Source organism: Panthera pardus, unplaced genomic scaffold, assembly GCF_024362965.1.
Source record: "Panthera pardus isolate Hobbes unplaced genomic scaffold, ASM2436296v1 HiC_scaffold_23, whole genome shotgun sequence".
Lineage (NCBI taxonomy): Eukaryota > Metazoa > Chordata > Mammalia > Carnivora > Felidae > Panthera > Panthera pardus.
Genome location: NW_026526799.1, coordinates 1 through 59,215, shown reverse-complemented (window position 1 = coordinate 59,215; position 59,215 = coordinate 1). Strand labels below are relative to the sequence as shown.

The following is a 59,215-nucleotide window of genomic DNA, read 5'->3' as shown; positions in this document are numbered from 1 at the left end:
AGGTGGGATGTAGGTGACAGGGAGCGGCCTGTAGAAGCAAGGTGCTGAGTTTGTATGTGGACATGGTGAGCTTGAGAAGGCAGTGGGCCAGCCAGGCAGTTACCAGCAGCAAATGTGGGTCTGCATCCGGGACATGTGTTCCGTTACCTGTTCGAGCCCCCACCTTCCTCGAGGGCAGGTGCTGGGGAGTGGGCATGCTGCTCCGTGGTCTTGGCCCCGGAGGCACCGGGGCAGCCCGGTCTGAAAGCTGCGTCCCCTGGCTGGAGTCCTTCCCCTTGCCTCCCATGCTGGGTGTGGGGTGGGCTAGGCAGGTGGCAGGGGATGTCCGAGGGGTGGGCCCAGCTCTCACCCTACTCTGTCACCCGCCAGGGCCTGGCACTGTTGCTGTGTTCCCTGAGATTCTGTGCTCTCACCCAGCCAGGGGCTCTCTGAGCTGCAGAGAGTATCCCTCAGGGGGTTTGGTCCCTACATTCTCATAAAAAAAAAAAAAAAGCCCAATACTTTCAAATTTCAATTTCTTCCTCATTTCCATTAAGCAAAACAAAAGTCATTTAAAGGTAAATTTAATATTCTTTATTGAAGCCAGTTGGTAAAAAATGGAACTGGACTTTTGGTTTTCATGGTCCCTGCTGACGTGAGTTGTGCAGAGTGTGGTGCAGAGTGGGGGGCGGCCTTCAGGCTTTCACCGGCGTTCCTGGCACAAGCAAGCTGTTCTCTGGGAAAGGTGCAGGCCAACATCTGTAATCTGTGATTTTACTGAAGGGAGAATCTGGGAAATTACCACTTCCTGGGCAACCATTCAGAGAACGGTGACCCTTTTTTTTAAAAAAATGTTTATTTATTTTTGAGAAAGAGAGCGGGGGAGGGGCAGAGACAGAGGGGGACACAGAATCTGGAACAGGCTCCAGGCTCCGAGCTGTCAGCACAGAGCCCGATATGGGGCTCGAACTCACGGACCATGAGATCATGACCTGAGCCGAAGTCGGACGCTTAACCCACTGGCCACCCAGGCGCCCCTGACCCGTTTTAACCACACACAACTGTCTCCTTCGGTTTTATAACCTCACTCACCTGTCCTCTTCCCTCCACAAGCTCTCACTGAGCACCCCTTGTGTCAAATGTACCAGGCTTTGGGGACGTAAGTATGAAGAAGGCAGGATCCGACATGGGTGAGCCTAGACCTTAGGGTACTGAAGGGAATCACACCCTTCTGCCACCTGGGCCCAGGCCAGTCAGGGCAGAGTCTCTAGCCACAGCGATTATTTGGAAGTGGGTATTTGATCTCAAGTGTTATCATCAGAGTAAAATATCGGACTCTTGTTTGATGGTCAAAGAAAGAGAAACTTTCTTCCTCTGGAGGCTGTGAGGGTAGCTGTGAGATCTGGGACATAAGCAGTCATTTTATAGCCATGAGGGATGATGGACAGAAAAGGGAATCACACAGATGAGAGCAGAGCCTGGGGAATGCCAAGAGACCGTGCCAGGACCCTGATCAAACTCTGCCTGAAGTCTGACTGATTGCCAGACTTTGCCAGTCTGTCAGCCTACACATTCCTTTTATTTAAACCTATTTATGGACAAAAGAGTTCTCACTGAAATGGGCAGGCATTTTGTGCCTGCCATTTACATGACTAACTTAGTACCCACAGCAACCCTTTACCATACAGAATTGTAGCCCCACTTTACGGATGAAAGTAATGGAGCCAATGGTTGAGCGAGTTCCCGAGGTCACCCCATTAGCAAGTGAGGGAGTTTGTGTTCCAGCTCAAGAAGTTTGAGTCCAGAACCTCTTCTCTGCAAAACAAGGTTGACTGCTGTGCTGACAGGGGAAATGTCCTCAACTTCTCTCTCCCTCTCTGGGATCCTTTTGGAGCTGTTTTTCTGGCCTGTTTTTTTTTTTTTTTTTCCCCTAGAAGTAGGGGTCTCTCAGCTGAGAGACTCAGCGGGGTCTCTCAGCTAATTGACCAAATCCAAAGGGGAGGCAGGTTTTAGGAGGAGAGGCCATGAGCTGCAGCCGTCAGACCTCTGTAGACCGCTTGGGAAAGGCTTTGGAGGGTGTGCAGGTGCAGGGCTGGAACCACGTCTGGCTAGACCTGAAGAGGCAGGGGGCCCAGATGGGCTCTGAGCTTTGTAGATGAGATGTCTGCCCCTTGTCACGGGGACAGGCTTTCTGCAATGATGAACATCCTCATTGTTGCTTACAGAGCAGGCTTGACATTTATATAGACTAATTCTAACTTGACATTTTGACCAAAGGAACTATTAACCACCCCCGCCCCCCAGGGGAAAACAGCTTGTGGAGCCTGACCGGCAGGTGACCCCGTCAGGCTGTCCCAGCCCCTTCTCTGGCTCAACATCTGGTGGGGGTATGGACGGACGGCTTCTCCGTGATTCTGGGAGTTACGGCCAACGGGAAGCACAGTTGGTCTTTCCTGGGCTCATTTTTCATGCTGGCTGCTTTTGCTGGAGATGCAATCAGAGTTAAATCTCTATTTGTTGGGCAGGAGGGGCAGCTGGTGGCCAGCCTGCATCTGGGCTGTTAGATAAACCCCCACAGGGACTTTGGAAGCCAAATTCACATCTTAAAAGGCAAGAGCTAAATTTTGTTGACAATTGCTTTAGGATCCACTTAATAAAATGCTTTCCCTTTGTACAGAGCTTTGCACTTTCCCTCTCTTGTTCATCTGGTCCTGTCTACGGCCCTGCATGGGGACGGACACTGGCCATGATTTTCATCTCACCACTGAGGATATGAAGCGCAGAGAGGTGAGGTCAGTAGCCTTGGCACACAGCCGGTCCGTGGTCACATCAGTGCTCTCAGCCCCTGACAACCAAGTGTCTTCCTACTACTCATTTTATAGCCGTGAGGCTACAGGGGGGCTCAGAGTCAGGGGGAGGCTTAAAGAATCTACCCAGCTTAAAATGTCACATGTCACACCGCCTGTCCTCTCCTCCCCCAGAAGCTCTGAATGCGCCCCCTGCTGCCTTACCACTCACCCCTCTCCCCCCTAGGACCGTGGGCTGGTCTGGGAGGCAGGATGTAGAGCAGGGCTGCCCCATGGGTCACTACTGATGTTCGCATTGGATCATCTTCTGTTTTATTGGCTGCCCTGCCCACTGCAGGACCCTAAACTGCTGTGGTGTCTGTCCATTCAGTAATGTCACCCCCTCGACACTCCCCAGACATTTCAAATCTCCCAGGTAGGAGTGAGGACTGGGGAAGGGGTGGGCAGTACCTGGATGAGAACACAGCTTTTGGAATAAGATGGCCAAGTCTTGCCTCTGCTCCCCCTGGCACAATGAACTTAGGCCTGGCTTCCTGATCTGGAACATTCTCCCCAGAGAGTCATCACGAGCATGAAATGAGCTAATGGGCCAAATGCACAAAACTCTACGCCAACATGAGATATTTTTGTTAAGTAATTAATAAAAATAACAAAATGATGTCTTGTCCTTTAAAGACCCAGCCCTACTGTGTGCATAGTAGGTGCTAAGTTAATGTGAGCTCCTTCTGCATTCTTATCTCAACAACCACATCAACCACAACGAACACTGGCTGCTTATTATGGGTAAGGCATGTGACACAGTAACCCACTTAACTCCCACAACAACCCTATCAGGTAGGTACAGCTATTGTCTCCAACTTACAAACGAAGGAACTAAGAACCGCAGAATGGAGGCTGGCAGATAACAGTGGGTCAAATCAGGCTGGCCTCTGCCATGAGAGCAGTCCATATCCCACCATGTCAGTAAAATCTCCTAGGGTCGCCCAAGCTAGTTTCTGCTTTCTTGATGTAACCCCCTGGCCATGGGACCACAGAGTCTGGAAGAGCTGGGGTGGAGAGACCCGATAATGAAGGTTAAGCCAAAGAGCTTCCCTTTCGGGGTTGCTTGGGCAGCACTTGGAACTGGCCACCTCTCCTCTCCTGGGGCCGCGAGACCCTCTGGGCCAGGGTCTGGGTGGGAGTCAGGGAAGAGCCTTCTAAAGCGCCAGCTTCCAGCGAGTTGGGCCCTTTTCTGAGGGGAGTGAATTTGGACGGGCATTCACATTTATTTTTCTCTCCACGTTTTCCTTCATGGCTAAATCATTTGGTAAAACCAAAGTTATTCCCGGTCCTTCCAAAAGGAGCTTTATCATGTAAATCGGGCGCCTGCAATTCGATCTTGTGATGACTCATTTCAGTCCTGGGATGGCTCCGCCTTTAACCCACTTCTCTCTCACTGCCTGGTGCCAGCAAACCCCCCACAGACCCCTCCCCGGCCTGGAGGGGTTCCCCTCGCTGTCACTGTCCCCTGTGCCCTCACCCACGGGCCCTGCTGCCTTCTGAGTGGTGGGGAGGGTTTGGCCCAGACCCTTCTGCTGAGGAACCAGGAGATGCTTCCCTAGGCAGTGCCTAGGAAGGCCCCACTGCGTTCGTTCACTGCGTTGTTCGTTCATTCACTCATCCAGTTTGTGTAGAGTTAGTGCTCTTCACGAGCCAGGCATTTCTCTTCTCGCTAGCACCTCGCAGTGGCTCTTTATGATCTAACAATAGGCGCTATTATTAGTCCCCATTTTGTGGATGAGGAAATTGGGGCTCAGAGGGATTAAGTAGCTGGGCCCGAGACTCATGGTTTGTTCTGTACCGAGACCTGGAGTCAGAATCCAGACAAGCAGCTTCCCTGGCCAAGCTCACACTGTGGGGCCAGTGCAGCCCCCAGGTCCACACTGAAAGCAGAGGAAGCTGGATTACGCGAACGCCGAGGGCTTCCTGGGGGTGCTATGTGATGCCAGGCCAGGAAGGCCCAGGAAGGAGGGCACCAACCGCCCATGGTCTGTGTGTTGGCTTCAGATCTTCAGCATCAGTGTGACAGGAGGCTCTTCAGTGACCCCAGTGGGGTCTGCTGGTAGGAATTTGGCTCCACTGTTGATTTTTGATCTCTTCCCACATTCCAGGTACAGCCCTGTCCTGATGTCCCTCCCTGTCCCCAGCTGCCACCGTGTGCTGTGTGGTCTGTGTGTCTGGGGCCCTTGGCTTGGGCTGCGCTGGCGTTGGTGGCCCATTTGGAGAGTCTTGGAGTCCCTGGGATGGCCAGCCACAAGACCGCAGTTGGGAGGGTCTCCCCTTCCCCTGCTCCCAGTCCCCGCCAGGATGGCTTCTGTTCACCTGGGTGCCCCCCTGTGCTCAGCTGAGGGCCAGCCCGGCAAGCTCTGAATAATACATCAAAGCCCTTCTCAGAGCATGGATCTGCTGAGGGGGCAGAGGAATCAGTGTGTTCCAGGAAGGGCATCAGAGACTCCTACAGGCTTTCCCAACCCTGGGTATGCATGGGGGTCCTGGAGGGCTTGGGGCCCAACGGTCCACAGGGCGGTGTGACCCAGTAAACGGTTGAACCAAGGCAGGCTTAGGGTAACTGCAAAACCAGTAAACCCTCCAAGAAAGGGCAAAGACCTTTAGCTTTCAACTATTTCTTCAGACTTTTGCAGTTGGAAAATTTAGAAGGAAGCCATTTTGTTTTCAGCATACATATAAATTGTGTGTTTTATGGTTTATAGTTTTGTTTTTTTATTTTGAATTCCTTCCTGGAGAGAAGTAATGCCTTCAGTCTTTGGACCACTGAAGGCTGAAATTCAGCCTGGAGATCCAGTCACAACTATAGAACATGGAAGGGCAGAGCTGGGAGGGCCTGCAGAGGTGACCCCTTCCCCCCACCCCACGGCCCCACAGTCTGGACAATCCAGGCCAACTCAGGTACCCCCTTCTGATCTGTAGGGAAAGCTTCAAAGAGGGGGTGGAGAGCCTGAGCTTGAAGAAGAGAGAGGGGGTGAGTGGATGGCCAGGCCCAGGGAACTTTCGGCCCCTCCTGGAGCCATGGCCCCTCCCCCTGGGCCTGACCGGTCCCTCCCAGACCACCTGTGTGACTCAGCGACTGGCTCTCTGTGCTGGTTGTGCAGACACTGGGGGTCCTGGTTCTCTGCCTGTCTATACAGCTGCTCCTGCCCTTGTGAGCCTTTCTCCCTGTGGTCTGCAAGCTCTCAGCCCCCTATCCTTGGCCATCTTGTTCTTTCTCCTCACACCCCCTGGAATAAGCTTTTTCCCTCCTTTGGTGCCTGTTCCTGTCTGTGGCAATGGGTCTCAACCTCGGCAGGACCCTGCAGAGATTTTGAGTAATTGGCCTGGGGCACAGCCTGAGTAGTGAGCATTCTGAGAGCCCTCCAGGACATTCTAATATAGGCCACTGGGCAGGAAGGGCTCAGCGGGTCTGGGGTGCTCAGACTGCACATTCCAAAGAAAGGCCTGGCCCTTGACCACCTCTGGAGAGGAAGCCTCTCTGAGCCTTGGAATATCCTGCTTGTTAAGGGTGCTTGTATGGCTGGGGCCCTGGGCCGTGCTGGACCAGTCGGACTTGTCCAGGGGCTGGAGATGGAGTAGTTAACGTTAGTCACCCAGGAGCCTTGTGCTCACGTGACCCCCGCCCCCTACCCTGGCTGTCAACAGCGCTTAGCCTGTGCATCACTGGTGGGAGAAGAATTCTCTTCCTTGTGATTGTGCTGGGAGGAAGGGGTACCTGGTTTCTCCTTTCGTCCCATGCTGCCTTCCCCGTTGCTGCTTTCAATCTGTATGTTTTTATTGTAATAAGCCGTGACCATGGGGATTGTAGCTTTTCTGAGTCCTTTGAATCATGCTGGCAAATCACTGAACCTGTGGCTGGTCTCGGGGACCCCAACACGACCCCCAAACCTGGAAATACCGACTACAGCATATTCACTGGTGGGCCCCACTCCCAGGTGTTCTGATGCAGGGAGCCTGTGTGCTTAATAAGCTCCCCCAAGAGGCTGGAACAGGCAGCCCGGACCGAGAAATGTGGATTATGTGCTGGGGATTTCCGGTTGGTGTCTCAGGTTTTGGTCGGCCTGCTGTGCGTGTCTGGTTGGGTTACCCCCATCCGCCCCCCCCCCCCCCCCCTGCCCAGGCCCCTCTGCACATTTCAGTGAACACTCACTGCCATAGCTGTCTGTTCCCTTCGTTCCTCCCTCGTTCTTCGTTTTACCCCCAGTCCAGGCCACTTGCCATGTAGCAACCAAGTTGATCTTTCCTTTCTGCAAAGGCACTCAGTGGCTCCCTGTGTCCGTGGAGCCCGGAGTGTTGACGGCTCTCAGGGTTTTTCTTGGCCTTTTCTGCCTCCCCTCTGGGTTCACAGAATTCCTTGCAGCCCCAGAGCAGGAGGCCTCTGTCTGTAATGCCCTTTGCCTTCTTCTGCACCCAGGGCACCCCGTGCAATCCCGTCCCTGTGTCCAGTCGCTTGTTGCCCACCTGCACCCCTCCATCCTGGGCCATCTCAGGGCCTGGCATCTTCACATAAGTCCTTCAACAACTGTTTGCTTAAGCAGCGATGAGAATCTTGTTCACCTGAGTCCCAGGGCCCGCTGTGGTGCTTGGTGCACAGTAGGCTCAATTAACCAGAGCCGAAGAAGTGGATTCTGCCCTCCTCCGTTCCTTCTTTCCCCTCCTTCCTGTCCTTCTCCTCCATTACTGAGAACCCTAGCTGTTGTTCATGCCCCATAATTCTGCGACCCAGGCCCCAGCTGCTTCCTGGTTGTTCTTTCATCTCTGGCCCCAGGAGCTGAGGAGCTGAGAGGCAGTAAGTGGAACTTTCTAGAGTTGGACTTTCATACGACCCTCCCCCAAGCCCAGAGAGGATGGTGGCCTTCTCTCCAATTTATACATGAGGAAATTGAGGTTCAGAGAGGTTGAATGATTTGCCCAGAGTCACACAGCAGCATGGTGGTAGTGTCGCCACGGGAACACAGCCCTTCATTCCTAAATCTTTGTACTATCTCTGTCAGTCAGACACCAGGGACCTCCAAGGCCTCAAAAAGGACCTCGGTCTTTGCATGGGTCAGTGCTACATCCCCTCTGCCAGCCTTTCCTTCGTAAAGTGCTGTTTCTCTCTGCTGGCTGATCGCTGTGAGAGGAATGCAGTTTTATCGTTTGTAAAGGCAGAGGCAAGCTCAGAGCTGGGAGAGGAAGTCAAAGTCTCCTCGGAAAAGGCCTGATGGGAGGTGGTCCTCTCAGCCCACCCGGATGTGGGAAGGAGGCCCTCTCTTCGGCCACCTGCCACAGGCCAGCTCCCTCACCAGCAGCTGGAGCTTCTCCAGGCCCTGCCTTCCTCTTCTCTCCAAAGACTTCCCTCTGTCTCAGGTCCAGCTCCCGGCAGGCATTCAAGGATTCTATGATGCCCACTGTGACCGTGGGTCAGATACACTTGAGATGGATAGAATGTAGCTGAAACCACCTCGAGTGTTTGTCGGGACTGTGGGGTTTGTGTCATGACCCTGTGGGAAAAGACCAAGGAAGCCGGTCCTGCCCCCGGCCGCCCCCAGACAAAGCAGTTAGCAGGGAGACATGTGTCTCAGGAGCTCTGAGCCCTGGTCCTTCCTCCACTGTTGAGTTGCCTTCCCTTCTCTTGGCCCCAGTTGCTCCTTATGCCAGACAAGATGGTTGGACCAGATCACTTCACATTGTCTTGTGTTGTGTTGTGTTGTGTTGTATTGTAATGTACTGTATTTCATTTAAATTTTTCCTTTATTTTTTTTAAATAATAGCTTTTTAAAAAATGTTTATTTATTTTTGAGAGACAGAGACAGAATGTGAGTGGGTTAGGGGCAGAGAGAGAGGGAGACAGAATCCGAACCGGGCTCCAGGCTCCGAGCTGTCAGCACAGAGCCCAACACAGGGCTCAAACTCACGAGCTGTGAGACCATGACCTGAGCCAAAGTCGGACGCTCAACCGACTGAGCCACCCAAGCGCCCCTAAACAATAGCTTTATTGAGATATAATTCACATGCCATAAGCACACTTTTCTGTCTTATTTCCTTTTTAAAAACATTTTTAATGCATTTATTTTTTAATTTACATCCAAGTTAGTTAGCATATAGTGCAACAATGATTTCAGGAGTAGATTCCTTAATGCCCCTTACCCATTTAGCCCATCCCCTCTCCCACAACCCCTCCAGCTACCCTCAGTTTGTTCTTCATATTTAAGAATCTCTTATGTTTTTGTCTCCCTCCCTGTTTTTATTTGCTCCCTGTTTTCTTTTTGCTTCACTTCCCTTGTGTTCATCTGTTTTGTATCTTAAAGTCCTCATATGAGTGAAGTCATAGGATATGTCTTTCTCTGACTGACTAATTTCGCTTAGCATAATATCCTCTATTTCCATCCATATAGTTGCAAATGGCAAGATTTCATTCTTTTTGATTGCTGAGTAATACTTCATTGTGTGTGTGTATATATGTATATATATGTATGTATATATACGTATGTATATATATGTATATATATGTATATATATACATATATACGTATGTATATATATATGTATATATATATACACATATATATATACATACACCACATTTTCTTTATCCATTCATCCATCGATGGACATTTGGGCTCTTTCCATATTTTAGCTATTGTTGATAGTGCTGCTATAAACATTGGGGTGCATGTGCCTGTTCAAAACAGTATACCTGTATCCCTTGGATAAATACCTAGTAGTGCAATTGCTGGGTCGTAGGTTAGTTCTATTTTTAATTTTTTGAGGAACCTCCATACTGTTTTCCAGAGCGGCTGCACCAGCTTGCATTCCCACCAGCAGTGCAAAAGATCCTGTTTCTCCGCATCTTCGCCAATATCTATTGTTGCCTAAGTTGTTGATGTTAATGAGTTGTAGGGCTGACAACAATCATCTGTACTTCGTGACAGTGTCTTAAGGGTTCAGTAATATACATGACTCACATGACTCCTTGTGTCCCATCATGCTTTTTGACCCATGGAGCTGCCCTGGAGGTTTCGTTGTAAAGGCTTGGTGCTTACTATGAGTTTTGAATCATTATGTCAAAAGGTTACCAAGACCATCCTCTGCCTTTGGGACTGGCAATAGCAAATCTTCTCTCCAGTTTGCAAATATGGTCTTTTCTTGTTTTTCTGGGGAACCTCTGCTTTGGCCAGACTGGCTTTCTCATCACCCCCAACATGCCTTTATGATCTCACTTCTGGGATCTTTTCTTTCCTTCCTTCTTTCTTTCTTTTTTTCTCTCTGTTTAATTTTTTATATTTAGAGAGAGAGAGAGCATGAGTGGGGGAGAGGGGAAGAGAGAGAGAGAATCCCAAGCAGGCCCCATGCTCAGCATGGAGCCTGATGTGGGGCTCAATCCCATGACCTTGGAATCATAACCTGAACCGAAATCAAGAGTTGGACGCTCAACCTACTGAACCACCCAGGCACCCTTGGGATCTTTCTAATCCCTCCCCTGCCTGTTCTGACCCTCCCTGTCTTCAAGGATTTCCATAACCATGGGCACCAGGAGTGGGTCCTCTCCTCTGATCTCTCATGGCATTTATTATCTGTTTAACTCCATCCAGAAAGAGAGAGAGAGAGAGAGAGAGAGAGAAGAAGAAGAAGAAGAAGAAGAAGAAGAAGAAGAAGAAGAAGAAGGAGGAGGAGGAGGAGGAAGGGGAGGAGGGGGAGGAGAAGGTCTTCTTTTAGGAGACAAAGTATTTATACCTGGTCCTTGGAGGATGGATATAGTTTGGTCTTGTAGAGAGGGAGGAAGAACGCATTTAGGGGAAAGTTGCAGTGTAAGTAAAGGCACTGGGGTGGTGAAGCCCAGTTTGCATGTGGGAAAAATTGGTCCAGTGTAGCAGGGCCAAGGGGAGGTGTAGTGGACTAGTGAGAGGTGAGGCTACATCAGGAAGAGCCTTGAATGCCAGGCTGAGCCTGGAGATATTTCCTGCAGAGTGGAAAGTGCCTTGGGTGGGAGGGGGGTTCCACAATGGAAAGGATACCTGGGGGAATGAATCTGGTATCAGTGTGGGTAGGGGTGAGGAATGAACAGGGCTGGAGGCTGAAATAAGCCAGGAAAATGGACATACGGCCCAGAGTGTGGTCTTGAGGCTGCTCAAGGGGCAGTCTGCACCCTGAGTTCTAACATGGAGCATGGCATGGGGCGGATGATTTAGAAGATAAAAATACCCCTCCCCATTATGGCAGTGTTTCCCAACTGAGCTCGAAGCCACAGTTCTAGAAGTGGGGCAGCCGGCTTGCCTCTGTCTCTTGTCTTAGCATAGAAGGAAACTCAAAGACAGTTTCAGCTACTGAACGCTGATAATTTTTGTGAGAAAAGTGTCGATTGCTTATGTTAATTCCTAAAGCTCACATGACTCCATGTATCCCAATCTAGGGGGAAAACCATCTTTCTTAAACTGAGTGTGCTGTAAGTGGCCTTCAACTCTGTCTTAGCCAGTTAGAACCCCACAAGCTTGTCTCCAGTTTTCCAGAGGAAGAAGGAAACCAGAATGAAATTTGATGATAAATTGTGCCTCTCACTGAGCCCATCTCCTCTCATTGAAGAGAAGGAAATGGGATTGGGCCTATTGCTGCCCTGTCAGCAAAAGTCACAAAGTAAGCAAATAATTACTGTTTGAAACCAGAGAGTCTTATAATTTATTCATGAATGGCACACATTACACATTAGGTCTCCCACTTCAATTTAGTTGTATTCTTTGAAACAAATTGATAAGATTTGAATTATTCAGAAATGCTACCAGGCTAATTAGAAGAAAATTTTCTCCAACTACAGGAAATATTCTACTACACACTGTGGTGTGGTGGGGAAGTGTGAGGGCCCTGAAACAGGGCCACCCGGCTTCGAGTCTTGGCTCTATGGCCTAGGGAAACTGATTTGGCCTATCTGTGACTCAACTTCCCCATCTGAAAAGTGGGGATGATAATAATCATCTGTACTTCATGATGGTGTCTTAAGGGTTCAATAATATACGTAAAGCACTTTGGATAATAGCAAGTGCTATATATTTGCTATATCTTGTTATTTCAACCCTTCAGGTTGTAAATGTTCTATTGTGTTGTCCAAGTGACAAACATCCCTGAGGTGGTGACACAATGAAGAACTTTAAAGTCCCTTAACCTTCTATCAACTTTGGGAGGAGGAGGGCCACAGATAGGAGATAGACTGAAACAGGCATGAGGAGGAAGCTTGCTTTAAGACTGGTTGGTTTAGGGTTCTTAGGTTTGTTTTGTCTTCTAAAGACTTCCTAAATTCCATTGAAAAGAAGGTTTTAAATATCAGTCTAGCCAAAAAGGACCGATAAACCCCACAAAGCATTACGTTAGACATAATGGGAGAGTAATGAACAAAATAGGGAAAGCTAGAGCAATGAGAAGTGACAACATGGATAAATCTCACACACATGCGGAGTGAAAGCAGCTAGCCACAAAAGGGCACATACAGTGTGATTTCCAATATGTGGAATCATAGATATCTCAAGAACAGGTAAAACTATGACAATAGAAGTCAGAATATTAGTTATGGAATGTTACTGGAAGGGGGCATGAGGGAGCCTTCTAAAGGGTGATGGAAACTTTCTATATTCTGATTGGGGTGGTATTTTGCATGGGTTCATACATATGTAAAAAGTAACAGAGTTGTACACTTAAGATATGTGTGCCTTGCCCTATGTCAAACGGACTTCACTAATAAAGGAAAAAAACCTGGATAATCATGTCACTGAAAATTACAGCTTAAGATTTTATATATTTAAAGACTAATTTTCCTGTTGCTAACACACATATGTGACCATGAATGAGATTCCTAGCTGAGAAAAGTTCCATGGAAACAATTTTATCTCTCACATTATCTACTCCATTTGGATAAATCCAAATTTCTAACTTCGATTTTAGGTGAGGACTGAAATTCGTAGCCTTTTGCAGCCAATGTGAATGGTCTAGAGAGCTCCATTAATAACTAGTAGAATGAATCGAACTATAAAAATAAATTTAAGGGCACGATTCTTTACTAATGACTTCCCCAGACAAATCCTATTACTTGGATGTCAATGAATCAACTGAAAACGGAAGCGAGGAAAATTTGAGCCCTTTTTGCAATGGATGGATGTCTGTGAGGCTAAGAAATAGGGATAAATGGCATGCTAATTTGGGGTTGAATGTAAAGGGATGATCTTGGAAATGTAAGAATACTGGGACTAATGGGACTGTTTGCAATTTAATAAACCAACACACTTAAAGTCAAACAGATAAAGGACATGGGCACTCAGAACAATGAGGGCCGCCGCTCTGGGCGGAGGTCCCCCGCCCCGTCCGAGTCCTGGGAAGGGTGAGTCCTGGGAAGGGTATCTCGGGAAACACAGCATTTGATTGGAAGCTAAAGCCAGTGGTTGCAGCGGGTTCACAGAGGCTCCCGCTCACACTGGAGAAGCTAAAGCAGATGCTGCAACGTGTAAAATAAACCCGGTCCAGGGGCATCCTCCAAAACTGATGCTCGGGAACAGAGAATAGCATGTTTGACACAAAAACGAATAAAAAAAAGAACGGAAACAACGAAGAGAAAATGGCCTGAAGCTGCGGTGACAGGAGGTTCAGGTTTGCGGGGATGGGTGAGTTTAAGCCTGTGGTCCCATGCGGTGAGTGACAGTGCCCCCGTCACCCCACCACAGAGAGGGCATTAGCCAGAGGCCCCCTGTGCTGTTTCCGAAGGGTATGGATTTGCCCCCCCCCCCCCCCCCCAGTGTTGGAGTTGCCCTGCACTACCCCCCTCCAGCCGCCCTGCTGAGCGGAGACCACCGCCCCCCTCCCCCCTACCCGCCAGCCACTTTGCTGAGCAGACAGCCCCACCCCGCCTCCCACCCGGCACTCCACTCCCGCGCTGCTCTGCTGCCACCTGCAGGCCGTCTGGGGGACGGGCCTTGTCCTCCGTCGCAGCCTGGACTGCATCGTAGGCCACGGGGCGGGCTTGGACCCGGCAGCGAAGCCCAGTTACGGAATCACACGGGGCGCAGCTGCAACCAACAGAGCCAAGCTCCTCCTCTTACCCACCCCTGCCTGCGTGCCTGCGTGCCTGCCTGCCTCATTTGATAAAGTGGAGACTGAGATCTAATTTAGAGATGGGATTGGATAGGGCTGTGAAGCATGTAGCTAGAGCCTTCCCATACTACTTTCCCCATCCCATTCCCCTTTAACAAATACTTTAGGATAGTGAGGAAGGAAGGGGTTTAAACTACTAAACTCCTGTTATGTGCTGGGCATAGGGCAGGCACTTTACATACGTTATCGCCAGCCTCTCAAATCCTGGGAACCAGGTGATTATACAACAGAGACACAGGATCAGAGTGGGCTAGTCCCTTGCTCATGGGCCTTCAGCTGGAATTTGAAGGTAAGGATCTGGTACTCTATTCAGGTGTCTGAATCCAGCAATATCTGTAAAATTCACATTGTCCTATGGAAATCTAATATTGCTCCAGAGTAAGGCTGTATTGCAAACAGAAGCGTGGAGTGTCTCCTTAGGGCTGGAATGATCTCAACAAAAATTTTACTCGATGTAACATGGGATATCTCGTGGAAACTGAATGAAGCACGACTTTGAGAGCAGTTTGTTGGATAAACAAAATCTGTCCTTGTAGGTCCCGGGTAGTAGAGAAAAGAAACCATTTTGTTACACATTTTCTAAGATGATTTTTATTTTTAATTTTATTTTTTATTTTTTAAAATTTACATCCAAATTAGTTAGTATGTAGTGCAACGATTTCAGGAGTAGATTCCTTAGTGCCCCTTACCCATTTAGCCCATCCCCTCTCCCACACCCCCTCCAGCAACCCTCTGTTTGTTCTCCATATTTATGAGTCTCTTCTGTTTTGTCCCCCTCCCTGTTTTTATATTATTTTTGTTTCCCTTCCCTTATGTTCATCTGTTTTGTCTCTTAAAGTCCTCATATGAGTGAAGTCATATGATGTTTGTCTTTCGCTGACTAATTTCACTTAGCGTAATACCCTCCAGTTCCATCCACATAGTTGCAAATGGCAAGATTTCATTCTTTTTGATTGCCGAGTAATACTCCATTGTATATACATACCACCTCTTCTTTATCCATTCATCCACAGATGGACATTTGGGCTCTTTCCATACTTTGGCTATTGTTGATAGTGCTGCTATAAACATTCGGGGGCATGTGCCTGTTCAAAACAGTACACCTGTATCCCTTGGATAAATACCTAGTAGTGCAATTGATGGGTCGTAGGGTAGTTCTATTTTTAGTTTTTTGAGGGACCTCCAAACTGTTTTTCCAGAGTGGCTGCACCAGTTTGCATTCCTACATCCCACCAGCAGTGCAAAAGAGATCCTCTTTCTCCACATCCTCGCCAACATGTGTTGTTGCCTGAGTTGTTAATGTTAGCCATTCTGACAGGTGTGAAGTGGTATCTCATTGTGGTTTTGATTTGTATTTCTCTGATGATGAGTGATGTTGAGCATTTTTTCATGTGTCAGTTGGCCATCTGGATGTCTTCTTTGGAGAAGTGTCTGTTCATGTCTTTTGCCCATTTCTTCACTGGATTATTTGTTTTTTGGGTGTTGAGTTTGATAAGTTCTTCATAGATTTTGGATACTAACCCTTTATCTGATACGTCATTTGCAAATATCTTCTCCCATTCTGTCGGTTGCCTTTTAGTTTTGCTGATTGTTTCTTTTGCTGTGCAGAAGCTTTTTATTTCGATGAGGGCCCAATAGTTCATTTTTGCTTTTGTTTCCCTTGCCTCCGGAGACGTGTTGAGTAAGAAGTTGCTGCGGCCAAAGTTAAAGAGGTTTTTGCCTGCTTTATTCTCTAGGATTTTTATGGCTTCCTGTCTTTCATCCATTTTGAATTTATTTTTGTGTATAGTGTAAGAAAGTGGTCCAGGTTCATTCTTCTGGATGTCGCTGTCCGGTTTTCCCAGCACCACTTGCTGAAGAGACTGTCTTTATTCCATTGGATATTCTTTCCTGCTTTGTCAAAGATTAGTTGGCCATATGTCTGTGGGTCCATTTCTGGGTTCTCTGTTCTGTTCCACTGATCTGAGTTTTTATGCCAGTACCATACTGTCTTGATGATTACAGCTTTGTAATACAGCTTGGTGTCTGGGATTGTGATGCCTCCTGCTTTGGTCTTCTTTTTCAAGATTGCTTTGGCTATTTGGAGTCTTTTCTGGTTCCATACAAATTTTAGGATTATTTGTTCTAGCTCTGTGAAGAATGCTGGTGTTACTTTGATAGGTCTTGCATTGAATACGTAGATTGCTTTGGGTAGTATTGACATTTTAACAATATTTGTTCTTCCTGTCCAGGAGCATGGAATATTTTTCCATTTTTTTGTGTCTTCTTCGATTTCTCTCATAAGCTTTCTATAGTCTTCAGTGTATAGATTTTTCACCTCTTTAGTTAGATATATTCTTAGGTATTTTATGGTTTTTGGTGCAATTGTAAATGGGATCGATTCCTTGATTTCTCTTTCTGTTGCTTCATTGTTGGTGTATAGGAATGCAACCTATTTTTGTGCATTGATTTTATATCCTGCAACTTTGCTGAATTCATGAATCAGTTCTAGCAGTTTTTTGGTGGAACCTTTTGGGTTTTCCATATAGAGTATCATGTCATCTGCGAAGAGTGAAAGTTTGACCTCCTCCTGGCTTATTTGGATGCCTTTTATTTCTTTGTGTTGTCTGATTGCAGAGGCTAAGACTTCCAATACTATGTTGAATAACAGTGGTGACAGTGTACATCCCTGTCTTGTTCCTGACCTCAGGGGGAAAGCTCTCAGTTTTTCCCCATTAAGGATGATACTAGCATTGGGTCGCTTGTATGTGGCTTTTATCATCTCACGATATGATTCTTCTATCCCTACCTTCTTGAGGGTTTTTATCAAGAAAGGATGCTGTATTTTGTCAAATCCTTTCTCTGCATCTATTGAGAGGATCATATGGTTCTCTTTTCTTTTATGGATGTGATGAATCATACTGATTGTTTTGCGGATATTGAACCAGCCCTGCATCCCAGGTATAAATCCCACTTGGTCGTGGTGAATAATTTTTTAAATGTATTGTTGGATCCAGTTGGTTAATATCTTATTGAGGATTTTTGCATCCATGTTCATCAATGAAATTGGTCTATAGTTCTCCTTTTTTGTGGGGTCTCTGTCTGGTTTTGGAATCAGGGTAATGCTGGCTTCATAGAAAAAATTTGGAAGTTTTCCTTCCATTTCTATTTTTTGGAACAGTTTCAAGAGAATAGGTATTAACTCTTCCTTAAATGCTTGGTAGAATTCCCCTGGAAAGCCATCTGTCCCTGGACTCTTGTTTTTTGGCCAATTTTTGATTACTAATGCAATTTCCTTACTGGTTATGGGTCTGTTCAAATGTTCTATTTCTTCCTGTTTCAGTTTTGGTAGTGTATATGTTTCTAGGAATTTGTCCATTTCTTCCAGATTGCTCATTTTGTTGGTGTATAATTGCTCATAATATTCTCTTATTATTGTTTTTATTTCTGTTGTGTTGGTTGTGATTTCTCCTTTTTCATTCTTGATTTTACTTATTTGGGTCCTTTCCTTTTTCTTCTTGATCAAACTGGCTAGCAGTTTATCAATTTTGTTAATTCTTTCAAAGAACCAGCTTCTGGTTTCATTGATCTGTTCTACTGTTTGTTTGTTTGTTTCAATAGCATTGGTTTCTGCTCTAATTTTTATTATTTCCTCTCTTCTGCTGTTTTTGGGTTTTATTTGCTGTTCTTTTTCCAGCTTTTTAAGGAGTAAGGTTAGGTTGTGTATCTGAGATGTTTCTTCCTTCTTTAGGAAGGCCTGGATTGCTATATACTTTCCTCTTATGACCGCCTTTGCTGCATCCCAGAGGTTTTGGGTTGTGGTGCTATCATTTTCATTGACTTCCATATACTTTTTAATTTCTTCTTTAACTGCTTGGTTAGCCCATCCATTCTTTAGTAGGATGTTCTTCAGTCTCCAAGTCTTTGTTACCTTCCCAAATTTTTTCTTGTGGTTGATTTTGAGTTTCATAGCATTGTGGTCTGAATGCACGGTATGCATGGTATGATCTCGATCTTTTTGTACTTGTTGAGGGCTGATTTGTGTCCCAGTATGTGGTCTATTCTGGAGAACGTTCCATGTGCGCTGGAGAAGAATGTATGTTCTGCTGCTTTAGGATGAAATGTTCTGAATATATCTGTTAAGACCATCTGGTCCAATGTGTCATTCAAAGCCATTGTTTCCTTGTTGATTTTTTGATTAGATGATCTGTCCATTGTTGTGAGTGGGGTGTTGAAGTCTCCTACCATTATGGTATTACTATTGATGAGTTTCCTGATGTTCATGACTAATTGATGTATATATTTGGGTGCTGCCACATTTGGCGAATAAATGTTTACAATTGTTAGGTCTTCTTGATCTATAGACCCCTTGATTATGATATAATGCCCTTCTGCATCTCTTGATACAGTCTTTATTTTAAAGTCTAGGTTGTCTGATATAAGTATGGGTACTCTGGCTTTCTTTTGTTGACCATTAGCATGATAGATGGTTCTCCATCCCCTTATTTTCAATCTGTAGGTATCTTTAGGTCTAAAGTGGGTCTCTGGTAAACAGCATATAGATGGGTCTTGTTTTCTTATCCATTCTGTTACCCTATGTCTTTTGATTGGAGCATTGAGTCCATTGACGTTTAAAGTGACTACTGAAAGATATGAATTTACTGGTGTTGTGATGGTTGTAGAGTTGGAGTTTCTGGTGGTATTCTCTGGTCCATTCTAATCTGTTGTTGCTTTTGGTGTGTGTGTGTGTGTGTGTGTGTGTGTGTGTGTATACACACACACATATATATATATATATATATATATATATATATATATATATATGTATATATATATACACACATACATACATATATATACATACATCTATATATACATACATATATATATGTGTGTGTCTGTGTATATATATATATATTCATCTTTTCTCCCCTCAGAGAGTCCCTCTTAATATATTTCTTGAAGGGCTGGTTTAGTGGTCACAAACTCCTTTAATTTTTGTTTGTCTGGGAAACTTTTTATCTCTCCTTCTATTTTGAATGACAGCCTTGCTGGATAAAGAATTCTTGGCTGCATATTTTTCTGATTCAGCACACTGAATATATCCTGCCACTCCTTTCTGGCCTGCCAGGTTTCTGTAGATAGGTCTGCTGCAAACCTGATCTGTCTTCCCTTGTAGGTTAGGGACTTTTTTTCCCTTGCTGCTTTCATGATTGTCTCCTTGCCTGCGTATTTTGTGAATTTGACTATGATATGCCTTGTTGATGGCTGGTTTTTGTTGAATCTAATGGGAGTCCTCTGTGCTTCCTGGATTTTGATGTCTGTGTCTTTCCCCAGGTTAGGAAAGATTTCTGCTATGATTTGCTCACATAACCCTTCTATCCCTATTTCTCTCTCTTCCTCCTCTGGGACCCCTATGATTCTGATGTTGTTCTTTTTTAATGAGTCACTGATTTCTCTAATTCTTAAATCGTGCTCTTTTGCCTTAATCTCCCTCTTTTTCTCTGCTTCATTAGTCTCTATAAATTTGTCCTCTATATAGTTGATTCTCTGTTCTGCCTTGTCCATCCTTGCCACCGCTTCATCCATCCGTGATTGCAGCTTATTTGTAACATTTTAAATTTCATTCTGGCTATTTTTTACTTCTTTTATCTCTGCAGAAAGGGATTCAAATCTATTTTTGACTCCAGCTAGTATTCTTATTATTGTGATTCTAAATTCTGGTTCAGACGTCTTGCTTGTGTCTGTGTTGGTTAAGTCCCTGGCTGTCATTTCTTTGTGCTCTTTCTTTTGGTGTGAATTCTTTCATTTTGTCATTTTGAAGGGAGAAAAGGAATTAATGAGGTAGAAAAATTGAAATTAAAAACATTAAAATTAAAAAAATATTAAAATTAAAAATTAAAAACACACCCACACAAAAATTGAATAGATGATGCTAGATCCTAGGTGTGTTTTGGTCTGAGTGGAGGAAGTGGTTTGACAGATTAGGGAAACAAACAAAAAAAAAGGGGGGGAGGGAGAGAAAAAAAGGAAATTGAGAATTTGAAAAAATGAATACACTAAAGTAGACTAAAATACACAAAAGTAGAGAATATAGAAAAAAAATTATAGAAAAATATTTTTAATAAAAATTAAAAAGAAATATAAATTTTTTCATTTTCTGTATTTAAGAAAAAAGAAACAAAAAGGAGAAAAAAGATAAAAAGAGAAAAAAGGAAAAGACAAAAAAACCCAAATCGTTTGAAAATTTGAAAAAGTGAATACACTGTAGTAGACTGAAATAAAATGATGGGAGTAAGATAGAATTTGAAAAAATTTACATAAAAGCAAAAAATATAGTAATAAAAATTAAATAAAAATATTTTAAAAAGAAATTGAAAGTAAAAATGAAGTTTTTCTCTTTCTGCATTCAAGAAAAAGAAAAATGAAAAAGAAAAAAAGAAAAAGAAAGAAAAAAAGGAAATTGAAAATTTGAAAAGGTGAGTACACTGAAGTAGACTAAAATAAAATGATGGAAGTAAAGTAGAATTTGAAAAAATTTACACAAAAGTAAAAAATATAGTAATAAAAATTAAAGACAGATGTTTTTAATAAAAATTGAAAATAAAAATGAGTTTTTTTCTCTTTCTGTATTCAAGAAAAAGAAAAGAATTGTAAAAGAGAAAAAGGAAAAAGAAAAAAAAATGAATAGATGAACCGGCTAACAGATTGAAGTAGGACTGAAATTGCTTTGTATTCCCCTAGAGGCCAGTCCACGTAGCTCTTTATAGCCCATAGCTTAAGCAGGCGGTGAGGTTTGTGTTCTTGAAGAGCAAAGTTGGCCCAGTTGGGCAGGGCTCGGTGTAACAGCTCCACTCTCCCCTAGATGGCGCTGCTAGCCTACTGGGGTGGATTGTTGCGGTGCTCGTCGGTGCGCATGTGCATGTGCGGGAGCGGTGAAAAATGGCGCCATCCAGCCACCCAGTCTCTTCTCCTGGATCAGCAAATCGCGCTCCGTCCTCTGTCTTCACCTCTCATCCACTCCCCGCTTTTCGACTCTCCGTGACCAGGCCCCAGGCAGTACCTCTCTCCCGAGTTTTGTCTCAGATGCGGCTGTTTTCCCCGGCTCCTTTCTTCTGAAGGACTGAGGCTTTGACCCGCCCTGCCCCTCTGCGGGAGGGTCTCACGAGCAATGGTGAATGAGCAATGGCCGAATGTTGGCTGCACCCAGGAACACCCACTGGACCCTGCTGCTGCCGGTGCCCTGAGACTGCAGCCAGGTGCCAGCCTGCCTCCCAAAAAATCGCAAGACAGTGTAGCCTCAGTGTTTCAGGGACCATGGAAAATCGCAACACACATCTGGCACCAGGCTTCACCCTCAACAACCTTGCCCCAGCACCAGCGAATGTGTCTGCCTTCCGGAGTCTGCTGGGACCAGGTGGCTTCAACAGTCTCTACCAAATGTCCTTCCAGCAGTGGAACCGCTTTTCCCCGTGTGGCCCACGAACCTCCTGGACCCCACTCTGTTCCTGGGGATTCACCTTTCCCACCAGAGCACCTCCAGGTATCGAGCTGCGGAGTTGCAGCCTTTGTGCTCCCCTTGTTTACAGTCTTAATGGAATTTAAACCCTCTCCTTTCTCGTCTCTCCCTTTTTAGTTTAGTCCCTGAAGCTGTTTCCAATTTTCCACTTTCTCTCCAGCTGCTTTTGGGGAGGGGTGCTTTTCCCGTATGCTCCCCCCCTCCCCAGTCTCTGTCCTCTCTCCTCCTGCAAAAGGGGTTCCCTACCTTTCAGGGCTTCTTGCTCCCCAAGTTCAGCTCTTCATGTTACATACCTGCTGAATTCTGTGGTTCAGGTTGTGCAGATTGTTGTGTTAATCTTCCAATCGGTTTTCTAGGTGTGTAGGATGGTTTAGTGTTGGTCTGGCTGTATTTCATGGATGTGAGACACACAGAAAGCTTCCATGCTGTTCCGCCATCTTGGCTCCTCCTGCATTCCTTTTTTTTTTTCAAACAAGAAAATAACAACAACAACAAAAGCAAGAGAACCAAAGCATGCACACAGGGGGAAACGACAGCCCTGGGTGGCCACCACCCCCCTAGCTAGTTCTGGGTCGTGATGGCTCACACCTCCCTGTGCACCGCGTCCGCGCCTCCAAGCTAGCGCCTGGCACTTGTGGGACGACGTGGCACCTGCCCCAGAGGGGACCACTAGGCCTCCCTCACCTACTGCCCTGGGCTCCTCAGGCACTCCACCGGCAGCCCTAACCAGAGGGGTTCACTGGGAACGGGAAACACCATGACTGCTCAATCTGGGGCACCTGCAGAAGGACCTGGAGCCCTCCAGAGAGCCAGGGGTATGCATGGGAACAATTTTTTAAACTGCTTTTTGAATGGAATGGTTTATAACAACGCTAAGCTGTAGACGAGACATGCCAATCAGCACCAAAAATCAGTTTTTTTAAAAAAATAAAGGATGCCAAGATCACATCACCCTCTTCAATACATTAAGAGAAAAGATTCCATTCCAGATCCCACCCTTGGTCTCCATCTGCCTCCATTTATAGGAGTTTTGGTTATGGCCCAAAGCGAAATTGCCCCTTTTGATAAAAATATGGTGGTGTCTGCCATGAACCATGTTTGGAAGAAGAAGCATGATGTCAAAAAGACACGTGAAACCCAGGACCCAATCACCTGTGTCCAGCCGACAAAATAAAACCTCTTTTAGGTAGCAGCTACCATAGACAGCAAGAGTTCGCAACTAGAGATTCAGCTATGCTCCTGACTTAGTAACAAACAGGTAGTCGAGAGCAAAGGTGCTTCCACATCCAAAATGGTTCAACCGCGTTGACAGATTGTTTCGTCCTCCCTCCCCCTTCACATCCCTTATTTCTAATTCTTTCTTGAGTTCATTGCTTCGCAATCTAACGATGCCATAGATGGCATATGCAGTTCCTTGAAATTATCCTAAAAGGGGTGTGTACATGCTAGTCATAACATGAAAAAAAAGCCTCCTCTAATTTGTTCCCATATTTGCAGCGTACATTTTCTTTAGCTAGTCTGCAGGGTCTCCTGTAAGCATTTTACTATTACTTTTAACATACTCAAACAATAACTGTTTGCATAGAGAAGGGATTCCCTTCCGTTGTACTTCAAATAGCCACCAAATGCTTTTAGTTATTCCATTTATATAGGACTTTTTTCTCTCTCTTCTAAAAGATCTTTCAATATGATCTAGGTGGGGGCAGAATTTTTTTTTTTTTTAAGTTTCATCCTAAAACAAAGAACAAAACACAGCCAGAGAAAAGGAGAGAGCAAGTGTGAACACGTCCCTCCCATGCGGCCAGACTACATCCTCACAGGTCAATATCCCGCACATCTGTAGGGGTGCTGGCCTGGCCCAGTTCATCCTCTGACTTGGACCCATCCCCCTGGTCCTGACAGAAATACTGCCGGCCGTTGAGCAGCACCACCTCAATCTGCTCCTGGCAGGCTTTGAGGCAGTCCACATCTGTGTTGGTGATCTTGACCAGCAGATCTACCAGGGCATTACTGGTGAGTGAGCTCACGTCCTCATCCTGCTGGAGCCCATAGATGGCAACTCCAACACTTCCAGTTACAATCATCGATGGCAGGTACATGGCGAGCTTAAAGTTGGTAGCACACAGAGCAATGAAAGTCTGCACATGCTTGCGGATCAGAGACAACTTCTTGCTGGGCTGGGGCAGCTTGCGAAGGATGTGCTAGATGAGGTCGTGAGGAGTGACAGCCGCCAGGTTCCACTTCAACTTCCCCAACACCACCAGCTCCCACTCCAGCAGCTCCTGAGGTTTGATGGAGTTGTTGGTGTAAATGCACAACTTCTCTGCTGTCAGAGGGGTGGTCTCTGAGCTTGGAGGCCAGGAACATGCAGATAGCACCCAGGAGTTGGGACCCCAGCCAAGAAGTGGTCCAGGCAATTCATGGCCAAAGGTAAGACCTCTTCTTCACACTTCTGTTCCTCACGGACCTCCAGCTCCAGGTGGCACCCTTCTGCACATGTAGGGCTGGATGTCCTTCTGCACACATTTGAAGTAGGAGCACTGGGAAGATAGTGCTCCTCGATGGTGAGCAAGTTCTGTAAAACGCAGTCACCGTAGAGCAGGTTGGCGTCCGGCATGGCCCTGAAGACGGGGTCCGCCTTGCAGCACAGCAGGTTCGTGGTCAGCTGGGTGCCCGCTCACTCCCTTGCTTTCTCTGGATTGGAAAAATTGGGGGGGAGTTTGGAGGGGGGAGGGGAGAGCTTTCCCCTTACCTCTTTCCTTTGGCTAAATAAGGGGTTTTCAGGAGAAAAGTTATGGGACAGAGAGAAAGAGGCTGGGGGAGAAGAGAAGAAAGGGATGAGCAGTGGGAGAGGAGAGCCTCGGGGGCTGCTAACTCTGCCTGCCCTCCCCTTCAAACTTTACAGTCTTTGTTTTAAAATCTAGTTTGTCTGATATAAATATGGCTATTCCAGCTTTCTTTTGATGTCCATTAGCATGACAGATGATTTTCCATTCCCTCACGTTCAATCTGCAGGTGTCTGTAGGTATAAAATGCGTCTTGTAGGAAGTATATGGATGGATCTAGGGTTTGTTTTTTTTTTTAAATCCATTCTGATATCCTATTTCTTTTGATTGGAGCTTTTAGTCCACTTACATTCAGGGTGATTATTGAAAGGTAGGAATTTAGTGGCATTGTATGACCTGAAGATTTGGTGTTTCTGGTGATGTCCTCTGGTCCTTTGTAGTCTTGTTGCTTTGGTCTTCCTTTTTTTTTTTTTCCCTCAGATCAGAGAGTCTCCTTTAAAATTTCTTGCAGGGCTGGTTGAGTGGTCACTAACTCCTTTAGATTTTGTTTGGGAAGCTCTTTTTCTGTCCTTCTATTCTGAACAACAGCCTTGCTGGATAAAGGATTCTTGGCTGCATATTTTCCCTATTCAGCACATTGAATATTTCCTGCCACTCCCTTCTGGCCTGCCAAGTTTCAGTGGACAGGTCTGCTGCAAACCTTATGTGTCTACCCTTATAGGGACCTTTTCTCCCTAGCTGCTTTCAGAGTTCTGTCTCTTTTTAAAAATTTTTTTATTTAAAAATTTTTAATGTTTATTTATTTTTGAGAGAGAGAGAGAGAGAGAGAGAGAGAGGCAAAGGGAGATGGAGACACAGAATGTGAAGCAGGCTCCAGGCTCTGAGCTGTCAGCACAGAGCCTGACACAGGGCTCAAACTTATGAACTGTGAGATCATGACCTGAGCCGAAGTTGGATGCTTAACTGATTGAGCCACCCAGGCACCCTTCAGAGTTCTGTCTTTATCTTTGTATTTTGCAAGTTTCTGTATGATATGTCATGATGTTGACCTGTTCTTGTTGATTTTGAGGGGAGTTCTCTGTGCCTCTTGGACTTGAATGCCTGTTTCCTTCCCCAGATTAGGGACGTTCTCAGCTATAATTTGTTCAAATAAACCTTCTGCTCTTATTCCCTCTCTTCTTCTGAGACTCCTATGGTATGGATAGTGTTTCATTTCATGGAATCACTAAGTTCTCTAAGTTTCCCCTCATGATCTACTAACTACCTTGCCCTCTTTTTTTTCAGCTTCATTATTTTCCATAATTTTATCTTCTATATCACCTACTCTCTCCTGTGCTTCTTCAATCCTCACTGTGACTGTATCCAGTTGGTTTTGCATCTCAGTTATAACATCTTTTATTTCAGCCTGACTAGTTTTTAGGTCTTTGATCTCTGCAGGAAAGGTTTCCCTGGTGTCTTCTATGCTTTTTGTTGAAGCACAGCTAGTAGTCTTATGACTGTTGTTCTAAAGTCTTGTTCAGATATATGGCTTATATCTGTTTTGAGCAAATCTCTGGCTGTGATTTCTTCTTGACCTTTCTTTTGGGGAGAATTCCTCTGTCTTGTCATTTTGGCTAACTTTCTGCCTTTTGCATGTTTTAAAAGCATGTTATGTTTCCTGCCCCCAGGAGTACTGCTATATTAAAAAGGTGTCATACACTGTCCAGGGTCTGGCACTTCAGGAAGTGTTTCTGACATATGCTGTGTGCACTCTGCTGTTGCATTCTGGCTGTCCTTCCCCACTGGTCAATTCTCTGCAGACTCCTCCTTGCTTGCCGTGGGGAGTGTTTGGACCTTTAAACTAGGTGTGCTTTGATTTGTTTGTTGAAGTAAGCCTGGAAAAAACAGTGGCGGTGGCGGGGGGGGGGGGGTGGGGAGGCTGATCCCCAAAAAAGTGGAAAGAAAAGGGAACAACAACAAAAAAACCCAAACAGAGAATCAAAAAACTGTAAGACTGATTCAAAAGAGAAAAGAAAGGATTTTTTTCAAAGAAAAAGGAAAGAAAAAGAAATGACTTTTTAAAAAGGCCTAATCCAAAAAAAAAGAGAAAAGGAAAAAAAAAAAAAAAAAAAGACAAGACACTGAGCCAGATTCCAAAAGAAAAAAAGAAGAAGAAAATGAAAAAAACCGTAAGACTGGTCCTATTTCCAGCAGAACTGCAGGTGACACTTTGAAGCCCTGGGTTTTCAGTGCATTTGGTGCATGGGGAGGTGCTGGGCGTGCTGTTCTGGAGACCCAGAGCCAGTCTTGCCCCAGTAAATAAGCAGTTGCCAGGGATGGAGGGTTGGGTTTGGTGTGAGTGGGTCCCGCCTTCACTGGGGGCTGCTGTGTTGCTCTCTGAAGTCCCACTGTGTTGGTGTTGGGGGGAATATGGCACCTCCCCAGTCTCTTGTCCCTGGGCGGGGGATCTGACAACTTCACTGTTCAGGCAGCCCTCACAGAACAGCGAGGGCAGTCAGCTCGTCCCGCACTACAACTCTTCCGTGTTTTTTCTTTGATGTGTGAGGGAGATTCTAAGCTTGAAATCTTTAAGGACCCAGCTCAGTGCAGATCTGCTCCCCTTCTCCAGAGTAAAGCCTCTTGACGCTGTATCTGAAGTCCTTTGTCCCTGAAATACAGTCTCATTCCTGCACAGTGCACAGAATCTGTGGTGTAGCGCCTCTAAAAGCAGCAAAGGTTATATTCCCTCTGGGGGTACCTCTGTCCCCTGCTGATGAAAGGCATTTGGCTGGTGCCTGCAGGGTCTTTTGTCCTTGGGGAGGCAATATACCCTCTTCAAAAAGTGTCCAGGAAGGGGACTGTTCTCTCCCAGTGCACACCAGAGATCCCTACACCATGCTGTACACTCAGAGGCCAGCTTCCTCCTCCCCAGGAGCCACGCCGTGGCTCTGCTCCAGAGAAAGTCGTGCACTTCCAAAACCTGAGAGTTCGAGCTCCAAACACTGTTTGCAAAAAAAACCCCTGCGACATTCAGTGTCTCTTGCTCCCCGGTCCATGGTCCCGAGAGATTTTCCTCCTGTGCAAACTCGATGCTGTGCTTTCTCAACCCCTCTCTTTCTCTGTCAGTCTTTGTGTGTCTTTAGTTCTGAAGTGAGTTGTTTTGTAGGCAGCATATAGATGAATCTTCTATTTTAAAACTCTTCTTGTGTATCAAATTTGTGAGCATAGAATTATTTAAAGTATTCCTTTATTATCTGTTTAATGTCTGTGTGATCTGTGTGTGTTGTCTCTTGTTTTATTCATATTAGTAATTTTTGTCTTCTCATTTTTTTTTTCTTATTTAGCTTGGCTGGAGGCTTATCATTTTTATTGATCTTTCAAAAACCAACTTTTGGTTTTGTTCGTTTTTTCCTCTTAATTTCCTGTTTATATTTTCATTGATCATACTCTCATTCTTTTTTCTCCCCTTTGAATACTGTTGACTTTTATTTGCTTTTACTTTTTAAAGCTGTCATAGGTATTTTCCCAGAATGCCTTACACCTGGCTTGGTAAAAAGATTTTATTTTTCATGCAAAGTATATGCAAACATTTGTTTGGCCAAAGTTACACATTAAATTATAACTGTAGTTGTGATAATACTACTAAGCTAACTTTTTCTTTTGTGTTGTTGTGTTAAAAATACACATAACATAAAATTACCATCTTACCACTTTCTTAAAAAAATGTTTTTTATTTATTTTTGAGAGATAGAAAGTCAGAGCACAAGCTAGGGAGGGAGAGAGAGAGGGAGACACAGAATCCGAAGCAGGCTCCAGGTTCTGAGCTGTCAGCACAGAGCCCAACGTGGGTCTTGAACTCACAAACCATGAGATCATGACCTGAGCCAAGCACCACACTTAACTAACTGAACCATCCAGATACCCACATGTATATTTTATTTTAAAGCTACTGTTCTATTGTAAATGTGTACCCAAGATAAAGTGTTCTTCACACTGAATATTTTAAGAAATGAGTGGTTGCCATTTATGAAAGTAGCAATTAAAATGAGATTTTTAATGAAACTTTTCAGAAAACATTTGTTCTTATGTCATGTTGAACATAAGAGTCCAATGTTTTGATGAGCAGTGTGAAGAGGTAAATAAAAGACTCCATTTTAAGACAAATTCTTTCTTTCTGTATAAATCAGATCATAAAATATTTTTCTTGTGAAACTGCAAAATATATCTCCTCTTATAGTAATTTAATGCTTTAATATTATTATTAAAGAGTCTTAAAAAGTTTCAATCCCAGTAACATATTTTTGCTAGATCTAAATATGTAGTTTTTTCGGGGCGTCTGGGTGGCTCAGTCGGTTGAGCGTCCGACTTCGGCTCAGGTCATGATCTCACGGTCCGTGAGTTCGAGCCCTGTGTCGGGCTCTGTGCTGACAGCTCAGAGCTTGGAGCCTGTTTCGGATTCTGTGTCTCCCTCTCTCTCTGACCCTCCCCTGTTCATGCTCTGTCTCTCTCTGTCTCAAAAAAATAAATAAACATTAAAAAAAATTTTTTTAATTATGTAGATTTTTAAAGAGCATTAAAACATAATACTAATATGTCTTTCCTTTGACATAGGATTATTCTCTTTGCCAGGTCATAGACTGGATGTTTTGTTAACTGGATGTTTCCTAAATATGAGTAATTTATGCGGTTTCTAATTGTCTATTATTGTTTAGTTATTTAGGAAAATCCTTATCTCATACCCTCCAAAAAGATGTGCATGTGTATGTATGTGTGTTTTTCCTAAAGTGCTAAAGGTGTTCATATAAAATTAAAGATTTTGTATAATAATATTCTTACTCATTTAGTAATACTGTATATTAAACTGTCTCAATTTAAAAATGCTTGACATATCATGAATATTAAGGAATTAAATTACCATTTTAGACCCTATTTATATATTGAAGCTATTTCTTCTATGTTGAGAAGATTAGGCAGGGTTCAAAGAACTGATCAATTATTATACCAATATACATTTTGAGTCAAAAGTGTTTTCTTTGGGTTTTTAGTCTTCCTGCTCCAGAGAGTATTTCATTGTCTTTAGACTTATGGAATAAACTTGGATTAGATCCACATGATAAAATCTTAGAAAATAAATCATCAGAATTTCCCAGATTTCCTAATCAGTGGTTATTAGTGAAGGCCTCCAGGCCTTGGTCATGGGCCCTAGGTCATCCAAGGTCCGTGCAGCAGAAGGGAGGCAGATATGCTGGACAGAGTCTGGGCTGTTTCCCAAATGTCTTTTCAGTATAAATGTTTAGAGTGGCCCATCAAGGGTGTCTTGTCTGATTCTTTTTGTCACCAAAGAAGAAACTAGTGGCTGAACCACACTGCTGGCTCTTAGGTTAATATTTTCCCATCTTATTTTTAAGACCTTATACCAAAATGAAATAATTTTTTAAAAAATGATTTCAGCTATGACTGAAAAACTGACAAAGTTATTGAAAATACCTGGCAATTATAATATTAATAGAAAATTTTGTTTTGTGGTTAAATAGAAATTAATTCACTGGTTTAGGGTCAGTGTGTCTGTTATTTATTTTATGGCACAACATCCTCATCTTCTTGGTTTGTGCACTCTGCTTTTCCCTGAAAACTCCTTAAAAAATCAATATCCCTTACTTAGGAAACCATTAAATAAGAATCCAAATCCAAGTCCTAATAACCTGCATCCTGATGTCTTAAGATTTACTTTCAAGTGTTCACTGTGTATTTGCACATTAAAAAAAAACACACACACGCAAATGACCGCAGTAGCCGAGGTTACTGTGAAAAGGTGCTTTTACAAAATTTTGGGCAGAAGCACTTGTGAGAGAGAGTTGGGGGTAAAGTTGCCATAAGTGAAGATATCATTTCTGTCAGAACCACCTGCCTTTGTTTTGGGAAGTTTACCTGGATGGATCTGATATTTTGCAATCCACCTTTTTTGGTTTGTTTGTTTTGATTACGCTTATGCTCAAGGTGGGGTTGAACTCACAACCCAGAGATCAAGAGTCGCATGCTCTATGGACGGAGCCAGCCAGGCACCCCCACGATCTACCTTCCTTAGTAAAAACTTGGAGGTCTCCTAAAATCAGTGAGACTTTGCAGACTGAAATGACAAGTGCTTCATTTCTGTGCTCAGACATTGCTTCTGTCAAGTGGTCTTTCTGAGAGAGTTCTGTCAGGGCCTGTTGGGGTCTCCCTGGCTCATGCCAATGAGATTCAATGATATGATGCTGGTGCGATGTTTGGAAGAATGTGCTATTTACTAGCAAAATGCACACTGTAACCTTCCTCCTCCTGCCCTGTTTTTATTGGAGGAAATAGAGAAGCTACTTCAGCGTGGAAGGGGTCTCTCAGCTGACATGGTGAGGAACAGTAAATGGTCCCTGAATTTCTTCCTCCAGGGCTGTCGGCTTGTCATCAGACTTCTGTTAGGCTGAGAGGTCACAGAAACCAAACGCTGGAGGTGAAAGTGTCCAGGCCTGAGAGTGGTTTTGGAAGCAATGTGGGAGAAGGGGGAAATGGAAGAAGAGGACAGGAGAAGAAGGAAGGAGATGAATTTCAGAAAAACAACAGTCTGAAGGTGATATTAATGAAGTTCTGTGTTGGGTGTACCACAAACCTTTCTTCTCTTACCATGAAAACTGTAAAACCCTCCTCACTGGTTAGTGTATTGGAACTCTAATTTCAGGGTAGGATCAGACATCTTCTTCCTCAATAAGAAAGTTCAGGTAGATCCTGGGCAGGTAACTGAGGTTCACACTTTAGGGAACACGGAACAGTTATGGTGGAATCACTTGATGTAGAAATTGGACAATGTGCAGCCCAACTGAATGTGCTCCCTTACGAATAATGAGTTGTCTGTCATTTGAGTTGGTGGCACAGAGACCAGATGGATTGCAGTGAAAACTCAAAGATCAAAAGAAAAGTTGTTTCTATTTAAGCTTGTAAATTGCAAGCATTTTGTGTTTTTATACTGTCTAAATACTGTCAGTAGTTTTGATAAACCTACCAGGTAGAAACAGGCAAGTTAAAAAACATTGGAAAAAGATGCCTACTTTGTGCAAGGTGGTATATTAGCCCTTTCACACAGGTGTTGATACCCTAGCGAACTGAGGCACAGAAGCTGTAACTGATTTTTCCAAATTTACATAGTAAGAAGGTGCCAGACCCAAGAGGTAAATTAACTTTTTTGACCTCAATCTAGTGCATACTACATAATATGCTGATTCTTAATCTGAAGCTATAGAAAGTAGACTTTCTGTTTTGAGTTGGCTGTGCATATTGCACAGGGAGATTGAAGATGGTGAATATGTTTGGATTTTTCTAGTTAATTCTCTGCTGTGTTGATTTACCATCTTCAAAACAGGGAGAGGGCCATCCAAAAGCCATATTCATGACTCCAAATTCTGAGGCTCGTTCTGGAAAACACCATCTATGTGACCATTGCTGTCCTAGGTTATTGAGGCAGGGTGGTGAACAAAATAAGCAAGAGCTTTATACTCATGGAGCCTGCGTGCTAGCAGAGGAAAACAGAAAAGAGACATGGAGAAAGATAGGAAATACAATTTGAGATGATGGTAAGTGATGAGAAGAAAACAAGATAGTATAGTACAGTGAGCTAGGAAGTGAGTGAGGAAGGTGATGCTAAAACACTATGGAAATCATTATCATAAGTAGATGACTCATCTTCCCATTAACACTTTCCAGCCTCCTTGCCTTGATTTACCATTAATTTAACAACAGCTCTCTCTCTGATGTGAGATATTTGCCTTGATAAGTTAAAATTTTCTTGGAAGATATATCTGTAAATATCTAAGTCATAAGTGAGATGATATATGGGGAAATTTTATAAATAAAATCCTATGCTTATGCTAAATAAAACACAATGTTGCTTTTCCCTCCAGACTTTTATTGTGGTTTTCAACAATTAAAACCAATGTTATTAGATAGAGATACCCAGTCATAAAGGAAGAATGACTTTGACCCTGGGCAGCAACAGTATTTTCCAGTAGCACTTTATTCATTAGCTTCAACTGGATATTGCCTTTAGAAGGGGGATAATAAATGGTACTATCCCCATAGTCAGAGCAGGGACTAGTATTGGTTATTTTGTACTTCAATTAACACATATGTCTGTGATAAATATTTATGTATAGTGACCATTCACTTGGTAGTCATTCTTCAAAACCCTATTAATTCTATGTATTCATACAGTATTGTAGAAGATAGCACTTTATACTCAATGGAAGAACACATTTGTATCCTCCAAAGTCTTGCACAGGTTGGCTTTCAGTCAGTTATGTCTGTAGCCTGACACTAACCTCTTGATGATATTGCTTAGCTTTCCCATGCACAGGAAATTCCAGTATTTGCTAGCTTTGATTTGCTCTGATAGTAAGTCATTCAAATCAAAGAATTCAGCAAACCTCTTCCTAGAAGACTGTAACACTGACACATGTACTGGGAGTCTATGGTCTTAAGGGACGCTTTGCTTGTGCTACAGAGATGTTCATAATAGTGAAAGACAGGCTGTGTGCACTTAGATGATGAGTCGTGTGTTGAAGCAGTCTGTGGAAGTTTAGTCCTTTGGTAAGTACTGAACGGGATATCACAATATGTCAAACTTGTATACTGTATCATTTTCTCCTCCATTTATTTTGCCCCATCCTGTGCGGAAAGCACTTAATCATTTTTGGTATGGCCCTAACATAACATGACTCTTTGAAAGAGCTTTGTGCTTTCCCCTCCTCCAGGAAGTTCTTTACTCAGTGAAATTAAATGGTGATTTCACTTCTGGCCGAATGTTAGAGTTAAAACCTGTCTGTGGGAGAACTTAACATAGGAAGGTGGGTTGTGCTCTCTTGCTACTTCAGAATCTTCCTGGTGATAGAGATTAATTACAGTGAAAATACAAAATATCAGAACTTGTGGGATGGAGTGAAGGCAATACTTAGAGAAAAATTTATAGCTGTAAACCTCTACCTTAAAATAATGAGAAAGATCTCAAATCAATAACATAACTGTTCACCTACCAGGAGGAAGGAAACATTGTAAGAGAGGTGAAGTATGCCTTTGATGGGCTAACCAGTAGGCTGAACTAAGCTAAGGAGAGAATCATGAGTCAGAAGAATAGTTAATAGAAAGTTTCAAAACTTAAATGCAAAAGACAAAAGAATTAAAACAGCAGAAGGGAATAGTCCCAAGAACCATGGGACAGTTTTGAAAGGTGTAATATATGCTCAATGGAAACACCAGAAAGAGAAGAAAGAGAAAAAGAAAAATAAATATTTTAAGGTAATGCTTCGAATTGATTGACAATTTTCCAGGTTTAGTGATACTGTATTAGTTTGTTGGGTCTACCATAACAAAGTACTACAGGACAGAAACATGCAGAAGAATAAAACTTGACCACTTTATTATACCATATACAAAAATAAATTCAAAATAGATGAAAGACCTAAATGTGAGACAAGAAATCATCAAAATCCTTGAGGAGAAAACAGGCAACAACCTCTTTGACCTCAGCCAGAGAAAATTCTTACTAGTCATGACACAAGAGGCAAGAGAAACAAAAGTAAACATGAACTATTGGGACTTCATCAAGATAAAATCTGCACAGCAAAGAAAACAATCAACACAACTAAAAGGCAACCTTCAGAATGGGAGAAGATATTTGCAAATGATATATCGGATAAAGGGTTAGTATCCAAAATATAGAAAGATCTTATAAAATTCCACACCCAGAAAACAAATAATGCAGTGAAGAAATGGGCAGAAGACATTAGTATATATTTTTTTCCCCAAGAAGACATCCAGATGACTAACAGACATGAAAAGATGCTCAACATTACTCATCATCAGGGAAGTATAAATCAAAGTCACGATGAGATACCACCTCACACCTATCAGAATGGCTAAAATTAACAACTCGGGAAACAACCGATTTTGGTGAGGATGTGGAAAAAGGGAACTCTCTTGCACTGTTGGTGGGAATGCAGACTTGTCAGAAACTGTGGAAAACAGTATGGAGGTGCCTCAAAAAGTTAAAAATAGAACTACCCCATGATCCAGCAATTATACTACTAGGCATTTACCCAAAGGATACAAAAATGCTGATTCGAAGGGGTACACGCACCTGGATGTTTATTGCAGTATTATCAACAATAGCCAAACTATGTAAAGAGCCCAAATGTCCATCAACTGATGAGTGGATAAAGAAGATGTGGTGTATATATACATTGAAATACTACTCAGCCATCAAAAACAATGAAATCTCGCCATTTGCAATGGCATGGATGGAGCTAGAATGTATTATACTAAACGAAATGTCAGAGAAAGACAAATATGATTTCATTCATATGTGGAATTTAAGAAACAAAAGAGATGAACATATGGGAAAGGGGGAAAAAGAGGAGAGAGGGAAACAAACCGTAAGATATTCTTAATGATAGACTCTGATCCAGGCGAACAGCTTTATTATTCATGATGAGAACTTCCTGAAAGAACCCATTGACTCTTCAATGGAAGACACCCAGTTTGGATGCTAAGATTCTGAGGATCCTTCCGCTTAATGTTCCCTGGATCCCTCCCTTGATGTTCCTGGATCCCAGGAAGGGATTAGGGATCCAGTCCTAACCGAAGCCTCGTTTACCTGGATGTCTGATTCTCCGTGAAGTCTGACCTCACCGCCCCTTGGAGGTGCCTTTGAAGCTCTGGGGCAGCCTTCTCCAAGCAGGACACTTGGATCTCCCCACCCGCAGGTGGTGGTGGGACATCTGCGGGTCTGATCCTGACGCTCGCATGCATTTCAGGGGTGACCAAGCTTGTTTCAAATTTCGAAGTTTCTAGTAGATCAATATTACTTTTTAAATCATAAAACCGCATGGATAAGCATTACTAATCACTGAAGTGCCCCCTAATGAAAATAAGTCAGAACATGGAGGCTGAGTTCCAGGAGCCATCAGAGAACAGAGATGCACCCAGAGAGCAGTGGCGAAATTGATTCCATAAATGTTCCGAAGGCAAAAAGCACATGAGGTTGGGAGGCAGTTAGGAATCACTGGATGGAGTCATTTCAAGGGCCTGGCTCTGCCCTCTGTTCCCCAATTTCCTCCCCTTGTCGGTTGTGTGGGGTTTTCTCTGAAACAAAGCTGCTGTTCCTGGCTGGATGGCTGTGTGTCATGCAAACCCCAGCCTGCCAGTGGAGGTACCACCATCAGAGGCCCAGCTGGCGCAGGGCTGCAGGATCCTTCCCACCCCCACCCTTCCAGGCACCAAGTCACAGACCCTCACTGAAGTGAAACCTACCTTGAGCATCTTATCAGCCTTCTGAGGTATCACCACTGATTTATCTGTCAGCATAGCAACTTGAAAGTTCTAGAAGAGCCAGCCTTGTGGTATCTCCCCATGCAAAGGCTCCATCTCCCAAATAGAGGTGCCTTACACTAACTATGCAGGCTACGGCTTGAAGGACCTGGGGATGCCACCAGCTGGCCGTGGCACCAGGGACGAGTTCCCTGGCCAGTCGGGCCACCCAGTGATGAAGATTAGACAGTGTCGCTTATGTCATGAGCAAGGAAAGGGACTGGCTGTGGCCGGCTGTCTTAGGATTCAGCATTGCCACACTGGACTGCTGGGCATGGAGCATCGTGTACGCAACATGAAGGTGACCCACCCCACCCTCACACGCTGCATGGGGGGTGGGACAGCCTCGGTGGTGCAGAGCAGCTCTTCTGTGATATCAGCTTTGCTAACAGCCCTCCGGGTATGTTCACGCCCATGGTAGGTGGTTGTGAAGATGATGTGAACATGCCCACGCTCACAGCAGGCTTGTGTGCCAAACAAAATTCTGGGGTCAGAATTTGAATTATAAGTGCCTACCTATGCCACTAGCATTGTGACAAGTCAACCTGTGCCTTCTCAGTTCTTCCCCCAGCCCACTAAGATGGGCCATCACATTCTCCTCCCATGGACAGCGGGATCCTGCCAGGAGCCCAGCCTCAGCCTGGACCTCCTCACCCATCCCCCGTGTTATCACCGTGACACGGAGCTCACGGAGCTCAGACAGGTGGGTGTTATCCTGCCCATTTTACAGACTGCAGATCTGAGTCTCAGGGTATTAGATCCTCCTTATTGGCAAGAAATAAAGTCTGGGACGATCCCAGGTCACCCCCTTTGCCAAAGACCATGACCAGAGACAGCAGACAGAAATCAGATCTCTGGGGATGTCCCACAGAGCACAGAGAAGAGCCACGCCAGCTTGCAGATGCCAGTGCTAGGGGCACAGTCTCATTGGCCAAATGTCTCCCCACCCCCACTGGGAGCCCAGCCCTCTACCTGCTTCTGGAGGCCAGGAGAGGCGGTTACCTCTGGGGCTGGGGAGTAACTGGACAGTGATCTGGCCGGTCGTCCAAACTAGTATGTGGAGACAGAATAATCACCCCAATAGGCATCTCTGGGGAGGACCTGCCGACCAGAGCTGGGGTGCACTTTGGATTTGGGGTGTGGGGGTGTAAGAGCTTCCTCTCTTGAGCTCTCCTACTTATAGTGGGCAGTTGGTGGTGATGGACAAAAGGGCACCAGCCTCCCCTTCATCTGGTCCTTAGGCTCTGTCATGTCCCTCCCACACAGAGCAGCACTGACCCGTGTCACAATAGGACCTTGCAGATGTGACTGTGCAGGTCACACACATCCTCATAAAAGACATCATCCTGCCAGGCTGTCTCTGGGGGAAGCCAGCCATCACGCCCTGCGGATGCCCAAGCAGGCCTGCGAAGAGCCTCATATGGAGAGGAACCAGCTGTGGAGGGAGCCACCTGGGAAGAGAGTCCTCTGGCCCTTCAGATGAGACCACAGCCCAAACCACCCAGCCAACTTCTCCCAATTTGCAGACCCCCAGAAACACATGTTGATCATTGTATAACTGTAAGTCTCGGAGTACCTGGTTGCATAGGAGGAGGCAGCTAGTGGTTCTGCCCCCTGATGATGAGAAGGGACAATCCGTATTGTCACCTACATGCACACACACACGCATGCAGAGGTTTTAAATGGGACTGTATGATGCCATGCATGTCATTTAAGCCAACACCAGCTGCTATCTTAAATAAATCCTAAAATCTGCACAGCTAAACAAGAGGGAGGACATCGTGGAGGACACAATATGCCTGGTGGTTCTCCTCTAAGCAGGGATTCACTCGAGACCCCTGTCCTGCTGGCTCTCCAATTCACTTGGCCGGTGGGGACAGAGACCACGGGAGGGTCACACATACTTCTTGACCCTCCAGACCAGAAATGACACTTGCTGGACCCAGTCACATGCCACTGGCGAGAGGTGATTGCTGAGGACTGAGGTCCAGCTTTGGAGCCCCTGCTTGGCAACAGCAAGGTTCCATAGAATCTGTGTGGTCAGCTACCCATCTCTACTGTGTTCCTATTCTCTTGCTTCTGAAAATTAGAACCTATGCTATGGGCATTGTGGCAGACAGACCTCAAGGTGTGACTGGATCCCTGCCTCCTGATATCCATGGGAACACAACAGAGGTGATACACATATGTGATTATGTCCCATGAGAGTGTCACAGCGTCTCCAGCAGACACATTCCCCCAGTTGGCCTGAGGAAGCCTGTGGCCATGTCGAGGAAGTCTGACTCACACAGGAACTGAGCAGCCAACAGGCCTGAGTGAGGAGGTAGGTCCTGCCTCGTGGGGGCCTCAATGGGCAGCCCAAGCTCACACCTTCCTCTCAGGGGACCCAGCTAAGCCTCACCTGGACTCCTGCCTACGGACACGATGAGATAGTAAATGTGCCTTGTTTCAAGATGCCTAGTCTGCCGTAATGTTGTTTATGCCAGGATCATGGAAGCCAGCGTCTGCCCATGTCTGGCCATATTTACATCCTTCTCTACGAAAGCCACGTGTGTCCCTGTGAAGAGGTGCCATATCGTGTATTGGTCCCTGTGGGCCACATGGAGACGGTCGCTGTGATTTCTCTGTCGCTCACAGCGGCCGAGCACATTCTATGAGGATCCTTGCAGGTGTTTGCAGGGATGACTCAACACAGGCTCAGTCACAGGCCTGCACCTGCACAATTCAGGTACACAAACTGCCACACTGCCTCCCCAAAGGGACATCATGATGGGTAAAGTGTCAACAGTGGAGATGCCAAGAAGAACAGAAAGAGGATTTCACTGCCTTCGCTCTGATCTGGATCTGTACTCTCTAATTGACTCATTCTTTTTTTACCCAGCCAGCTGTGAAATCCAGCAAGAGACCCCGCAGGCAAAGCATCCCCTGCTGGATCCCACACCACACTCTCAAGCAGCAAGGACTGCCCTGAGCCAGCAAGACCTCTCCTGGGACTGACCCCAGGACAAGGATGGGCCTGAACTCAGTGCCCCCCCTACACGCACCCACTGGCCTCCACTCCCCCCTGCACGCACCACCAGCCTCACTGCCTCCTTACATGCACCCCCTGCCCCCCTGCACGCACCCACCTGACCCCTGCATGCGACCCTCCCTGCAAGCACCTGTGGACCCCCGAGCACACACCCACATGCTCCTGCATGCACCTCCCCCAGCACGCACCCACCTGACCCCCTGCATGCACCTTTGTGGCCCCATGTATGCACCCACCTGCCCCCCTGCCTACCTTCACGCATCCACCTGGACTCCTGCATACACCCGCCTGCCCCCCCTGGATGCAGTCACCCACCTTCACTCCCCCTGCACACACTCATCTGCCCCTCTGTATGCACCCATCTGCCCTCCTGCCCCTTCCACTCACCCACCTGTCCCCCTGCATGCATTCACTTGCCTTCGTTCCCTCTGCAGGCACCCACCTACACCCTTGCACGGACCCACTTGTCCCCTGCTCACACCCACCTGCTCCTCTGCAAATACCCATCTGCCACCGCACACACCCACCTGGTCCCCTGCATGCACCCACCTTCCTCCGACCTTGCTGCACACACCCGCCTGTCCCAATACACCCATCCACCTGCCCTCTGCATGTACCCACAAGCACCCCTGCAATCACCACATGCCCCTGCTCCCTTGCACACACCCACCTGCCCCATTGCACTCACCCAACAGTCCTCCTGCAGGTACCCAACTGCCTTCATTCCCCCTGAAGGCACCCACCTTCCCCCTGCATGCAACCACCTGCCTCCCCTGGCCTTCTGTAAACACCCCTCCGCAAGCACACAACCGCTCCTGCACATATCCACCAGCCTCAATACACCCACCCACGCGCCCCCTGCATGCACTCAGGAGCCCCACTGCAGTCACCCACCTGTCCCCTGCCCCAGTGCACGTACTCACTCACTCCCTTGCATGCACCCACCTGCCCCCCTGTACTCATCAACCTGCTTCCCGGCATGCACCCACAAGCCTCCCCTGCCCTACTGCACACACGCACCTGCCCCCCTACATACACCCACCTGGCCCCCTGTATGCACCCACCTACCCCCCTGGCCTCTGCACCACTCACCCTCCCCCTGCCTATCTTCATGCACCCACCTGCCCACCTGCAGCTGCCCTCCTGACCCTCTGCATGCACCACCTGTCCCCCTGCATGCACTCACCCACCTTAACTTTCTGTGCACTCACCCACCTGCCCCCCTTGCATGCTCTCACCTGTCTCCCTGACCCCTGCACCCACATGCCTGCCCCTTTGCATGAATCTACTTGCCCCCTTGCCCCCTGCATGCACCCATGAGCTCCTTGCACGCAGCCACCTGCCCCACTATACCTACCCACTGTCACTCCTCCCTTCACGCAGCCACCTGCCCCCCTGCCCCTGGCAAGCACCCATGGGCACCCTTGCACACACCTACATGCACCTCTCCATGCACCCACAGACCTTCACTCTCCCTGCACATACCCACTGGCCCCCCTGCACGCACCCTCCTGCCTCCGTACATGCACCCACTGGCCCCCTGCCCACACTCAGTTGCCCTCCTGCATGCACCCATCTGCCCCTCAGCATGCACTCACCCTCTTTCAACACCCCTGCACACACCCAGGGGCCTCTGTCCCACATCTTCCTCTGGGACCCCCTTGCCCTGGTTACAGGGTACTGCAGTTGGAGGGAAGAGACGAGGCTGAGCACTCCTGGGGAGACCAGGTGCACCTGCAGAAAAATTCCGGGGTGCCACTTCCCAGGGAGGATGAAGGGGAGCCCAGGCCTGCAGCAGGTGCAGCTGAGCCCCTGATGCCCTGAGAGGCTGCACGACAAGACTGGAGCCAGGGAAGCTCTCATCCAAGTTGGAACATGAAGAGGAGAGTTTCCCTTGGGATCTTTCTGGATTCAGATCCTACGTAGCTGGAAGTTTATCTCAGGGGAAAGCCCATAAGTGGAACTTTTGACTTATTGCCCTATAACATCCTCCCTGGAGGGAACGTCTGCATGGGTGGCAAGATGATTCTTCCACACGGCTGTGGATGGCTGTGGGCTTCCAGGCGGGTGCTGCTCTGCCCTCGGCAGTGTCCCTGCTCTGCTCTCACCCTGCATTCTCCTGGTGTCTGTGAAACAAGTAGAGAAATGGAAGAGAAAGTGAAACTTGGAAGAGGCTGCGTCCCCTTACGTGCTCAGGGCTGTCAGACCTGACATGCACGCAATCTACTGTGAGTGTGGACAGAGGAAACACCCACAGACACTCAAAGGCCATTGGCATGAGTCATTACTAACAGTCACAGCGACTGCAGTTTCAGGGCCTGGATCAGGTCCTCCTGAGACACACCAACAGACCAGAGGGTCTAATGGCCCCTCTCCCCGTAAACATTCACAGCAGCTGGGAAGGTGCTGGTCCCACATGATGGACTGTGACAGCGTCTCTGTGACCCTTCTGCTCAGAGCAGCCTGGGCTGCAGGGACCCATTTCCACCATGGCCTCCCTGCCCTGCACAGCACCTTCTCTCCAGCATCTTCCCCGTTTCTGTGTCTCTCATCCCTTTCCGTCTGCCTTTCCGTCCCCTGTCCCTAACTTCCTGCGGAGTATTCCTACAAGCCAGCAGTTCAGGTTGGTGGAAAGTGGGTGGTCGGGAGAGGTTCGCCACACTCAATGAATTTCAGGACATTCTGGCTATTTCCTCCCAGGCTAAAAGACCACCCAGCTCCCCAGGTGCATCCTGGCTCTTTACTGGCAGTGAGGGCACTGTTGAAATCTTCATTATTCTAAAATAACAAGTGTTGGTGAGAATGTGGAGAAGAAGGAGCCCTCCCGAACTCTTGGTGGGAATGTAAACTGGTGCAGTCACTGTGGAGAACTGTAAGGAGGTTCCTCAAAAAGTTAAAAATAGACCCACCCGTAGATCCAGGAATTCCACTCCTGGGGATTTACCGAAGGGAAAGGAAATCACTGTCCGGAAGAGACCTCTGCACATCCACGTTCGTGGCAGCATTGTTCACAGTGGCCAAGTCAGGAAAACAGGTTAAGTGTCCAACCAATGAGTGACGTATATACAAAGGAATATTGCTCAGCTGTAAAAAAGAACGGGCAGATCTGGAGGATGTTATGCTGAGTGAAATAAGCCAGCCACACAAAGAAGAGCCTGTGTGGTCCCACTTACGTGTGGTATCTGAAGAACAGGCAGAAGCCAAGCACAGAACGGCGTGGGGTGGGGATGTGTCAGTCACAGGGCACACCGTGGCGGTGACGCAGGAGGAAGCCTGGAGACCTGGTGCCCAGCATGGTGACCTGCCGACAGCCCCGGACTGAGTGTGTGTGATCTCAGGTGCTACGACCACACACAGACGGTAACCGAGCAGGGAGAAGGCGGGTCCAGAGCTTGGCTCCAGCCATCATGTCACTGGTACGCGTGCCTCACATCACTGTGCTGAACACCCTAAATAGATGCCGTGCTTACTAAAATGTTTTAAGTTTTAAAAGTAAAATAAAACAACCAGCCTGTGTGGAGATTTTAGGGACACTGGTGCAAAGTCCAAACATCAGGCCCACGAGAATCTGTCTCCAGTGCTCACTTTGATACCTAAAATGTCCCGAACCAATGGTGACATTGCCTGCCCTCCAGGGACTCCAGGTAGACGGATAGAGGTGGGTCAACAGAAGGGGCAGGGCCGTCACCTCCTAGGACTGAAGCCCTCGTGAGCCTCTGTCTGCTAAGCTGGGGCCAATGGGAAGGAGTGGGCACCCCCATCCCATCCATCCAGGAGATATCCCTGTGGTGGACCAGATGTGCTGCAGATTCTGCCTCAGCTGGTACGTCACTTGTGCTCGTCTTTACACTGGCCTCTGCATTGGGAGGTGGCTGAGGTGACCCTGTCTGGACCCCTGGTGCTTGGGGAAGCTTGGAATTTGAGACCCTTTCTGGGGAGAGCCTTGGGATATCCCAACATGTGCAGAGCCTGTGGCACCCCACTCAGGCCTGCCGGGGCCCGGGGGAAATCAGGGGGGACCCACTTGCCACACACAGAATTGTGCAGAAACAATACATGCCTGTTGCTTCCATCTGGGCATTTTGGTGTTTTGGATAAAGTGGTGGGTGACCCCGCAGAGTTCACTTCGGTGGTTTGAGCTCAGCTGCCCTCAGCAGCATGCATCCCTCTGGCTCTCTCGCCAGCCCTGCCCTCCCCAGCCAGAGAAGCTTCTAGATGCTGGTTGGGCAGACTGAGGGCAGAGGGCCAGATGATGGGTCTGCTCTCTTTGCTCCACCAGGCCCCTAGACCTCCAACAGCCCAAGGTGATTCTCTGTACAGCTGCCTCAGTAGTCACCTGAGATGCAACGCAATGTCCCGGGTCAGCAGGGGCGGCCACCCTACTCCGAAGTGATCCAGTCTGGCCCCCCCACCCCTTGGTATGGCAGCCAAGATCCGGGCTGCAGAGGCTGGCAAATGGCCTCTGGATGACTTGAACACAGGTCAGGCTCTGTGTATCTCTATCTCCCCATATGATCCCTCTGCTGGGTACCCTCAGAATCCAGCTTGTCACATGGATACTACCCAAGCAAGTATCCCATGAGAGGCAGGCACAGCAGCAGGGCCTCCTCGATGAGAGCCTCAGGAGTCTCATGGGCCACAGATCCCTTCTGGGGAGCTCTGGGGCCCCAGAAGAGATCGACTGTCCCAAGCCCCACTCCCTCTTTAGGACACAGCTGCCTGGCCATATCCTCCCTTGCCTGCACGCAGACTCCATAATCCGCAGGACCAGGGGGCAGCTTCCCACCTCTCTCCCATCTGGAGCTGACACCCTCCAGCTCTGCTGCACCTGCTCTGTCTGCTGACAAATGATATTTACAGGGCAAAGGATGAAAAACACATCAGCCTGATTGGACAGGAATGAATGTGTCTGTGTGAAGTAATACCTACTCAGGCTGAGATTTGGTAAAGCTATTTCCAAACAGGAAGTATGGGCACATCCTGACCTTCTGTTTACATTCCCAGCACAAGGACTTTTAACCCTCATGCTTTCTGCTTCCTAGTTACAAAATAGCTGCCAGCGCTCCAGGCATGACACCAACATCCTGCACTCGAAGGAAGGGAAGTCTTGGGGATCTCCAGATTTCTGTTTTTTTTTTTAGTACCTGTGTGTACTGTAAGGAATTGGCTCACACACTTATAGAGGCTGGGAACCCCCTGACTGCAGCCGGCCCGCTGCAGACCCGGGAACTGGTGGTGTGTGTGGTGTGTGTGTATGTGGTGTGTGGGTATGTATGTGTGTGTGTACTATAAGGAATGGCTTGTGTGGCTGTGGAGGCTGGGAACCCCCTGACCTGCAGCCAGTCCACTGCAGATGCAGGAGCTGGTGGTGGGGATCAGAACCCGAGCCAGGAGGCCGGAGACTGTGAGCACAGCAGGTGCACATTCTGGTCCAGGGGCAGAGAAGCCCGGGTACTGCTCAGCAGCCAGGTGGAGAGAGATTACTCCCCTTTCTGCTGTATTCAGGTCTGAGTGCACTGGATGAGGCCCACCCTCACTGGGGAGGGCAGATCAGGTGTGAACCTCACCCAGAAGCACCTCACAGATGCACCCAGAACTTGGTTTGGCACACAGCTTGGTGCCCGTGGTCCAGTCAAGCTGCCAGTGACATCAGCCCCTACAAGAGTCTCCCAACTCTCAGACTTCTGTGACACTGTCTTCAGCAGCCCTGTTTCCATAGGTGCCTCTGCTCTCGATTGCCCAGAGGACTCTTCAGGCCTGGGATCCTCACAGTTTCAAAAGCTTTGTTCAGGAATGTTCTGATGTGGTGCCCACGTCTTCAGTTCAATAAAAAAGCTTGGTCGCCCAGGGAATGTTTGTGGTGCTCTGCCCGGTCAGGGTGGGGTAGGCAGTATGGGGGACACATGCTGACTCAGGGCCCCCTCCATCTGCCAGGCCTGCGAAGATCGCACCCTCCCTGCAGCCCGCTCTTTATGCCCCCCCACTGGGCCTGGGCGCCTGCACAATGGGGGTAGGAGTAAGTGGGCCCCCCTAACTTCTCTGCTGGGTTTGCTGGCTGCTCCTGTCCTGGGGCTGCCTGGCCTCCCCAGCTCCTGCCAGCTGAAATTCCTGGGGAGACTATCACCAAGGCCCTCCAGCTTCTCAGTCCCCAGTGCTGACCCCACAGTAGCCCTTGTACTTCCAACGTTGCAGGGCCTGTGGGAGACTTAATGACCAGTTTGTACAGGGCATTGAAGGCCAGATGCCATGCGATGTGGGTGCTGTGGTTACAGGAGTCCTGAAGGTAGTACTTATCATTTTAGCAAATTCCCTTTTCCACTTGGCTAAATTCTATTTTGTTCCTTTGGATAGAGGCCAGGTCAAGCACTAACCACATGGTGGTTGGTTAGCAGCATTTAAATTCCAGGCTAACTTAGAGTTTTCATGGCCTCTTCCTACAAGACTTCTTTCTGAGCTAGTTGCTTGTGTAGGCAATGTACATTCATTTAACTGTTTAGAAATATCAAAATACTAGTTAGAAATCTGGATAGAACAATCAGAAAATCTGCCCCTCATGTCCAGTCAAATCACATCTTCTATTGCCTACTGTCTTACGTTATTCAGGGGCCTGCTCGCCTCTCTTTTAATGTATGTAATTAGGTTTTTATTTCTCCAACAGGTGAATAATTGCATTGTTAGCAGGATATGTAGTTGTGGTCTGGCTTGTTATGCAGTTGTGGAGATGGCTCAACCCCGATTTGATGTGTGTTGGTCACACTACATCTCGATGCAGGAAGTGGGTCACGAGCAGCTTTACTGTTCAACGAGCCATGGCCTGGTCTTGCAGACATGTGTGCCAAAGCCCAAACGGGACCTGGGATTGCCCAGGTGTCTCTACTGTGTGCTCATCAACCGTAACTCAAGCTTGTGTCCTTCTCACCTTCCGAGGAGCAAGGGGATCAGTGGTCCCTGCAAATTACATCCTAGATCATCACAGTTGCAAAGGGGTGACACTGGGGACCTGGCTTCCCGATGCAATACTTTTGGACCTCAAGCTGTCTCCTCATTGGCAACTTGGTACATTTGGTAAATAGGGCCCATATTTGCTAATCTAGTTGCATCGAAGTTAAATAAGATCAAATAAGGTCCTTTTCTATTACATTAGTTGACATCAAATCCAATGAGATATTCCTGAAAATATGAGTTGCTGCCCCCACCACTGAATTTTCCAGAAAATGAGCTCTGACTCATAGAGCAGCAACTCAATGATTCGGCTTGTAGTTGAGACCCTCCTGTAAGCTCCCCTCCCATGGCTTGTGTCAGCTCTCCTGCTGCTGCCAAGCCCCAGGGTTGGCCACCTGTCCATGAACATTATACATGGTCTCAGCACAATCAGGTGGGCAGCTGGGATGGAGGCTGGAACCATGACCTGACAGCATCTGCTCCCGGATGTAACTTCTAAGGAGATCCAGTATGCTGAGCAGAGCCACCAGGTGTGTGGTGCTGATGTAGAGAGATGTCCACGGTTGGAACAACCCCTGGAGAACACCCCACCCCCATCCCACCTCCTCCTGCCACCAGAAGATACTGAGAAATTCAACTACCAGGTGACTGAGGGACATCAGCCCGGGGACTTGGAGGGCAGCAAGTTGTCCCCAGCTCTGACTGCCCCCACCGTGGGCCCATCCATGGTGGCATTAAGACATCTTTGGCCCCAAACACTGTTAGGAAAACACCTGAAAAAGCCAATCTAGCATTTACTTCCAAGGTTTCCAAGCCACATCTGAGGAAGTAAAGATCAACAACAATGCAAAGACAGCCTCTCAGCCCAGCCCAGCTCACCATCCCTGAAGTCCAGGGATCCAGGGGTCCAGGGGTCCAGGGGTCCAGGGGCCTAGGGGTCCAGAGGGAAGTACTCATGGGGTTGGGGAAGACAGTCTCCTCAGCATTTCCCCCACCGGGGTGTCACTTTCTTGGCTTATCACTCTCCAGCTTGCAGATATCCAACAGAATATGTGGGCTTTCTGGAAACTTCAAGGCTGTACTGGGTGGTGGGGACACTCTAGGCCTGTGTTTTTCAGGAAAGATGCCCATGGTTAAGACCCCAGGCCTGGGTTCTCTGCGGATGGGCTGGTTGTAGGTATGTTCAGAGGTCACAGGCAATGCTCAGGGCTCTGTGGTCAGTGGTGGGCTTGGGGTCAGTGGGCCCCCTGCAATGCCCCTCCTGCACAGAGTGGGGCTTTTCTGTCTCTGTAACCCCAGTGACTGACTGGGACCTGTGCCACGATAGGCACCAGGGAGATGTTAAAAATAGAATATTAGAACTAGTCCAGTCCAGTACCCTGCTCCCCTCTCCACCCTCCAACCCCCATGCTGCTCTGGTATTCCCCTTGAGGCCTGCTTGGCACCATGTATCTGGAGAACCAGTGCCTGGGAAGGAGCTATGCCCACCAGTGGTCAACAAATATTCCTTGAATGCCCGATGTGTTAAGGAACTTGTCTGATCCCAGTGTGAAGGCTGAGGAGACAATTGCTGGGGTGGAGGGGTCAGGGTGAGCAGGGGAAGGGATTGAGTTCAGTCGCTGGAACCCCCCAAGACTCTGACACTTGGAGAGGCCCAGAGATGGTATTTGTGGGTAGGGTGTGCACCTTCCCTCCCAGCCCATTTTATCCTTCTCTGGCACACCTCTCAGAAGTCTTCATGAGAGTGCCCCCTTGTAGGTAACCTTTGATGTGTCTGATGACCAAAATGTCACCTGGAGCACATGCTTGGGCAAGGGGTTCCCTATCAGGATTTTGACCCTAAACCATGAGATACATATGCAAACTTGGAACACCCCTCTCCAGGACAGCATTCTCAGTCAGGACTCAGAGAAGGAGCCCCTGGCATGCAGGCAGGTGCTTGGTCCTTGTGCCCTCAGAATAGGGCCTTTCCCATGTGCGAGGGAGGCACTTGGTGTGCTGTGTCCATCACTTCCCTGCTGTCTGGTCCTTGCTTCTCCCCACGGGGGCCCCTGCAGGATGAGGTCCTTGGGGTTCATCCCTTTCAATTTCCCTCGTCCTTCCTTCATTGAGGAAGGTTCTGAAGCACATTCTCTCATTCCCCTGTAAAGCCATTGTTTCAGAGTTGGAAACATCACCAGGAGACACTTGAGCCCAGTTTTGTCTTTGCTGGTACTTAATCAGGGATGCTTAGGAAGAAATCAGAACCACTGTAGATCCTGCCAATGTCTCAGATCCTGCCAATGTCCCCACTGGAAATGAATCCCATCAGGGCACCAGGGCTCACTGACTTCAGAGCAGCTCTGACCTCCATATGGGTGCTGCTCCTTCCTCCCAGCTGTTGTGGGTTTTTAGTTAGTTGTTGTGTGTGATGTGAGGTAGGGGTCTGGTGTTCTGCTTGGAGCTGTCCAGTTTTCCCAGCACCATTCATTGAAGAGACTGTCCTTTCACTATTGTGTATTCTTGGCTCCTTTCTTGTGAATTAATTGACCACGTATGTGTTGATTTGCTTCTGGGCTTTCCATTCTATTCCATTGGTTTTTCTGTCTCTTAGCCCGTAGCATCCTGTTTTGGTTACTATAGCTTTGTAATATAGTTTCAGATCAGGGAATGTGATGCCTCCTGGTTTGTTCTTTGTACAGATTCTTTTGCTCTTTGTGGTCCTCTGTGGTTTCATACAGCTTTAAGGATTTTTTAGTTCTATGCAAAATGGTACTGGAATGTTGAACAGGAAGGATTACATTGAATCTGTACATCACATTTTGGTAAAATGGATAATTTTATAATATTCATTTTTATAATACATGAGCACATAATATCTTTCCATTTATTTGTGTCTTTTTCAATTTCTTCATCAATGTCCTATCGTTTTCAGGGTATAGTTTTTCCATGTCTGCGGTATAAAGTTTTTTCTCAATTGTTTTCTTAATTTCTCCTTGTGATGGTTCAGTATGAGTTTAACCAATGTAATAATTTTTGTATCTTGATTTTGTAGCCTACAATTTTGCTAAATTTGTTTATTTGTTTTAACTTTTTTTTTTTTTTTTTTTTTTTTGTGGAGTGATATGGTGGAAGAGTGGAAATCCAAAATGGCAAGTTTCTACCATATTCTCGGTCATCCACAACATCCACAGCATAGTGGCCACTAATATAATTCTACCACAGTGTCATTTAATAATATGTTGCATCTTGTGAACTGTGTCCAGGTAGGGTTTGGCCTCCATTGTGAAGTTTGATGTGTTTTCTATGCTTTTCTGGTGTGTTACTGATGTTTTGAGAAGTAATGCAGTTTCCATGAATTTCCAAAGTACAGAAAGCCTGCAGTAGCAGTGGAAATCCTCTTGATCTCTATACTCAGCTTTACCAGCTGTTGTTTTACACGGTAGCCACTTCATATGACATGCTTGTTTGTTTTTTTACTCAAAGCCTTCCCCAGGAACTGTCATAGAACTCCTACACAGGGAAATCATTATGGTTTCCTCATTATAATGTAATCCAGAGGCCACTTCAACGTCATCACCTGCCCAAACTCTGTGACAATGACTTCTCCTGTTGTGACCCACTTTACTGTTCCCAAGACTTTCACTCACTTCACAACTGTGATGGATTTAAAGATCACAGAGGGCTCCAATCTGGGCAGCCTTTTCTGTGTCGCTTCTGTAATTTAGTATGTTTTCAATCTTCATTCATGGTATGACATAGTACTTCAGTCATGACTTTAATTGTGGTTCAATTTAAAAAACATAATAGTGACCATTTCAAAGCTTAAAAATTTTTTAAGTATTTATTTGAGAGAGAGAGAGCGAGAGAGAGCGCGTGGGTGCGTGAGAGTGAGCACATGAGTAGGGGAGGGGCAGAGAGAGGGAGACAGAATCTGAAGCAGGCTTCTACCTCTGAGCTGTCAGCACAGAGCCCTACATGGGGCTGGAACCCACGAACCATGAAATCATGACCTGAGCTGAAGTCGGACACTTGACCGACTGAGCTACCCAGCTGCCCCTAAGAGATTTTTTAAGTCTACAGTTGTATGCTACTAAATATATGCCCATTGTACACAAACCACCACCTTCCACGTTGAGAACGTTTAAAATTTGACTTAGTGAAAGTCTGTGTATATTAAACATTAAGTCCCCATTCCCTTTTCTCCTCTGCCTGACAACCATATTTTACTTTTTGTAGGTGAATTTGATTATTGTGGATACCTCAAACAAGTAGAATCTTATAATATTCTTCTCTGTGATTGGATGATTACCCTTGCATAGTGAATTGAAGATTCATCCATATTGTTATATGAATCAGTACTTTAGTCCTTTGCATGTCTGGGTAATATTCCTTTGTGTATACACCACCCATTCACCCTTCAATGGAAAATTTGGTCAGCTTAGCCTCTGACTATTGTGCATGATGGTGCTATGAATTTGGGGGAAGAAATACAGAGTGAGTCCCTGCTTTCAAGTATTTAGGGTGTATACCCTGAGGTACATTGTCTTTTTTGAAGATTTTGAGGAACCCCCATTCAGTTTCCCTCAGCAGCTACACAAATTTATTTCATTTCTTGATATTTTGGAAGAACATTTCAGTTTATGCATGTATCCCATGTTGTATATTCATTTACCCTTTGTGGCATGTTTGCATATTTTGTACAATTTTCTGATTGTGAATAGAATTGCTATGAATATTTATTTGGCTTTGGTTATGATTATGGTTCTGGTTCATGATGTGTGGATCATGATTATGGTTTATTCGTATGACTTACAATATCTAGAGTTCATGGTGTATGGTTTATAGATTAAGGCATTAGGATTGTATTGTTTAATGGTGTACAGTTTTGGGTTTATGGCATATGGTTTTTTCACACGCCCTTATGATTTGGGTGTTTTAGTGTGCGGAGGTGGGAAGAAGAGTGTTATTAGGTTTGAGACAAAAATATATTGGGGGAGTGAGTGGATTAGGGGTTGAGTTGGTGGGTGTTTGTGGGGGGAGGGTTTAGGAGGTTCAGTGGGTGGTGTGTGAGGAGCTAGTGGGTTTAGAATTTGGAGGGTGATGGTTCAAGGTGAGTGAGTGAGGGTTTGGGAGGGTGATTGGTTAGGTGGTGAGGGGGTGACAGTATTGGGTGTGTGTTTAGAAGGCTTTGGGGATGATTATTAGTTGAGAGATTAGAGGTATCAGGTGGTAATGGTTTAGGTAATGAGGGTTTAGGAGATGAGGGTAGACATTAGGGTGAGCCTTGAGTCATTGGAGATAATGGTTAATGTGTTTAGACTGGGGCGGTGGAAGATGCAAGGAGAACCCGGTTGTCCAGAGGACTCATTAGGGAGAGCACTTGACTGAGTAACTGGACTTTGTGGGTTCTAACCTAGAGGTAGAAGACCTTGAGAGAGTTAGGGTTTAGGATCAGGGTACATTCTGAATACAGATCATTTATCAGATACATAGTTTGCAAATATTTTCTCCCAGTTTGTGGCTTGTCTTTTGGTTCTTTGAACAACGTTTATCAGAATACAAGTTTTAATTTTATAAAGTCTATATTATCAATTTTTCTCTTTTTTTGGATTGGTCTTTGTGTGTTTTATTTTTATTTTTTGATGTTTATTTATTTTGAGAGATTGGTGCTATCTGCACAGAGCCCAACATGGGGCCAGTCTCACAGATCTTGAGCAGAAATCAAGAATCAGATGCTTAACCGACTGAGCCACCCAGGCGCCCCTTGTGTTTGCATTTTATGTGGATTAATTAATTAATGCAAAAAGGTTATCTTTTTTTTTTTTTAATTTTTTTTCAACGTTTTTTATTTATTTTTGGGACAGAGAGAGACAGAGCATGAATGGGGGAGGGGCAAAGAGAGAGGGAGGCACAGAATCGGAAACAGGCTCCGAGCCATCAGCCCAGAGCCTGACGTGGGGCTCGAACTCACGGACCGCGAGATCGTGACCTGGCTGAAGTCGGACCTTAACCGACTGCGCCACCCAGGCGCCCAAAAAGGTTATCTTATTAAAGCATGGGGACACGACCTGTGGACAGGGAGAGCTGCCCTGGGACTGAGAGGAAAGACTGCTTACATACTATGGAGTCGGGAGGTAAAGTCCAGGGGAAGTTTCCAGTGAGACTTTCATCTGCTAAAGAAGACTCACAGGATGTTGGAGGCCTAGCTGTTGTCAAGCTAAGGTTGTTTTCCCCCTAGCAAAGCATTAGCATTAAGACAGTAGGGAGTTCCTGGAGAAACATTTTACTCTGCCTGCCTCAAGTATTTGCCAATGGGCTTCAGGTTATAAGGAAATTTAATTGTATCTGCCATTTCCTTATGTCTTTGTTTCCCACATCATTCCCCCCCTGAGCAATTTTGACCCACAAAATCTTTGAGGTTGGGGCACCTGGGTGGCTCAGTTGGCTAAGTGTCTGACTTCGGCTCAGGTCATGATCTTGAGGTCCGTGAGTTCGAGCCCTGCATCAGGCTCTGAGCTGTCAGCACTTAGCCTGTTTCGAATTCTGTGTCTCCCTCTCTCTCTGCCCCTCTCTCACTTGTGCTCTGTCTCTGTCTCTCAAAAAATATATATACATTAAAAAAAATCTTTGAGGTTGCTGAGGGTGGAAGGTCTCATCTCTGTAACTTCTTCCTGCTGAGTAGGGGCATAGAGATGTCCCTACCTGTGGGTCAACACTGGTCAGTTGGGGAATGTATTTATATATAGGAGTTACAGGCAGAGTATATAGGAGTATATATAGGAGTATACAGGCAGAGACAGGCAATCCAAGGTAGACAGCATATAAGAACCTCCTTGAGTAGAAAGGATCATCTGTCTCCTAGAAGTTATGGCTGTGGAGGAGCTTTGGCACCAGGCAGGAAGACACCAGAAAAGACAATAAAGTAAGTTTCGTATTATGGGAAAGAGAAGCCTAAATATAAAAAAAACCTTTGGTAATTTTCCTTCAGTGCATTACTATCATTTGAAGAGAGATCCGAAGTCTTCCACTGGTTCACAGGAATTAGAACATGTGTCAGCTTGCATACTAGATTCCTGTGAGGAAGGTCCAGGTTTAATTCTTGATATGTGAGTCCATGAAGAATGACCTTCTAATTTTACTACAGTGGGAGTACATAATACAAACCAGTAAGGGGACCTTCCATTTTGGAGTTAAAACCCCTGCTGTATTAGACTTCCAATCCTTTAAATACATCATGTCTCCTGGGTTTATATGGGGTGGGTTTCTAGTAACTGTCAGATCAGGTTCAGGAAAGCTATGACTTATATATTCATTTAGAGATGTATCAATTAACCCGGCATCAAGTGAATAATTAAGAAAACACTATCGTCTATCTATTGATAGGTCTACAGTGAGAAAAGACTTTCCATATGCAATTATTGATGGTGTCCAACCATTTTTAGTTGTTTGAACAATCATATGCCCATGGGGTCCTGTTACTATCTGCACAGAATAACAAGGAAGAAGATTGTCCATACCTGTGCTATTGTGACATTTTTTTTCCAAGTTTATCCCAAGTTGTCCAGCTTAGGGGCAAACAACATTTGTAGACTATCAGAATGAGAATTTTACATCCACAGAGGTGCATTATTGAAACATAGTTTTTCTCTCTAAAAACCCTTATTTCTAGAGGAAGCCAAATCAAGACTAGTTTGTTTGTAAAACAAGCCCAGTTTTCACAAACTTGGCCTAATTATTTACATAAGCTCAGCAGGGCTAGTGATTGATTATACAAATCTTTGAAAGTTGGCTTTGCTGGAACCTTTCATAAGGAACCTCTAGATTGAAATTTTAGTAGCTTCTCTAGGCCAGAAGCCAAGCCAAATACTTGCCATCAGACCTGCCTGGAATACCTTCAGATTTGGGCACAATCCTCTTCATGATTACCCCAAAGTATCCTGAAGTTCCTGCAACTGCCAGGAAGTGACCTTCTTTACGCACCTGGTAAGGCTGCTGGGAACTCTGTAAGCAAGGTGTCAGGCCAACATTTCTTTCTTTCTTTTTTTTTTTAAACTGCTCAGAGTACTTTTAATGATCAAGAATGTGTTTCCATAGATAGTTTAGAAATATTGCCTTAGATTACAGTCAGTAATTTTTTGTCAATATATGAAGTTTATTGTCAAATTGGTTTCCATACAACACCCAGTGCTCATCCCAAAAGGTGCCCTCCTCAATACCCATCACCCACCCTCCCCTCCCTCCCACCCCCCATCAACCCTCAGTTTGTTCTCAGTTTTTAACAGTCTCTTATGCTTTGGCTCTCTCCCACTCTAACCTCCTTTTTTTTTTTCTTCCCCTCCCCCATGGGTTTCTGTTAAGTTTCTCAGGATCCACATAAGAGTGAAACCATATGGTATCTGTCTTTCTCTGTATGGCTTATTTCACTTAGCATCACACTCTCCAGTTCCATCCAGGTTGCTACAAAGGGCCATATTTCATTCTTTCTCATTGCCACGTAGTACTCCATTGTGTATATAAACCACAATTTCTTTATCCATTCATCAGTTGATGGACATTTAGGCTCTTTCCATAATTTGGCTATTGTTGAGAGTGCTGCTATAAACATTGGGGTACAAGTGCCCCTATGCATCAGTACTCCCATATCCCTTGGGTAAATTCCTAGCAGTGCTATTGCTGGGCCATAGGGTAGGTCTATTTTAAATTTTTTGAGGAACCTCCACTGTTTTCCAGAGTGGCTGCACCAATTTGCATTCCCACCAACAGTGCAAGAGGGTTCCCGTTTCTCCACATCCTCTCCAGCATCTATAGTCTCCTGATTTGTTCATTTTGGCCACTCTGACTGGCGTGAGGTGATATCTGAGTGTGGTTTTGATTTGTATTTCCCTGATGAGGAGCGACGTTGAGCATCTTTTCATGTGCCTGTTGTCCATCCGGATGTCTTCTTTAGAGAAGTGTCTATTCATGTTTTCTGCCCATTTCTTCACTGGGTTATGTGTTTTTTGGGTGTGGAGTTTGGTGAGCTCTTTATAGATTTTGGATCCTAGCCCTTTGTCCGATATGTCATTTGCAAATATCTTTTCCCATTCCGTTGATTGCCTTTTAGTTTTGTTGGTTGTTTCCTTTGCTGTGCAGAAGCTTTTTATCTTCATAAGGTCCCAGTAGTTCGTTTTTGCTTTTAATTCCCTTGCCTTTGGGGATGTGTCGAGTAAGAGATTGCTACAGCTGAGGTCAGAGATGTGTTTTCCTGCTTTCTCCTCTAGGGTTTTGATGGTTTCCTGTCTCACATTCAGGTCCTTTATCCATTTTGAGTTTATTTTTGTGAATGGTGTGAGAAAGTGGTCTAGGCCAACATTTCTAAGGGGCTTTATTGGTGTCATGGTTCACAGTCAATCTTAGTTCCTTAAAGATGTTACCATCCTGGCCAGGGTACTAACTTCCAGCCATAAGGCAGGCTTTCTCCTCCCGGTAGAGTAGCCACAGTTGAAGGGATTGCAGCCTGAGTGATCGACATGAAAGTGTTCCAGTAAGACCATACTTCTCAAAAGGCCCTGAAATGAGGGTAAAGGAAGGAAAGAGTACTCATCAAGTTTGCACCAGCTCAGAGTCCAGATGAAAAGACTCATCGCCCCACATGATGGGCGCCATATAAATGATGAAGTTTTTGGGGTGATAGTGGGGTTTGTGGGGTCCGGAGCCCACGCCAAGAAATGATTTTTGAAAACATCTTTGGAGCAAAAAGGTGATTTTATTAAAACACAGGGACAGGTCCCATGGGCCGGAAGAGCTGCCCCTTGTGTTTGCACTTTAAATTTATCTACAGTATCCAGTGAATTTTGGTGTAGGTTGTAAAGTTTGTGTGTACGTTCCACTTCATATGGTTTCCAATTAATTGTTCGTTAACTATTTTTGGCGAAGTTGGGGGATAGTGGGTTCCACTTCAGTTTCCATTTCCAAAATGTAATGGATTCAGCGGGCAGCCAGGAGGGGGCGCTGCCTCCACAGACCTGAGCCCAGCGTGTCCTGCACTACCGCCATCGTCTGCAGGGGGCGCCGGAGCTCCGCTCCCGGACGCCGGCGCGCGCACGCGCATTCAGCCCGCCTCCCGCGTGACAGGAGCTCCGCTTCCTCAGGCCCCGCGCGGTGGGGGATTCGGAAGGATGTGGGGCCGCGTCCACGCCGACAAGAACCCGTGTCCTCAGGACCCGCCGCGGGAGGAGCAGGTGAGGAGGAGAAAGCGAGGCCCGCGGAGGAGGAGCTTCCGGAGCGGGGACGCTGAGGGGGTCGGTGTTCAGGGGACCCGGCGGGGGAAGGAACCGACGCCGCTTCGTGCGCGGTGACACCGTGTCCCCCGCGGGGCTGTGCGCGCGGCCGTCGGGTCTTCCCGCTCCGGGCTCCGGGGCCCGCTCGTCCGTGCTCCTGCTCCGCGCCGACTCCGTTCCCGCCGCGCCCTCACGCGGTTCGCGGTGCTCGCGCTCCCGCCGCTCCGGCCGCGCGGGGTCGGGGTGTCCGTCCCGTGTCTGCGACGGCGTCGTGGGGAGTTCGGTGCGATGGCCCCGCGTCTGCAGATCGCTCCGGGCAGGACGGACGTGCTCGTGGTCGCAGTGTCGGTTCCTCTACGTCCAGGAGGCCCCGCCCCCGCCGCACGTCGTTCCTTCTGATGCGGTTGCAAGTGGGACCGTCCCTTCACGTCTCCTTCCGACGGGTGCTCGGGAGTGTGTAGATGCGCACGTGGTGTTTGTGTGTTGATCTCGTGTCCTGCGGGTGTGCTTACTTATTAGTTCTGCTGACCTGAGAAACAACACCGCCAGTTTCTGCCGGCAGAAACGGTGTGTTTGGCAGGAAGAGAGTATCCGTCCCCCTGTGACTGGCGTATTTCCCTGGGCACGAGGGCTGCAAGCTTCGGTCCGTGTCGTGGCAGGTGTCAGAAGTCCCGCCCTTGGTGAGGCCGAGCCCCTTCCGTCGCATAGAGAGCGCATCTTGGTTATTTATTCGTCTGGCCGCGGTCGCTCCGGTTGCTTCCACGTGTGTGGGCTCCTGGGAAGAGGCCGCTATGAACCCGGAAACAGGAAATGTGCGCTCAAGGCTTCGCTTTCCATTTCCCGGCGTGTGTGCAGAGGTGGAGTCTGTGTCAGTTTCCCGAGGAACCGCGCACTGTTCTCTGCGGCCGTGCCGTGTTACTTCATTCCTTTGCAGGACAGAATGATACTGCCGTTCACGGGTCCGCCCCGGGTTGTTGATCCGTTCACCCACCGCGGGGTTATTTGCGTAGTTTCTACCATTCGGCCGTTGTGAGCAGTGCTGCTGTGTATGTTTGTGCACACGCTGGTTTGTTAAACTGTTTGCGGTTCTTTGGGGTCTACATCGAGGAGTAGAGTTGTTGACCCAAATGGTAATTCTGTGTTTTTATCTTTTTTTTTTTTAGTTTTTTTTTTTTTAACATTTTTATTTATTTTTGAGACAGGGAGAGACAGAGCATGAACAGGGGAGGGTCAGAGAGAGAGGGAGACACAGAATCCGAAACAGGCTCCAGGCTCTGAGCCGTCAGCACAGAGCCCGATTCGGGGCTCGAACTCACGGAGTGTGAGATCATGACCTGAGCCGAAGTCGGCCGCTTAACCGACTGAACCACCCAGGCGCCCCATGTGTTTTTATCTTTTTGAGGCAATGCCAAACTATTTTACACACAGGCTCCACCATTTTGCGTTTCCGCAAACACGTTTAAGGGTTCCAATTTGTCAACATCTTTGCCAACAGTGGTTATTTTGTAGTTTTCTTGATGATACCAATTTTAGTGTGTGTAAAAGGGTATCAAACTATGGTTTAAATCTTCACTTCCATAAGGACTAATGATGTTTAACACCTTTTCATGTCTAGTCACCATTGGTATGATCTCCCTGGGGAAAGGTATATCTGAATCCTTTGTCCATTTTAAAACTTGTTTTGTTGTTGTTGATGAGTTGTACAAGCCCTTTATATATTCTGTGTAACAGACTCTTACCAGACAAATAATGTGCAAATATTTTCTTCCATTCTGGGCATTGTCTTTTGACTTTTGGGATAGCACCTTTTGATCTACAAAGGTTTCTAATGTTGAGGAAACTAAATTTATCTATTTTTCCTTCCTTACTTGTGCTTTGGTGTCAGCTCTAAGAGCATTGTTAAACTCAATGCTCACGAAGATTTATCCCCATTTATTTCTTTTAGAGTTTACAAGTTTACCTCTTACATTGAAGCTTTTGATCCACTTTGAGTTAATGTTTGTATGTGGTGTGAGGGTAAGGGTTCACTTTCATTCCTCTGAGCATGAATTGTCTAGCACCCTTTGTTGCAAAGACCATTGTTTCCCCAATGTTGTGTTGTCCACCCTTGTCAAAATTCAGTTGACCATTGATGAAAGGGTGTATTTCTGGGTTTTCAGTGAAATCCCACTGATCTGTATGTATATCTTTATGACAGTATCACAATGTTTATTTACTGTTGCATTGTTTGAAGATTTGAAACTGGGAAGTATGAGCTTCTACCTTTGATTTTTCCATTGTTTTGTTTATTTTGTGGTCCCTTGACTTGCCATATGGCTGTTAGGATTAGCTTGTGCATTTCTTCTCAGAGGCCTCTGTGGATTTTCCTGGGAATCACATTGAATCTACAGGTTGCATTGTGTACTATCACCACTTAGCTATAGTACATTTCAGATTGTCTTTAAGTTCTTTCAGCAGTGTTTTTTACATCTATTCCTAAGTATTTTATTGTTGTTGATGTTACCTAAAATGGAATCGTTTTCTTAAATTCTTCTTCGTAAGATTCATTGTTAGTGTATACATATACGTGAGATATTTATACATCAATATTTTGCCGTGTAACTTTCCAGAATTAGGTGACTAACTCCAGTCATTTTTGTTGATTCTTTAGGAGATTCTTTACATAAGATGATGTCATCTTTGCTTTCTGAATGATGTAGTTTTACCTTTTCCTTTTACACGTGTATGCCTTTTTCTTTCCTCATTGCTCAGGGTAGAACTTTCAGTACAATATTGACTAATGGTTGAAAAGCCTGCATCTTGGCCTTGTTCCCAAAATCAGGGGAAAGCCTGCAGTCTTCAGAATTGAGAATAATGTTTTCTATAGGTTTATTACATAAGTTACCCTTTATTCCTACTTTCTTGGGTGTATATCATGAACTAACATTGGATTTTGCTTAGAGCTTTTTCTGTGTCAATTAATATGATCACATGTTTTCATTTAAAAAATTGTGCTGCACAATACTGTTTGGTTTCAGTGTGTTGAATAATCCTTAAAAATCTGGAGGGAAAATCCTTAAAAATTTGCTTATGGTGCCCAGTACATTTATGTGCATTGGTTTTATATTGCTGTATTCTCTGGAGGATTCTTATATCTGTATTTAAAGGAACACAAGTAGGTTTTTTTCTGTTTTTAAGATACGGTGATGTGACATGAGTGGGAGAGGTATTAGAGTTAGGGTTTGGGGTTAGGGTTAGGGGTTGGGGTTAGGGTTAGGGGTTGGGGTTAGGGTTAGGGTTAAGGTTAGAGGGTTGGGGTTGGAAGGTTAGGGTTGCAGGGTTAGAGTTATAGGGTTAGGGTTAGGGTTAAATTAGTGTTAGGAGTAGGGTTTCGTCTGAGTATGCCCTGGATCATAATCCCCAGAGGT

At 46.2% G+C, this 59,215-nt stretch overlaps 1 protein-coding gene and 1 pseudogene across 2 annotated transcripts; one reads left to right on the top strand and one right to left on the bottom strand.

Annotated features, from left to right (window-relative positions):
- Nucleotides 1–23,067: 23,067 nt before the first annotated feature.
- LOC109273602 (G1/S-specific cyclin-D2-like) lies at nt 23,068–35,591 on the bottom strand (annotated as a pseudogene).
- Nucleotides 23,930–42,192, top strand: LOC128772672 (uncharacterized). 2 transcript variants are annotated; one of them, XM_053888586.1, is made up of 3 exons: nt 23,930–24,098; nt 38,480–38,787; nt 39,175–42,192. In XM_053888586.1, the coding sequence occupies exons 2-3, from the start codon at nt 38,605–38,607 to the stop codon at nt 39,943–39,945; spliced, it is 954 nt and encodes a 317-aa protein (XP_053744561.1). In that variant the 5' UTR covers nt 23,930–24,098; nt 38,480–38,604; the 3' UTR covers nt 39,946–42,192. The 2 variants fall into 2 exon arrangements, with proteins under 2 accessions (XP_053744561.1, XP_053744560.1); XM_053888585.1 differs by lacking the exon at nt 23,930–24,098 and adding an exon at nt 36,297–38,322 and having other exon boundaries at nt 38,476–38,787.
- The last annotated feature ends 17,023 nt before the right edge of the window (nt 42,193–59,215 follow it).

What these genes read in the sequence shown, in the direction of transcription:
- LOC128772672 (XM_053888586.1), top strand. Translation starts at nt 38,605, where the DNA reads ATGGGCCTGAACTCAGTGCCCCCCCTACACGCACCCACTGGCCTCCAC. An exon ending in GAGCACACACCCACATGCTC is followed by an intron (nt 38,788 to 39,174) that starts CTGCATGCACCT and finishes GCATGCACCCAC; the next exon opens with CTTCCTCCGACCTTGCTGCA.